At 36.5% G+C, this 72,089-nt stretch overlaps 3 protein-coding genes across 3 annotated transcripts in view; all 3 read right to left on the bottom strand.

The window, feature by feature from the left end:
- mcrip1 (MAPK regulated corepressor interacting protein 1) overlaps window positions 1–2,785 on the bottom strand; it is a 5,234-nt gene extending 2,449 nt beyond the window's left edge. The window contains exons 1-2 of the mRNA XM_051098984.1: window positions 2,654–2,785; window positions 2,094–2,176 (exon numbers count right to left, since the gene is read on the bottom strand). Coding sequence (XP_050954941.1) covers window positions 2,094–2,101 — 8 coding nt within the window. The 5' untranslated portion in view covers window positions 2,102–2,176; window positions 2,654–2,785. The remainder of the gene's footprint in view (window positions 1–2,093; window positions 2,177–2,653) is intronic.
- Window positions 2,786–5,434: 2,649 nt separating this feature from the next.
- Window positions 5,435–9,608, bottom strand: ppp1r27a (protein phosphatase 1, regulatory subunit 27a). The gene is made up of 3 exons (XM_051098994.1): window positions 8,882–9,608; window positions 6,403–6,553; window positions 5,435–5,694 (listed from the first exon to the last, which is right to left on the bottom strand). Exons 1-3 carry the CDS (start codon window positions 9,303–9,305, stop codon window positions 5,574–5,576), a joined length of 696 nt encoding a protein of 231 aa, XP_050954951.1. The 5' UTR covers window positions 9,306–9,608; the 3' UTR covers window positions 5,435–5,573.
- A 26,306-nt stretch (window positions 9,609–35,914) lies between these two features.
- On the bottom strand, window positions 35,915–59,242 carry pecam1a (platelet and endothelial cell adhesion molecule 1a). Its single transcript, XM_051105820.1, is given in 16 exon segments — window positions 35,915–36,162; window positions 36,438–36,460; window positions 37,057–37,128; window positions 41,094–41,159; window positions 41,236–41,289; window positions 41,775–41,854; window positions 41,959–42,097; window positions 42,299–42,559; window positions 46,957–47,241; window positions 47,721–47,841; window positions 47,843–47,991; window positions 50,452–50,712; window positions 50,967–51,248; window positions 54,449–54,742; window positions 58,975–58,998; window positions 59,080–59,242. Coding segments are annotated over 16 exon segments (2,217 nt in total). The 5' UTR covers window positions 59,135–59,242; the 3' UTR covers window positions 35,915–36,111.
- Between the last annotated feature and the right edge of the window lie 12,847 nt (window positions 59,243–72,089).

The following is a 72,089-nucleotide window of genomic DNA, read 5'->3' on the forward strand; positions in this document are numbered from 1 at the left end:
CAAAACTGAATTTTCAGAACCATTACTTCACTCTTTATTGTCACATGATCCTTCAGAAATCATTCTAATAAGCTGATTTGCTGCTTCAAGAAACACTTCTGATTATTATCAATGTTGTGTGAACAGTTGCGCTGCTTAATATCTTTCTAGGAAACCATGACATACTTATACTCTAAAGTTCGAGGTAAGATTTTTAATACTTTTTTTTCACGAGACTGAATAAAATTGATCAAAAGTAACAGCTGTGACAGCATTTATAATGTTGCATTGATTTCTCCATTTAACAAATCTCAGTTTTCACTGGAGTAATGATGCTGAAAATTCAGCTTTGCCATCACAACAAATGATATTTTAACATATTAAATTAGAAAACAGTGATTTGAAATTGTAATAATATTCCACAATATTAGTCTTTTTTCAGTCTTTTTGATCAAACAAATGCCACCTTGGTGAGCAGAAGAAACTTTAAACATTAAAACAACTTAATGATTCTAAACTTTGACAAGTAGGGTAATTTAATGCAAAGGTATTGTGATATTTTACTCAAAAATATGATGTACACTACCAGTAAAAAGTTTTTCAACAGTAAGCTTTTCAATGTTTTTTTTGAAGAAGTCTCTTCTGCTCACCAAGCTTGCATTTATTTGATCCGAAGCACAGCAAAAACACTAAAATATTTTTACAATTTAAAATAACTGCTTTCTATTTGAATATATTTTAAAATGTAATTTATTCCTGTGATTTCAAAGCTGAATTTCAGCATAATTACGCCAGTCACATGATCCTTCAGAAATCATTCTAAAATTCTGATTTGCTGCTCAAAAAAACATTTATGTTAAAAACAGCTGAGCAGAATTTTTTCAGGTTTCTTTAATGAATAAAAAGTTCATAAAAACAGCATCTGAAATAGAAATTATTTGCAACATTATAAATGTCTTTATCATCACTTTTGATCAATTTAAAGCATACTTGCTAAATAAATAAAAAAAATACAGAATCCAAGCTTTTGAACTGTATAGTGTATAATGTCACAAAAGCTTTTTTATTTCAGATAAGTGCTGACTTTCTATTCATCAAAGAATCCTAAAAATGTACTCAACTGTTTTGAATATAGATAATAATAATGCTAAATGTTTCTTGAACAGCAAATCAGCATATTAGAATGATTTCTGAAGAATCATGTTACACTGAAGACTGGAGTAATGATGCTAAAAATGTAGCTTTGATCACAGGAATAAATTACATTTTAAAATATATTACAATAGAAACACATTTTTAAATAGTAAAAATATTTCACAATATTACCGCTGTATTTTGGATCAAATAAACGCTTAGTGAGCAGAAGAGAATTCTTTACAAACATTAAAAATCTTACAGTTCAAAAAGGTTTGACTGGTAGCGTATGGCTACACCAGTAATCAACACGCTGTTTAATATAATGACTACTTCAGTATTTGATGTGTTAATACAGACTGTGAGTCTCTGGTGCTTTCCACTGAATTGCACCAGGGAGTTTGGGGGATGTTCATAATTACAGGTCCAGCCCAAACAAGTCTGATGTATGTCAGATGAGGACACCTCTATCCAACAGGAAGTGGTGAAATGAAAGTTATTTTAAAAGTGGCCAAATCGGCCAGAGTCCACAATTAAAACCAGGAGATGAACTAATTAATTTTGGCAAACCAGACAAGTTCAACCATTTTTAACCAATGTTTGGTTAAAAAGACTGATAAGAACAAGGTACAAGCATGGAAGCCAGGTCAGACAAAGACTCAAATGCGGTACGGTGATCTCGGCTTTGTTGCTTCATACAACAAAGTCTTATTTTCACATCTGGAACTCTCTCGAGCTTCATTAACTGAACTGAGAAGACCATAGAACATAAGGTAATAGAAAAAAATATGTATTAAAGATGTTTAAAATTAAACTGAATATGAAAAAACGTTGCTAGTTTTACAATTTGAATTACTGTAAAAATGCACCATCAGAATCTGTGAAAAGGATCCATTTCTTTTTAACAGTGGTTCTCTTATAACTAAAATGCACTCTCTAATTAAGTCTCTCTGTTGTGCTTATAAATAAGATGACTTTACCTGGTCATTCTGTTATAGTCTCTTGCCTCACAATCTCAGTATGAGGCTCAACAGGAATGTTTGCCTGTTCTTCAATGTGTTTTCTGCGGGAAAAGATTTAAGTAATTCAGTCAAAATACACCAGTTGTCATAAAACTGTATTTTAATAACAGACCCAGACAACAAAACTAAAAAACTAAATCGATGGGGCAGTTCATAAACTGATATGACCGAATCAATATGAGATCAGAACAGCAGCACCACCAATGATTTAAACAGATTTCTAATACGTTCATAAGTCCGTAAGGTTGACTAGAGATATTAGATGTGCCGAACAGACACATGCTACTATATTTCTGTCACAAGCGAGAGGACTGGGTGTCATTTAAACAAGGTAATTCTCAGCTCAGTGTTTGTTATTGTTTATGAGTTACTAGCAGCTAGTCTGTTAGCATTGTGTTCATAGTGAGAAACTGATGCGGACTTCACAAACACTCCGAGCATAAACACAGCGGATGCATCGCGAAACATTCAAACTAACGCTCACACAGTGGAAAACGCGTAAAGTAACAGTTTCAAACCTGTCTGTTTGTTTCTCTTTCTTCTGCTATCTCTGTATTCAGGCCTGGCTCGGCCGAAACGTTGCTAATGCCAACGAATTATTTCCGGTTCAGCCGAGCAAGCTGAGAAAGAAGCGCATGCGCGAACTGAGGTAACGCGTATTTAAATTTAGCCGACGTGCGGATTTGTTTTCATAAATGCTGTTTGCAATTCTAGGTGTGACTTGGGAAGGATTTTTAAATATTAAAATATTTCCTTGAACAACAATATGAATTTAGGATCATGTTTGATGAGGAAGTAATCTGTTTGGCAAACATGGCCTAATAAATCTTACCACTTAAAAGTGGCGTGAGGGTTTGCGAACCTACGCCATTTACACCATGAACTTTAACCACACAAGTCAGCTAGTCCTTAAATAGCAATCCTTAATATGTATAGTAACTGACAAAGAGCGTTTCTGATTGGCTGTTAAAACCCGCAGTCCTCCCCTTCGTCATTTATGCAAGCAAAAATATTTGTAGGACGCGTTTATTAGGATGCATCATTTTTATTAGGACGTTTTAATAAAACAAATGTTGATAAATGCTGATGTTTATTACTGTCTTGTTATGTACAGTAAGGAAAAATATTCATAGTCAAAATAAATATTGTGACGCACTTTTATTAAGATACAGCACTATTTAGGATGTTTAGGAAAATAAATGTTCATAAATACTGCTGTTTCTTATTTTATTCGTGCATATTAATGCGAAAGAGTAAAAAAAAAAGTAAAAAATGATTATTGCACTTTGTCAGTTGTATTTTTTACAGATTTTAACTGTCAGCAGTGAATGTTGTTGAAATCATTTCTCTGACTGAAAATCAAAACTTTTTAAAGGTCTTTCAAAACACAAGTTGCTAAATATTATATGCTACATAAATATCATACACTACTAGTCAAAAGAATGAACAATGAACAAGAACTTTAAAGTTTTAATGTTTTTGTTGTTGTTGTTGTTGTTGTTTCTTCTGCTCACCAAGCCTGCATTTATTTGATCCAACGTACAGCAAAAACAGTCAAAACAGTGAAATATTTTTACTATTTAAAATAACGGCTTTCTATTTGAATATATTTTAAAATGTAATTTATTCCTGTGATTTCAAAGCTGAATTTTTAGCATCGTTTCAGTCACATGATCCTTCAGAAATCATTTTGATTTGCTGCTCAAAAACATGTTAAAAACAGCTGAGCAGAATTTTTTCAGGTTTCTTTAATTAATAAAACATTCAGGGGGGAAAAAAACACTATATAAATTACCTGCTTTTTGTTTGAATATGTTTTAAAATTTCATTTATTCCTGTGATGTAAAGCTGAATTTTCAGCTGGCATCATTACTCCAGTCTTCATGATTTGCTGTTCAAGAAACATTTTTATTATTATCAACATTTAAAACAGTTGGGTATATTTTTTTAGGATTCTTTGATGAATAGAAAGATCCAAAGATCAGCATTTATCTGAAATAAAAAGCTTTTGTAACATTATACACTATACCATTCAAAATCTTGGAGTATATATTACAGAAATTATAGAAATTAATACTTTTATTTAGCAAGGATGCTTTAAATTGATAAAGACATTTATAATGTTACAAAATATTTCTATTTCAGATAAATGCAGTTCTTCTGAACTTTCTATTCATCAAAGAAACATGAAAAAATCTACTGTTTTCAACATAATAATGATAATAATAAATCTTTTTGAGCAGCAAATCAGAATATTAGAATAATTTCTGAAGGATCATGTGACTGGAGTAATGATGCTAAAAATTCAGCTTTGAAATCACATGAGTAAATTACATTTTAAAATATTTTTACTGTACTTTGGATCAAATAAATGCAGGCTTGGTGAACAGAAGAGACTTCATTAAAAAAAACAAAACATTAAAACTCTTAGTTTATATCAAATATGAATTGAATTGAATGCACAAAGAACTTAATATTTGTACAAAAAGCAGCTTTATTTATGAAAACCTTGTAAAAAATAAGATAAAGATAAGACTTTGACAAGAGACATTCAAAATGTCAGTAGTGCCCTCACTTTTAACAGTAATGCACAAACCCCACAGTATTTCTTCATATGCGAGTCTGACGGCAAGTTCTGCATCTGTGCTCTCCTGCTGCCCAGCAGACAGACGGCACGACGCTTCATTCTGAGTTATCTGTGCACTTCTCAGCAAGCATCTCTTCGCATCAACAGGATTGCATCCCTTGTCACATAAAAGATCACTTTTCTGAGTTATGAAAATAATAACAATCACCCCTTGTACAAAGTATGTTTACCACAGCAGTGAAAATGAACAAATGCAGATGGCATACAGAGAAGATCTGTCTGTAAACAATGAGAGATGCTGATTTGTGCAAACGTATGGTGCTACTGTGATGAAGAAATTGACGCTAATGTTTCACATAAACATTCCTGGTCTTATTGTGTACAGTATGTTATATTTTTCTTCTTTTTTATCAAAGTTTAATAACTTGCTCCACCTCTGACACGACTCTTCTCTGTCTGACAATAGAAAACCTTCAAAACCTTCCCTCAACCCATCTGACTGCATTGTAGACTGTATATACACCCACTTTTCATAATCTAATCTATTCCCAATGGATAAAAGTCCTACCATTCGTTTTTTCTCATTCAATATCACGTTTCACTCAGAAATACTTAAGGTTACGCCACTTCACGTTGACTTTAAAAGCAAACAGATATGCAACGTTTGCTGTTCCTCTGTACTGTATAATAAAGTCGTGTCTAGCTAAAAGGCAAAAAAAAAAAAAGAAACCAACAAACAAAAAGATAAAGAATATTCAGGAGAACCACACAAAATGCGAAGCTCAGGAGAGTGATCTGAATGTTTTTTCGAAAGCTAGCTTTAACTAGCAAGTTCTTCCATGGGTCAGCACTCAGACACAGCCTGTCTCGAAGAGCTTGAGCAGTTCCTTGCAGTCTGGGTCGATGAGGTCTGCCGGTTTCTCTCCATTTTCATTCTCTGCCTCCGTACTGGCACCCAGAGAGAGAAGGTACCTAAAGAAGGAATTATATTTCACACTTTAATACAGCTAATTTAACAAACAATATGATAATATACCCTTGTGAAAGAGAAGTACACTTTAGCATACTTGGAAAAAATGAGAAGCCCTATTTAATACAGAAATAATATATTTAGGTGCACTTCATGTAATGTTTCATAACTTTAGAGTGCTTATTTGACCTTCTTATGTAGGAGTTTTTACATATATTTAGTTTCAGAATAACTTGTGTTGTCTTCCCATCAAACACATAAGTGTGCATCTTTAAAGCATGAGAGAAGAATATGAAAACAAAATTATTAAAATGATTTAAAGTAAAACTTTTCATTTGACATTATTTTAAAGTGTACTTTAAAAAAGTACTTAAGTACATGAAATAATCTCTTTTTAAATATATTCAAGGGTCCTTTTATTCCTGTGCATGTGCTGGTTAGGTATGTTTTAAACTAAGTATGGCAGCCTGAGTTAGTTTAAGCTGGTCCTGAGCACAAGGACCAGGTTAAACCAGCTCAGACCAGCTGACATGCTTTAAGCACGCGTTTTCACAAGGGGAAAATATGGCATGATTTTGTTTAATGTTTTTCAGTACTCATGCCATGTTTTTCATGTATTTTTATCACTGAAGTTCATTAGTTTTTGCAAGGGTACAATTTAATGCAATACCGCTGCTTGTAGGAGTGTGAGTGTTTAAGTTTGCTCTCACCGTGCAATCTCAGGATAACCGTCGCTGCAGGCCATATGCAGTGGAGTCCAGCCGTTCTCATCCCTTTGATGAACGTCAGCTCCGTACTTTATCAGGAGCTTCACACACTCCAGGTTTCCTGAGAGCACGGCTTCATGGAGCGCTGCCATTCCTGAGAAGAGAAACAGCTCTTGTTAGGATGGGCTGCTCAGTTTCTCTTTCCAGATAGAAGTGAGATGAAACATTTCCATAACTAATTCTGTCTAAACAGACACATAAAGAACCATGAATAGCTGAATAATCTCAAACACGTTTTCTTCCACTTTAAATATTTCATTAAATGGCAAACTTTTCATTCCCAAGGAATTCTAATATACCTGAATTATAAAATGCATACGATGCGTTATACTGACATCACAAAAAGTAGTTTCATAACATTACGGTTGAACCACTGATGTCACATGTACTATTTTAAAGATGTCCTTACTACCTTTCTCAACCTTGAATGTGTCAGTCGCATTGCTGTCTATGCAGAGTCAGAAAGCTGTTCGATTTCATCAAAAATATCTTAATTTGTGTTCCAAAGATGAACCGACTGAGGGGAAGTAATTAATGACAAAATCTTTGGGTGAACTATCACTGTAATGCCAGTTGCTCAGCTGACGCATACGGCTGAAAGAAATTTCTGATTTGAATTTCACCACTATTGCTTTTTATCCCATCATCTGTAACATAAATATCAAGTGCACTGTAAAAAACAAAAAACCAAAGAGAAAAAAAGTTCAATCAACTCAAATAAGTTTAGTCAACTTGAAATGTTAAGCTGTAATAAATAAAAACTTAGATATTTGTGTTTGTTAAACTTACCAGATGGGTAGGTCAAAATTTAAAAGTTAAAATTTTAAGTTGAATTAACTCAAATATCTAAGTTGTCAATTAGTATAACTTAACATTTCAAGTTGCAAAAACGTTTTTTTTTAGTTGACTGAACTTAAAATTTTAACAAATTATTTTAAGTTGACTCAACAAATTGTTTTTTACAGTGTGATTTATCACACTATATTAGAACTATTTGATGCAAACATTTAAAAATATGAGAAAAAAAAAAAAACCTACAACAATATACATTAATTTATGCTTAATTTATGCAGACTGTACCTTAAGGGGTATAAAAGTTTGTCACTGGGGCAGAACCCTCATACACTGGAAAAAAAAAAAGTTGTTTCAACTTAAAATAATTTGTTACCCCACTGATTTTTTTAGTTTAGTCAACTAAAATATTCCAGTTGTCACTTAAAAGTAACTTAAATTTTCAAGTTGACTAAACTAAACATTTTAAGGCAGTGGGGTAACAAATTATTTTAAACTGAAACTACTTTTAAAAAAGATTTTTTTTTTTTACAGTGTAGAAACATCGCTGTACTTTATTTGCTTCTAAAAAGTTCATGGTAGTATCTTAAGTGTGTACACTACAACTCTAAGGTAGCAACATGTACTTTTTTTCATAAAAAGTTGTAACAAACTGTTGCACCCCTTAAGGTACAATTTTTACACATTTTTAATGAATTTTTGTGAAAAGCATTTTATTTTCATCAAAATACGTGAATACTTTTGAACAGACATCAAAGGAGTAACATTTTTGTATTTACATCATCTGCTAAAAGAGGCTAATGGTGCATTCCTGTCTTCTTGGTGAAGTTCATATTTATGAAATGACGTAATTACGAAGTCATGCAAAGAGCAAGATGGTGATGTACAATTTGTGCAAAAAAATTCAATGAGATTTTTTAATTCTACATCTATGAAAATCATTAATAAGTCATAAAATGTGCATTGTGAATCATTGGATATATTCTATTATACAGTACCTGCACAATTCTAAGGTATTATGTACATGCAACTTAGATAGTTTTACTGTAAATAAAAAATATATTCATTTGAACAAATTTTACCATCAATACAGAGGTTGTCTCTGTTGAAAAAAAACCCCAAAACAAAACAGCATATGCTGGTTCAGTAGGTTTAAAAGCACGGATGCCTCAAAACCTACCTAACCAGCGTATGCTGTTTCTATTGTTTTTAACATGTTTTTTTCTGCTAACATCCCCCAAGGAAATCAGGGGAGTTTCCTGGAGAGAAATCTTGAGTTTGACTTTGTGGTGACGTTCATGTGCATTCTTACTCATAAAAACAATCTTTCCAACATGACTTAGACAAACCATAACTGCTAAAGCTTAACCTTGACCCCCACTGGCCCTGCCCCAACTTCCTATTGGTTAAACCAGAAACTGACATTTCAGGCCACAATGTTTGATCTACATTTTAAATAAAGCCGGAGTGTTTACACTCTACAGGAAGTCAACCTACTAATGGTTTACTTTATTTTAACACTTTTCACCTTTGAAATACATAGTAGATTTGAGATTGTCGATCATAGATTAAACAAGTGAATGAATATGTTTGCACTGGATGTACAGTATGCAGGGTGAGGTTCACTCACCAGAATGGAAGATGGTGTCCAGACGCACTTTTCTCGCCCTCATAAACCGCCCGATCTGTTCCAGCTCACTGTGCCGGACTAAATCCTGGAATACGACATCGTTTGTAAAGCGCACGGCCCGTGCTGGTTTGAGGGTGACGGTGGGAGTATGCTGTACTGTTACACTTGTCCGGGGTGAGCTGCTCTGCCGGGATACCTTGCTATAGACAGGGGTGTAAGTGGAGGTGGGCTTGTAGGCAGGTGTGTAAGCCGGTGGAGTGTAGTATGATGGCGTGTGGTGTGTAGTAGGGCTGTACTTTGTGGAACTGTAGTGTCCGGGTGAGTAGGAGCTGCTGGAGTAGTGTGACGGTGTGTAATGAGTGGGAGTGTAGTGTGTGTTGGAGCGTGTGTACTGTGACACCGGGTACTGGTAGCTGTACTTCATTCCCGCAGACGCCACGGCTTTGCCTCCCCCTCAAGAGGAGGACAAAACACACTCTGAAATTCAAATCAAGCTCCACGCAAGAGTAAAATCCTTTTTTGGGAGGGGATCTTAAACCTTGACTTTGGGTTCACACTGTCTTCAGTTTTTACAATCCGCTTCAAGTCCGAAATAATGTCACTTTTCCAGAGGAATCTGTTCCTTTGTGAGGGGTTTTCTTGTGGAGTTTTATTAGTTTAATTTTCCAGCACCACTTGTTTCATCAACGTTATTGCATGCACAGTCTGCTCTTCTGACAGTGAAGGTTAAAGCAGGGTCCTATATACCCTTTGTAGGGTTATTTTAGGGATGTCATCTCTTGTTTCGAGTGACTGTGGTCACTCCTCTCATCGTGCTTTCACATGCACATCAAATTTCGACTCCACCCCCTCATAAACATCTGTGACCGCACCAGTAGATGTTCTCTGAGTGGCCTGCAGGGTCTCTTTTGAAAAACTTGGACATTGTGTGTTTACCACATTAATGAGCTCATCCTCGATGGTGTGATTGAGCACATGGGCAACAGCTGAAGGGTATGAGCGTTTTACGAGAGGAGCTTCACTCTAAGGCCTGCAAAAGCCATGTGATCTTTCTATAACGTTTCGAAGCACTATAAATCATGTTGGCTGTAGGTTTTGGATATTGACACAGCTTAGAGAACATTGTGCACTGATTCTCGAGCGCTGTGACAAAACAAGCTACAGGGTTCAAAACATAAATATATTTTTTGGACTGATATGTCAACATGTATTGAGAATACAAGACAACATCCACATGATTGGCAACTGCTTTATTTGGAATATCAAATAAATAAATAAATATGACTTACTATTTGGAAGTACACTGTAAAAAAAGTTTCAAAAAGTTGTTTCAACTTAAAATAATTTGTTACCCCGCTGACTTAACATTTTTTTGTTTCAACTTGAAATTTTAGGTTACTTAATGTTAATTTAAGTGACAACTCGAATATTTGAGTTGACTAAACTTACAATTTTAAGTAAATTTATTTTAAGTTGAAACAACTTATTATTTTAGTGTATGTGATTCCAAATGCAGCCAAGATGTTATGCTGTTGACAAAATAATCATATTTTGCATAAAACACGTAAAAAAAAGATACATTTAAAAAAATTGCTGTTCTAGTTGTTTGCTCCTTATACTTAAAGTTTTAAAATGGGCTGAAAATTGCAAGAATTTATTTATAACTTGGGTAACACAGTTGATGAAATGAGTATGAGACAAAAATATAATAATGATGAATGATGATGGTGTTGACAAAAAGGGACAGGACTGCAAAACCTATAAAAATGTGATATATATTTAGAATGATATTAATCATTTTTAACTTAACTTTGATAAACACAAAAACAATTGAAATGTACATTTGAGATAACATTCTACTGATAATCTTTGTTTAATAATAAGTTTTGAATCTTTTGATTAATTTTAAAGTGTAAATATTGATATTTGCAAAAATAATAGTATGTCCAATGATAACAAATGATTTGTCCCATGTCTAAAGAATCAGTCATCAAATGTGTGCACAAGATTACACATAAAATCACATACACAAAAAGTCTCTAAAAAAGATATTTCCTTTCATTCAAATAGTCTTAATTTTGTTAATGAAAACTATATGGCGAAAAATGTTCCTTGATGAACTTTTTTTCCCCACCACTAAAATGAGAATACAATACGACACCAATAAGGTCAATAAACAATAATTGTGACAATATCAACATGCAATATTGTTGACAATAAAAGACGAAACTGAAATGTATTTTAAAAAATAAAAACTTTACCAGAATCTCATGTTCTGTCATGAGATCTTGACTATATTGTTTGCGCTTGTGGTTGCTGAATAAATCGCTCAATCCCTGTTGTTTTAATAGAAAAATATTGTTGCAATTTGGAATTACTATTAGGAATTTCATTATAATATTTTTACTTTGTTTTACCAGTTTTCATAATGTAGATAGAGATAGTGCATAAGTCTTTGATATTAATTTATAGAATAAATAGCCTATAATAAATCAGTACAACACATGTGGTAAAATAAACCGTGTGTGCTTATTGGTGAAAGTGCAATACCTGAAATGCAAAAATAAATTTCTCGAAGGACAACAAAAATACTAAAAGAAGAAAAGATTTAATTAACTAAAACTAGACTAAAATGCACAGACATTTAGTCAACTAAAACTCAACTAAACAAAAACAGGACAAGGTTGACTAAATAAGAGAATAACTAAAAAGTATATTTGGCACGGTACTAAGACTAAGACTAAATTAAAAATGGCTTACAAAATCAAACAAAAATCAACCAAAATTAAGGATAAAAGCTATAAGCTAGCTAAAAGCTATAGCCATTTATTTTGTATGACTATTGCAGTATGCATATAATCGTTTGAAAAGGCAGTAATTCTTAGTTTAATCTCACAGTTTGCTATCGTTGCTTGATGTTTTCCACACAGAGAAAAACAGACAACATAATATGATTCACCAGCAAGCACACACCAACATCACTTCATTGAGACATAAAGCTCAAACAAGCATCTAAACACGCCCTGTGTGCTGTGCCAGTGCATTGTTGCTGTCTAGAGTTGGGTCACACGGCTGTAAATCAGGTCTGCTAAATTTACCATCGCCCTCAGTATTCAAACAAGTAGGTCATATGGTGCAGACGCACAAAAAATAGTTCTTTTCGATTTCAGTCGGATCACTGGTTCTATTTTTGTACGTCATGATGAGACATATAAAGCCTAGACAAGCTGCTTTAGCCATCCTATATGACGAATTCATTATGCAATAATGCAGTTAAATCTATTTAAAATTAAATGTATTGTTAGTATTAATAAAATTAATACATCAGTAATATACAGTTGAGTTCAAAAGTTTACATACACCTTGGAGAATGTGCAAAATGTTATTATTTTACCAAAACAAGAGGGATCATACAAAATGCATATTATTGTTTATTTAGTACTGACCTGAATATGATATTTCACATAAAAGACGTTAACATATAGTCCACATAAGAAAATAATAGTTAATTTTATAAAAAATGACCCTTTTTAGACGTTTACATGCACTTGATTCTTAATACTGTGCTGTTACCTGAATTATTTTGTTTAGTGATAGTTGTTTATGAGTCCCATGTTTGTCCTGAACAGTTAAACTGCCTGTTGTTCTTTAGAAACTGTTTAGAAAATAGAAAGCATTTTTGTGTATTTTAACCCTTTCCAACAATGACTGTATGATTTTGAGATTCATCTTTTCACACTGAGGACAACTGAGGGACTCATATGCAACTATTACAGAAGGTTCAAACACTCACTGATGCTCCAGAAGGAAACACGATGCATTATGAGCTGGGGGGTGAAAACTTTTGAACAGAATGAAGATTTTGTACATTTTTCTTATTTTGCCTAAACATCATATTTTTTTCATTTAGTACTGCCCTTCAGAAGCTACAGAAGATACTTGCATGTTTCCCAGAAGACAAATTAAGTTAAATTTACCCTGATCTTCAAATTCATAAAGTTTTCACCCCCCGGCTCTTAATGCGTTGTTTTTTCTTCTGGAGCATCAGTGAGTGTTTGAGCCTTCTGTAATACTTGCATATGAGTCCCTCAGTTGTCCTCAGTGTGAAAAGATGGATCTCAAAATCATACAGTCATTGGTGGAAAGAGTTCAAATGTTTGTGATATTTTCCACTAAGAAGCTCAGACATTCTACCTAACATCTACCTTCGAGAAATTCCCCACATCCAGCCATATAATGCAATTACAGAAATATGATATTTATTTTTCCTTTTAAATTAAATCATGGCAAATGTGATTTCTTGACCTTTAAGGACCTGAAAAGGTCAGTCTAACGTACGTGCCTGCTCTCACATAGCTGGTCTGCTGTCTGAGCAGTCGTTTGTGTGCTTTCACCGTCCTCCGATCCTCAGGTCTGTGACCCGCACCGTTGCAGCTGTCCTCCAGGAGCGTCTGAGCTGCTTCCATCCGGATTTCAAAGGCCTCAGTTTCAGGCTGCAGCATTTCACAGGAGGTGTCTTCCAGCCAAGAGAAATAGCAAGGACAAATCCATCTCAGCTCATGTTATCAACACTATTGTGACCTGAAAAGGACACGACCATCATCAGGTACTGGGACATCATGATGTCAACACCTCAGAGGATGAATCTGAAGATATGATATGATACACATCACCAAAAAATGTCGCTCTATACATCATCATAGATTGCACACATTAGGGATCCACCTGTCTTGTGTTGTTCAAGTCACTTTTGACTAGCAAATTCTGTTCTGAGAAATGCCAGTTTTGATGGCCTACCTTTTCTCAAAGTGAGTTTTCGTCCTACGCTACTACAGCAATCTTCATGCTAGAAGCATTTACATATACCAGACTTTACAGTTTTATTCTGAAGGGGTTTTACAGAGGAGTTTGCTTATGTAACATTCACCCTATTTATATAACATTTTATTCCTAAAAACATGACAGTATTTTCTCATTTATGGAGTGACCTGAATTTATATTCTGTCTTGGAAATGTATGTAAAATTGTACATATTTAATTAGATAATGCTTTATTTGCATATTTAAGCATAACATTATTAGAAAATTTGTCATACAAAGCAGCTGTCTTCATATGGTGTGATTAATCAACTGTGGAAATTATGTCGATAAATATATTGTGGTAACACTTCATTTTAAGGACCAGTTCTCACTACTAACTAGTTGCTTTTTAGCACGCATATTACTAGCATATTGTCTATTTATTAGTACTTATAAAGCACATATGTAACCCTGGACCACAAAACCAGCCTTAAGTAGCATGGATATATTTTCTAGCAATATCCAACAATTAATGATTTTTCTTTTATGCCAAAAATCATTAGGACAGAGTAAAAATCCTGTTTCTTGGACATATTTTATAAATTTCCCATCGAATATATATTAAAACGTAATTTTTGTTTAATAATATGCATTGCTAAGACTTTCATTTCCAACTTTAAAGGCGATTTTCTCAGTATTTTGATTTTTTTGCACTTTCAGATTCCAGATTTTCAAATATATCAGTCAAATACACTGTAAAAAACAAAACAAACAAACAACAACAACAACAAAAACACAATTTGCTGAGTCAACTTAAAATAATTTGATACCTTGCTGTCTTAAAATTTTAAGTTCAGTTTACTCAAATAAGTTTAGTTAACTTTAAATATTAAGTTGGACTAAGTGACAACTTAGATATTTGAGTTGACTAAACAAAACATTTGGTATGTTAAACTTAAAAGCTTGGCTTGTTACCCAGCTGTCTTAAAATTTTAAGTTGAATTAACTCAAATATCAAAGTTGTAACTTAGTACAACTGAACATTTCAAGTTGACTGAACTTAAAATTTTAAGGCAGTCAGGTAACAAATTATTTTAAGTTGACTCAACAAATAGTTTTTTTTTTTTTTTTTTACAGTGTATTGTCCTATCCTACAAACCATACATCAATGGAAAGCGTTTTTATACAGATTTCAGATGATGTATAAATCTCAGTTTTAAAAAACTGACCCTTGATGACTGATTTTGTGGTCCAGGTCACATATTAATTCCTTATTTTGCATGATCATACTTTAGATGCCTTAACCCATACTTAAACTTAACAACTACCTTACTAACTGTTAATAAGCATCAAATTAGGAGCATATTGAGGCAAAAGTCATAGTTCATAGTTAGTTAACAATAGAGAATTGGTCCCTAAACTAAAGTGTGACCTGTAATGTCTTTTCTTAAATATCAAAAAGTGCAATATATTGGTATATGATTGTTTAAAATACTCTACAAGTAGCTCAGAGCAGAAGTCTAGACAGAGATATTATTGAGGTGGAGATAATTGAATTTTCCCAGTCAGGGGTGGCTGTTTTTACCCTGACTATCATATTGCACACTCTCTTTTATGGCAGTGCCACAGAGCTTGGCCCCGCAGTTGAGGAGAAAATGAACACGATTGGCTGGAAAGGATTGTTTCTTGTAGCATTGCATCACTTTTGGATACGTGCCAGCATGATGCGACCTCTCACGTGATTGGGTCAACAGTGCAAATAAAGCATGTTAAACATAGTACAGGCAGCCCTACCCTCACTCCCACACGTACACTGCTCTAAATTGTACGTGATACACACTTCAGAAACAAAGAACAGACAAGTCCTACACTACATCAAGTGCTGAGTGTATCGCTCCCTTCTTGAGTTTCTTGCTCTCTCTCTGTATAAAACATTTCAAATATTAAATAGTGAGCAGGCCAGGATGTTCTGTGCTTATTTTTGGGTGATAATCCACAAGATGGATTTAAAAAGTCACCCATTTTACTTGCCTACACAGCATATCAGTAATATTTGATTGAGAATATAAAAAGCAACAGTAAACACATTTATAATGTTACAAAAGATTTCTGTTTAAAATTTCTTTCATCAGTGCATTAATGAAAAAAAGCATCACTGTTTCCACAAAAATATGAAACAGTACTGTTTTTAGCATTGATAATAATAAAAAGTGTTTCTTATTCACTAGATGAGCATACTACAATGATTTCTGAAAGATCATATGACACTGAAGACTGAAGTAATGATGCTGAAAATACAGCTTTGCATTAGGGAAATAAATTACATTTTAAATATATATTACAACAGAACACAGTTATTTAAAACTGTAATAACATTTTACATTATTAATGTTTTCACTGTATATTTTACTGTATAATATAATACCACTATTCCATTTATTAAAATAATGTCCATCATAAATAAATAAATATCCTATTTTGATTTAATGTTTACTTCACTTCACTTTAAAATCAATTGAATGTGCAATTAAATTAGCCAAAATATTTAATAAAGAGGTGGAAATTTTATTATTTAAAGACTAAAGTCGTTAAATAAACTTTCAAAACTCACTTGATTTAAAATGACACTGAACAGTAACTCACACTTTATGACACTTGTGTAACCCTTACATTTTGAATTTATGTTCAGCTCTCACTGTGAAAAGCTGCCCTTTTATGAGAGCTTTGGTATTTGACCTCTCTGCCTCTTTGGCTGCAGTGTCAGTCCTGCTGTCACTACATTAGATTTGCTACATGCTCAGTGCTTTACCATAAAAGGCCTGATGATGTGGCTGTCAGGTACCACGGTATTAGGTGTACTGCTCTAAACCCCAGTCCTGTGTTCACAGCTAAGTTGACAGACATTATAACCTGGCAAAATTGCTTATCCGTGTTCAGGTGTTCACTAGTGCAAATTTTAAGAACTGTTTTGATAAGAGTTGTGCTTTATACACAGAAATTACTTGAAACTAACAGTCCATTTATTAAAAAATAATTAAAGAATGAAATGTTAATGTGATTTAAATTGAACACAAATTCTTGAAAGTAAGATTTGTTTATTTATTTTTTTTGCAGGGATAATTTGAACTTTTTTCTTATTATTGAGAACTGAATCCTGTAAAAGTGCTTACTGCTAAATGCAGATGTGCTGAATGTTGCAAAGCAGTCAATCAACTAATTAAAAGCTTGACACTTAAGCTCAAAGTATACTTCATTTGTCCATGTTACACATTCAATATACAGCTGAGGTCCAAAGTTTACATACACCTTACAGAGTCTGCAAAATGTTAATTATTTTACCAAAATAAGAGGGGTTATACAAAATGCATGTCATTTTTTATTTAGTACTGACCTGAATAAGATATTTTACATGAAAGATGTTATATAGTCCACAAGAGAAAATAATAGTTGAATTTATAAAAATGACCCCGTTCAAAAGTTTACTTAAACTTGATTCAAAATAGTGTGTTGTTACAATACACAAAAATGCTGAAAAACCAAATAATTTGGTTGTTATTTTTTGAAGAACAGCGGGCAGTTTAACTGTTCAGGATAAACAAGGGACGCAGCTGTGGATCATTCAGATAACAACACATTAATAAGATGTAAACTTTTTTTATATACATTTTTATACATTTTCTCTTTATATATTTTCTCTTGTGAACTCTATGTAAATGTCTTTTATGTGACATGTCTTCTTCAGGTCAGTGCTAAACAAAAAATAACATACATTTTGTATGATCCCTCTTATTGTCACACCCCTGAACTCTTTGTATTGGTTTTTCCCTCTTGTGCCCATATATGGTTTTCCTGTTCCTGCCCTCATTATGTCATTATGAATTAACCTTGTATCACCTGTGTCTTAATTAAGTTAATTGTAATCATCTGTCTTTATAAGTTATTTTTAGTTCAGTGTTTGTTGTCCAGTCTTGTCACTGTGTACATGTGATCCTGCCCTGCTTGTGGATTTACCCGTTTGGAATATATTAAAGACTTTTGATTTCATTGACCTTCGTCTTCATGCTTATCCTTCACATGTAGTTGTGACAGAAAACTGGACCGATTTTTTTTTTAAAAAAAGTTAGTGGCGTGTTTACCCCGCGTTTTGTTTTTTCGTTTTGATCAGTGTTATTATTTATTTTTTTCTTTATGAATGATCCTGCTGTCCTCATCCTACTGCTGGAGCAAGGGGACTGTTCTCTCGAAGACCACACCGAGGACTTTGTATTTCTGGCCAACTACACGCACTACCCAGACAACTGCCTCTACTCTTTCTATTTTGCTGGACTGAACACCACCACCCAAGCACAGTTGTCTGGGGATGGTCCTTGAGAGAGCCTCGCCGCCTTCATCGAGTGGGTGCTGGTGTCTTGCAATTCACATCAAACTGTGGACATCGTGGAAGATGACACCAGCCCCCCTCCTGACCCAGTGCCCAGGCCACCATCACCCTGCAGCACGGAGCGTCAGCCGGAGCCCACTCCGGACGGAGAGCTAAAGCCCAGCGCGACTGACGAGCCATGGCTGAGTGGAGCAACAGAGCTGAGGATTGCCCCGGAGCCTGAGCCCATCATGTCCAACCAGGTGCGAGAGCCAGCAACATCTTTCACAACAGAGGAGTTTTCAGTGGAGCATGAGGATGCCGAGGAAGGCCCCGCCCACTACACCACCGCTGGGGGTGAACAAACACTGGACTCTGGAGATGTAATTGACTTTGTTTGTGAGTTACCAATCCTTCTTCCGTCATCATCTGAACTATTGAACTGGTAAGAAATCCCACCCAACCTCCCTCTCCCGCCGCCTCTCATTGACCTGTTCCAGGCCTCACGCCCCATTCTGCTAGATCCCCTCAGCCCCTCTGCTCACCCTCAGCCCACCATTAGTGGCGTCGGCTCCTCGCCGCTGTTCTGCCCATCTCCAGCTTCATTGGCGTCGAGTCTGGAGGATCCCTCGACTCCACTTCCAGCCTCCGAGGGCCAGACTCCGCCTCAGTCCTGCGACCCAGCGGCTCCACCATGGCTTCCAGCTCCCTTGTCTCCACCAGAGCCCGTCAGTCCACCAGCTCCACCGGGCTCCCTCGCTCCCTCGCCCCTTCGGCTCCGCCTTGGTCAGTTGTCCCTCTAACTCCACCTCAGGATTGCACTCTGCTCTGTTGGGCTCCTCCTCCTCTCCGTCTCCACCTAGGGCTCCACCACCACCTGCTCCGCTGCAGCTGGTCAGCCCCCTGGAGTCGTCAGCCCTTCCTCCACCATGGCCCCTCTCTCCGTCGGCTCCACCATGAGCCACCATCATGGCTGCGGTCTGGGTTCTGCCTGGCTCCTCCTGCTCCAAGTCCCTGCTGTCTTCTCCCTGGTTCCTTCCTCTGTCTGATCCGCCCTGGACCCTTCTGTCTCCTCCTTGGCTCCTCCCTACATCACCTCCTTGGACCTTGTTTATCGTCCACCTCCCGGGAGTCCGTCCTCCACCAGAGCCTCCTCCGGCGCTGACTTCCTGCCAACCCTTCGCCGTCCCCTGTCACCATCCCACATCCATTTCTTTGTCCTCCTCATAAGTCCCCCTAGGTCCCTCCGTTTTTTCTCTACGGCGCGAGCTCGCGCATCCCATGAGGGGGCCGAACTGTCATACCCCTGAACTCTTTGTATTTCCCCTCTTGTGCCCATATATAATTTTCGTGCTCCTGCCCTCTTTGTCACTTATGAGTTAACCTTGTATCACCTGTGTCTTAAGTTCATTGTAATCACCTGTCTTTATAAGTTGGTTTCAGTTCAGTGTTTGTCGTCTGGTCTTGTCTACATGTATGTGTGTTCCTGCCCTGCTTGTGGATTTACCTGTTTGGAATATATTAAAGACTTTTGATTTCATTGACCTTTGTCTTCGTGCTTATCCTTCACACATAGTTGTGACACTTATTTTAAATTAATTTACATTTTGCAGATTCTGCAAGGTGTATGTAAACTTTTGACCTCAACTGTAGGTTTGTAATGTCAAATGAAATGTTTTGTTATGTTTTAAAGTAAAAGATTATTAAAACAATGATTAAAATGTACTTTAAAGACATACACTTAAATTGATGTGCTGATTAACACACTAAAACACGTGAAAAGTATGTAATTATAATTTTAACTGTAGTGTATTATTTGATATTACGTTTGAAGTTTATAGATTTTAAATGCATTGCAACTTCATCATGAATGTGTAATTACAAATATATGTAGGTGCATCATGTACTTGTTTTAATAGAAATTAAATTGCCATAAAAGCTTGTCAGTACATTCAGCAGTTCACTTCAACCATATGTCATAGACAATATAAGTAACTATGTAATTGCATACAAAGCTGTATATAAGTCCTATTTAAGCAAGTCAAAAATGCACATTTAATTGCATTGCAATATAGACCACAATACATTTTTGTTTAATTGCAGTTAAGTATCTGAAAACATTACATTCAGTTCACAGTAGATTAAGCATATTCTTTTAAAGTTTATTATTTCTATAACAAGTATACTTATTTTAAAAAAGTATGCTTACACGCACTTCTGAATCACAATTTGCAAATTATAGCAACAAATCAACCTTAAGTAATTTTATTTATAGTGGTGGAATAACAAGCTAAAAAATATCCAAGATTGGCTAACAAAAGCAGGAGAAATGTTAATATATGATTAGACCTGTAAATATTTTTTCAATAATAAATAGTATCAACTGAAATATTTACCAAATATAGATATTTTACTATAACCTGTGCTATTAACTAATGTGTGTGTTGGAGTACCACATTATAATGTTTGTTTTATGTAATGTTTATTAACATGCTAACATCAAATTTATTGGTCTACGTGTTCTTTGTGTGAGGTTCTGCTCATGAAGAACACTTTAAATCAGTCTTTCATCTGCTTCTATTCCAGATAGGATGCAGCTTTAGAAAACAGTGTTTGAAACGGATCTGTGGATTTTCACTGTAATCTTTGGATGTGAGAGGGGTTTAAATCAAGACCCTCTGAACAGAATCAGCCAGTATAAAAAAGTAAAGCCCAAGTCTATATCAGGGTTCACTAATCCACTGTCTAAAAGAAGCGGCTAATCACCCTGCTGCTAGTAATGAATGCTGTAAAGACACAAGAGACACAGTGCTAGCATGGGGTCTTTAGCAAAAGCAGTGTTACATGTACTCAGAAAGCCAGCATTCAGCACATCATGTGATGGGTACTTTGATGCATTTTTTTTTGTCTTGGCAGTTGCATTTAAGAACTTAATTAGTGAAGGCTAGTGTGGTTTTTAGCAACTAAATTATGATAAAACTTGTAATTCTATTTTTAAACATCTTACCATAGATAAATAATGTTTACTCCCCTGGTGTGCCGAATGTAAGACTATAAAGCCTTTAACAGACTGGAGAGCTGACAGACTGTAATGCCCTGGCACTGCCCGCTGTGGCCTGTTATCTGTGAGAAGTTTCCAGGCTTAAACTGAGCTTTGCACTCAGCAAAACAAGACTTTTCCACACCTAGCTCTGGTTGCACGGAATAGACACATGGATGCCATTCCACACACTGTAGAGTTGCCCTGGTTTAAGGCACCAGCACATGTTTTCCATTGCGCTTCCTGTCGCATGTCAAAAAATAGAACATCATTTTTGCAGCATTAAGAAATATGGGACAAAATGGGTTGGTTACACATGGTTAAGTTGGATAGACACTGCTAATTTGCTTTAGATGACTTCTCCAATGCTCAGTGGATGTCACTAATTTGCAGATAAGTTAATTCATTAGTTAATGGTCCACCAGTTCTAACACTACGACAAAAATTCGAGCAAAGCATGCTAACTGTTCTGTCTTTGGCTGCACAGATGAGCACAAAACACTATTTAGAGTCCCAGCCTCAGAGGAGACAAGAGAACAGTGGATTTATTGATTTATTTACTGTATATTACACCTTTTTTCTCAGCTGTTTACCTTCACAGAAATAACCGTCTGTGTTTGTAACTCATGTGTATTTGTGTGTATCGTGTGTTTTAAACTTGTGTGTATTTGACAGTTTCAGGGTTGCCAGGTTTTCACAACAAAACCTGACCAATTGCTACTCAAAAATAGCCCAAAAGTTGTTAGAGCCTCCCATTAAATATCAGGGTTCAAAATACAGACAAAATAACCGGGTAAAATTCACATTCAAGGGGGCTAAATATTACATTATTGGGATCGCATTAACATGAAAAACAACCCGCAGCAACAGTGTAAAAATAGCCCAATTCCTCAGGAAAACTGTGGACTTGGCAACACTGTTTGCCAGACTAAGACGAACTGTAAAAGAGGGTTGCCAGGTTTTCACAACAAAACTTGCCAGTGTTAAAATTCACATTCCAGGGGCTAAATTTCGCTTCAACCCGTGGACATGAAAAACAACCAGCACCAACAGTGTTAAAGTAGCCCAATTCTGCGGGAAAACCGCAGACTTGTAAAACACTTTTTGGCAGAGTATCTAAGACGAGCTGTAAAGGAGGGTTGCCAGGTTTTCACAACAAAACTTGCCTAATTGCTACTCAAAATTAGCCCAAAACTACCCTAATCGTGTTTTGGAGTGGGTAGCCCACTAAAAATCCCATTCCGCAGGGTAAAATAAAAGTATTTTTTGGCAGGATATCCCAGGTAAAATTCACATTCCAGGGGCTAAATTTCACGTTACTGGGGTCGCTTCAACTCACTGACATGAAAAACAACTCTTGGCAACAGTGTTAAAGTAGTCCAATACTTGGCAACACTACTATAAAAGCAGTCCTTTTCTGGAAAAGGGGGCGGGGAGCAGCAGCTCATTTGCATTTAAAGAGACATGCACGAAAACACTATGTTTCTGCTTCCAAAATGGGCATTTTCAAAATGATATAATAAATAATATCTTGGGTATTTTAAGCTTAAACTTAACAGACACATTCTGGGGACACCAGAGACTTGTAAAAACATCTTGTAAAAAGGGCATAATAGGTCACCTTTAATGCAATACATGTAAATCACATTCATTTATAGTATTTAAATGTATTTGTACCCAATACAATTTCAAATTTTTTTCTATTAGATTATTTACTGATACTAAACGTTGCTAAATTGCACCTCATGAAGTGTATTTATTGCTTGTCATCTGCTTGTCATAAATGTGCATAATGTGGTATAAATTGCTATTATTTTATCAGCTCTATCTGTCTATCTGGTTGAGATGCATGCTGATATTAAGGTCATTTTAGCACTAGCACTTATTTAAGACACTATGTCATACACAAAATACGCAACACGTAAGACACCAAACATTTAAAGCAGTATGAACAGATGATCTCCTGGAACTGAAAGTCAGGCTGTAGAATTAGTGCAGGTTCTCCAGGGGCTGTTCATAATAGACCACCATTTAGCTCAGATGGCAGATGTGAAACTTAATGGTGGAGTGTAGCAAAAATAGGCCATTTACCCACACTCCTCTCACCCTCCTTGCCCCATGCGTGAAAGCCCCTTCTTCTCTGCCCATTTACCCTCCTCCTGAAGTAGGTATGTTGGTGTACTAGGTGTGTCTTTGTAAGGCCAGGCTTACAACTAGTTTAACCAGCAATTCCTCTTTGATCAACCTGTTTTAACAGAAATAAGTAGGTTGACAGCTTGCCTATAATGGTGCGTCAGCGTGATCACCACCAAACCGGGATAAACCGGTCTGCACCACCAAGCTCCAATGGAAAGGCCATTCTGAGCAGCATTTCTCACACAGCCACCTAACTTGTTATTTAACATACTATGACACATCCCTGGAGAAATGAACTTGCTAATCATGACAGTTTCCTAAAATTGTAGTAACACGGTCGCACATCTATCACTTTAACTAGTTGGATCAACAATACAGGATGTTAATGACGTCACGCAGGTAACAAACATGGCATCTGAGGACTGTTTTGTTGCTTTTTGTTCTTATTTGTGTTCCTTCCAGATTTGATTCAGTTGCTGGTTCCCTATCACATCACACACCCAGGGTGTAAAGTGCTTTAGTGATGATATATTTTTCTAGGTTGGCATCACACTTGTTCCCAATAGGAATTTTTCCATTAGCTTTTGGATAATTGCAGAACATAAGCTCTGTGACCAATAAAAGTTTATAATTCTTACTAGTGCTGTCAATCGATAAAAAATAACTAATTAATAACATTTTTTTCTAAAATTAATTGCGATTAATTGTGAATTAATCCCACCTAACATTAAAGTTTTTAAATATACTTTTATATTGCAATGATTTCACATTCAATCTAAAAATTAATGTAAAAACAACAAAAAGACAGTAGTTTTTAAATATTTGTTTAATATTTTTTATGACTGAAGGTATCACTGATACCAATATTACTGATGTCTCTAGGAAATTGTTATTTTTTTCCATAATATTTAACCATTGACTATAGCCATTCAACATTACAGTATCATTGAGAGCTATCAATTTTACCATTTACCATTTAGACTTTAAAAAATAACAACTTCTACCATTTTTAATTTGGAGATCAGGGTAAATTTAACTTATTTTGTCTTCTGGGAAAAATGTAACTATTTTCTGTAGCCTGTAAGAGGCAGTACTAAATGAAAAAATATGATATTTAGGCAAAATAAGAAAAATGTACATTCAAAATCTTTCATGTTCAAAAGTTTACACCCCCGGCTCTTAACGCATTGTGTTTCCTTCTGGAGCATCAGTGAGTGTTTGAATCTTCTGTAATAGTTGCATATGAGTCCCTCAGTTGTCCTCAGTGTGAAAAGATGGATCTCAAAATCATACAGTCATTGTTGGAAAGGGTACAAATACACAAAAATGTTGAAAAACCAAAGAATTTGTGGGACCTGAACGATTTTTCTGAAGAACAGTTGAACTGTTCAGGAAAAACAAGGGACTCATGAACAACTATCAGTAAACAAAAAACAAAACGAAAAAAAAAAAAAAAAAAAAAAAAAAAAACAGCTGTGGATCATTCAGGTAACAACACAATATTAAAAATCAAGTGTATGTAAACTTTTGAACAGGGTCATTCAAATTCAAATTCAGCTATTATTTTCTCTTGTGGATTATATGTAAATGTCTTTCATGTGAAATATCTTATTCAAGTCAGCACTAAATAAACAATAAAACACATTTTGTATGATCCCTCTTATTTTGGTAAAAATGGATTAACATTTTTAGTGATTCACTAAAACCTCAACTGTATTTTAAATATAAGCTAAATACATGTTGCAAACAGTGCAACTCAATGAAATATATTTTTGAAATAGAAAACATATTTAGTTTCAACCTTCATGTATCAAAATATATTTCTGAATGAATTTAGGGGCAAGAAAATATATTTCCAGTCTTAAAGTAGCCTAAATTTTGGCTAAATACAAATGTAGATGGTCTACTAGAGATCATTTATAATGATTTAATGTTTTGTATTTTTATATATTGCAATATTGCATTTTTTTTTGCAGGGGAAAATACATTTTAAATGCTTTTAAAAATATATTTCTACATGTATAATATATATTCTCAAAAATACATGTGTAATAATCATGCTGCCTAATTAGCATCTTGATGCTACTAGATGGATGGATTATCTCGGCAAAAAAGAAGTGCTCACTAACACAGATTTAGACAGATTTGTGAACAATATCTGAGAGAAATAGGCCTTTTGTGTACATAGAAAAAGTCTTAGATCTTTGAGTTCAGCTCATGAAAAATGGGGGAAAAAACAAAAGTGTTACGTTTATAATTTTGGTCAGTGTATATGTATTATTATTGTATATATTTTTTGCTGTATGAATACTTTTGGGAAACACACCCCAGGTCGACTAGCCTGACTGCATATGTATGATGGAAATTTGGGCTGTTCTTGTAGCAGAGTTAACACTCTTAACTCATGCTAATGTTATGACTGGAAGAACATCTCTAATTCGTTCTCTCAGATCCAAACACAACAAACCACACATACAGGATGTCCACCTCCAAGAACTTCACACAAGCGTTTTAATAATTCTCTTAAAGCTTTTTTATGATGTGTTTAATAAGTTGCCTCTTTACTTCTCAGCAGTCTATTGTTCGCCTGCGGTTTGTTTTGTACAAATGTGAGCAGGGGCGTACTGACATTGAGCAGGTATGAAGAATGCTAGCTTGCGAATAGCCTGAAGTTCTGAGTAGAGCCACACAGCTGTTTCAAAGCATTGCAGGCGCATGTGTGTGGCTGACTTCATAGGGTGGGTTGAGAGAGCTTTGATGGTATGATTGTTTGTGTGGGGATTGAGTTCCCGATTCTAAAAAAAAAAATGTGGGTGCTTTGAACGGTCACTCTGTTGCTTACACAATGGGGGCGTGAGTTTTACCCACACACCACCAGTAGCCAATGGGTGTGTGCTTAGCAAAGAAACAGGAAGTGGAAAGGACAGTACAAGGTAAACTAATTTAGCCCCAGGAGAAAAAAACATCAGAGTAACACTCAGCAAAACAGGTGCTGTGTTACATACATGTTAGTGCTTTACACTACACAACAGGGGATAAAGGCACATTTAAAACACAGTGATTGGCCAAAAACATAGCTCGAACCCTCACAGACATTGAGGTACACAGATTTATCCAATATTCAAATAAATTGTTAATTGATATAGGTTTTTAAATGACTGATCTTTACATTTTGACTTTAACTATTCAGCCCAGGGGCGGAAATTAACGAGGCCTTATGGCAAAAATGCCACCAAAAGGATCAAAAATGACCTAGACTTTTTGTTTGTTTTCTATATCAATATTAATAATCATTATTACAATATAAAGAGCAATAATCTACAATGATTTCTGTCACGTATCATGTAAAGAAGGGGTGAATGAAGACAAAGGTCAAAGATAAAGTCTTTATTATAATCCACAGATAATTCCAAAACAGGTAAATCCACAGCAGGAGGGTAAAACCACGCATACAATGACGTTCACATTGACAAGACTGGATGACAAACACTGAACTTAATGCAACTTATAAAGACAGGTGATAACGAGGAACATAATTAAGGCACAGGTGATACAAGGTTAACTAATGATTAACCGAGGACAGGAAACAGGAACAACCAAATATGGGCACAAGAGGGAGAAACAAACATAAACAGTCCACTGGGGAGTGGGGGTGGGCACCCTGGAGGCTAGTGCAGGGCAGACACAGGGCGGAGACGAGGGAGGAGCCATGGAGGAGACAGAGGGGACCCAGAGCAGGAGGAGCAAGACGAGACCCAGGCCACAGCCATAATGGTGGCCCATGGCGGAGCCGACGGAGGGAGAAGCCATGGTGGAGGAAGGGCTGACGACTCCAGGGGGCTGACCGACGGCGGCGGAGCAGCTGGTGGTGGAACCCGAGGCAGAGACCCGATAATTTTGGAGGTCCAAGGCAGAACCCAAGATGGAACCCAAGGCTGTGGCGACTGAGGCGGCGGAGGAGATCCTGAGGTCCGCAGTGGAGCCGAAGCGACAGAGGACTGAGGCAGAGCCTGTGGGATGGAGCGACAAGGTGCAGCTGGAGGAGTGGAGTCCTGAGGCGATGGCGGGACGACGACTGACCAAGGCAGAGCCGGAGGGGAGAGGGAGCCTGGTAGAGCTAGTGGGCCGATGGGCAACGGTGGAGACGAGGGAGCTGAGAGCCAGGGTGGAGCCGCTGGGTCAGAGGGCCGAGGCGGAATCCAGGAACCAGAGGCTGGAGGCAGAGATGAGGGATCCTCCAGCCATGACGCCAATGGAGACTGGTAAAACAGGTAAATCCACAGCAGGAGGGTAAAACCATGCATACAATGACATTCACACTGACAAGACTGCACGACAAACACTGAACTCAATGCAACTTATAAAGACAGGTGATAATGAGGAACATAATTAAGGCACAGGTGATACAAGGTTAACTAATGATGATTAAATGAGGACAGGAAACAGGAACAACCAAATATGGGGAGGGAGAGGGAGAAACCAACATAAACAGTCCAAAGGGGTGTGACAATTTCTGTCATAGTTTGGCAGTCCTATGAGCTCTTGTTTTTTACATGTATAATTTCGATAGGCTACAATTTTAAACAATCTGTTGTTACTAACAACAGTTTAAAATGTTGATTAAAGTAATGGGGTAAATTCAGATATTTGACATTGAAGACGGGACGGCATAGTATGGCGATTATCATAATAAGGTGTATATAAATATTGCCCTTACGAATATAAAAAAAAATGCTCCTGGAAATAAATTCCATGGGGCAAGTATTGCCCCTTAGAGGAAAAGTTAATTTCTCATGCAAATTCAGCATAGTACAGTATTTACAGTTTGGAAATTAGTGTTTTAGTAATTTTGTAACAATTTGTTTTGTATTTGACTCTGTCAACCTCAACCTGCCATAGGCCTACTGAAAAACCTTAAACCAGTTGATCATTGATCCAATTCGAACCAAATCAAATTTCTTTTTGATTGAAAAAGGTGAGTTTCAGATTTGTAAGAAATCTGGTTGTGCTTATTTTATAGTAGGGTGATATCAGGTAAATTGGGCCACTTTTTGGTTAATCGCTTGGGACACTAATAAAAAACCCATGCATGACATTTAACTGTGTTCTTATGATTAATAAGGGCTCTTTTTAATATTTTTGTTCAGGCCCTACAGGTTTTGAAAAATTAGCTGCCCCACATTTTAAGATAGCAGTGTTCATGTAAAATGGTCAAACTGCAAAGTGAAATAGAGACATTTCTGATAAAACACATTTAATTATATTCAATTTTAACAGTGTAACATTGCGTTTAAATTGCATTAGAACATCAATTTGAATTACATTAAAACATCAATTTCATGCTGTAGAGAAAGCATACATTTGCTTTTAGGCCTCTCTCAACTGTCTCCCTGTATTGGGCTAATGCTCATCTCATCCTCTTCCTTACCCAACGATTGTATTTTGTGCCCCATCCCTGGCAGACATCCTTTCTATGTCATTTATGTTCCTTTCTGACCCTCTTCTTTCCTTTTTAATCCTTTCTGTTTTTCACGATGTCTGTAATAAATAGTTTAACATTAGGCTACTTTCCTTCAACACCTATCACTTCTAAATCAAAATGTCTCTTTCACCCTTTGTCTTTCCAGTGATTGTGAGCACAACATTGATATGTGCACAGCTATGTTAGACATACACATGCCTTACCAACATGCACATACAAACATAGTCAAGCACACATAAACACACATCACATACAAACACATATGAAAAATCATTATCATTGAATCATTATTTCTAAATGTGCCTTTGTTTTTTATTGATTTATCAACCTTATTATTGAGAAGTAAGACTGGATGTGTCAGGCCACTCACACTGCATTTTTCTGGCATGGTCTCAAAATGAGGCACTGCCCCTTTCCCCTTAGCAACCTCAGACCAATAAATCATTTGCTAAATGTCAAGTACTGTTATGGCAACAGTTTGAAATTCTTTGCAGTCATTGGCTGTTAACTTTTAAAGAGAAAAGGCACTCAAACTTTAAATACAGGAACTAAGGCTGGGGGAAAAACATGGAAAACAAAGTCCAAAGCCTGACAGTACTGCCCTGCTTCCGGAAGGCGCATACAATGCCGTAACATATCCGCCGGAGGGAGGGAGGGTGGGCGCCCTGGAGGCTGGAACCTGAGGGAGACATGGAAGGCCTCCAGGGCGGGTCAGGGAGCTCGGGGAGCCATGGCGGGGCAGACATTTCGGGATTCCATGGCGGATCAGAGAGCTAAGGGGGCCATGGTGGAGCAGACATTTCGGGGAGCCATGGTGGAGCAGGCAGTTCGAGGAGCCATGGTGGGTCAGGGAGTCCAGGAAGTCATGGCAGAGTAGGTAGTTCAGGATGCTCAGGAGGCGCAGGCACTGGAGGGTGCTCTGGAGGAGTGGGCACTGGAGGGCGCTCTGGAGCAGGCATTGGAGGGCTGGACAGGACTAGCAAAGATGTAGGAGACGAAGGAGGGCTGGATGGGACCAGCGAAGACGTAGGAGACGAAGGAGAGCTGGATGGGACCACTGGAGATGCAGTAGACTAGATATTATATACACAAGATAATAAGGAACAGGTAGAGGAGTAATCAATTAAACAAACAAGAACAGGAAGGAGACCAAATAAGGATATACAGGAGCTAAGGCTGGGGGGGAAACACAGAAAACGAAAACACAGAAAGTCCAAACCCTGACAAATATAAGGTAACTATGGTTTATGGCTAGGTTTAGGGCTATAGTTTGAGGTTAACACCTAATTGTTACCCAGTTATTGAAATTACTATATATATATATATATATATTTTTTTTTTTTTTTGTAGAAAATTAATGCTTTCATTCATCAAGAACACCAAAAGTGGCAATATTTATAATTTTACAAACTATTTCTATTTTTTTGAACTTTTGTTTTAAACTCATTAAAGAATCCTGGATAACAGGTATCATAATTTCTTCCAAAATATTAAGCAGCACAACGGTTTCAACATTGATACTAATAAAAAAAGCATATTAGAATGATTTCTGAAGGATCATGTGACACTAAAGACTGGAATAATAAAGTAACTGTAGAAAACAGTAATTTTATATTGTAGTGAAATTTTACAATTTGACTGCTTTTACTGTACTTTATTTGTAAGCACAGACATCTTTTAAAAACATTAAAATATCTTACAGATCCGACACAGTGCATGCGTAACAGGACTGTAAAATAAAGTACTACCAAAATTCTTTTAAAAAATAAGTACACTGTAAATCTTTAAGTCCGACTATTTTCACAATTAAATTCAAAATCTGTAGTGCAGTGTATTGGTCAAATGCAAAGTCAAATGCTTTGTCAATGCAAAGATGTGAATAGATGAGAATTTGCACCGGGCGACACGAATAACGTAGGTGACAAGATTGCCACAAATGCACAATATTGTGTGTTCCGTGCAAGTAAAAAAAATTAATTCCAGTGGAATATACACATGATGCGCTGTCACACAAGCCAGTCAGCAAAGAACTAATTGGCACGTCCAGTTTGACATGTCCAGTTGTATCAGAAAATGAAAGAAAGCATTACGCACATATAAGAAAAATAAATTTGGGACACTGATTGTAAACAACTTGGGAAGTAAGCTTTCTTGGCATATTTTTCTATCCTAGAAAGACAATAATGTTCTTTGGTTAACAGGATTAAAAAGCCTGATAGTACCGTAGACAAGATTGACAAGCCGTGTCATTAATGGTAATTAACTGCTGCTCTTCATATGCACATAAATTTCATTCAGAATACATCTGATGCATATGTAATCAGGCATTTTGATTGGATTACAGAGTTGAGGGTATAAACAATGCATAAACATCTTCAACTAAAACTATTAATTTGGAAAATGAATTTGATCTGCTGGCTGAGTGAAGGTTAGTAAGGACTGAACTACCCACATGAGCTCATTGCATAACACGGATATCATCTTCAGATGGATGATAGCCTATTCCAGGCACCTTCCTGTTCTCTCATCGTGTCATCCCATCGGGAGCTTTTCGAGGAAAGTAGAAGGTTATCTAAAGACGAGAGATAGGTAGAGACAGAGATGACCTGTGACTTGCTGACAGGATAATTTGACAGTATCTAATAGTGTCACTATATATATGTTGGCACACTAGACACTTGTTTCATTAACTTCCACTCATATACATGCAAAATGCTATATATAAAGTATATATATATATATATATATATATATATACTTTCATATTTATAGAAATCTACAATCTGTTCATTTAATTTTAGGTAATCTGAGTTGTACATGAGCAAAACTGGAGTCATCTGAGAAAAAGATCTGGCAAGCTTGTAAACAGTTGCATAAGTCAGTCTCTTTACGGTATAAATTGCTACCATGCTAACCAGATTATGCAACCATTAATATTAATAAAATCACTGAGTTTTACAGTCAGTGTTGTGTTATGGTCCTGAAGGTTGTGCATCTAGGAAAGAGGAGCTTCTTGTCACAAGTGCAAGATATTCATAAAGTAGCATTCTGAACTGGCCCCATAAGGCAAAGTGAAAGACAACATATTCCCAGAATACATTTCACAGGGGTCAGCGTGCCAATTTTAGCATTGCAGCTAACTGCAGGACTGGAATTCTGCACGACATAGAGTCAGAGCTCATGTTATGAGCAAGTGACAGCAAGAGAGGGACACTTTATGGCAGTAAAACAGAGGTACATGACGTTCCCCCTCCCTAAAATAAGCACATGTCTGAGAGTGGTGAAAAGCTCAGCGTACACACCTCATACAGCTTCTGTAAAGCCCGGTTTCCTTCATAAAGCTCTGGGAGTTACTTTGGCACTCCTGAAGGTCTATTCATTTCTAGCCACTAAAGTGGCACCCCATTATGGGACTCCCTTGTTTCCTCTAGGGTAACCACAATGGGTTGCTATTGATGCTGACAGCCCACAATGTCATATGATTGATAGGGAGTCACGCTGATAAGCTCCTGAATGTCACGTTGGAGCCCTCAAGCAGCCTGGCACCATCCAAGGACACTGGAAGTGTCACAAGCAGTGCAATATTTAACGTGACACTCAGAGATGGCATGTAAAACAAGCTTACTTTTATCTACAGTCACAAAAAAGTGACTTAATTTTTAAAATAAGTTAAATGAAAATAAAAGTAAACCTTCCTCTGTTTAACATGTGCTGCTTGTGTAATTTGCAGATCGGAGGTTGCCTGATTGAGTTGAAAGGTCAGGTCTTAAAGGGAACCCCAGGTATTAAGACTTGCATGGCTTAATATAACGTAAATTATGTTTCTTGCTGAAATATGTAGTAGAAAACCAATGAAAGAGAAGTGAATGCTGTCATACATGCCATTTCTTATGGTATACCACAAGGTTCTATTTTAGGACCTCTGCTATTTTTGGTTTATTATAAAAGGTACCTTTAGTTTTTTATTTAAACACCACATATCAACCCATATCAACACATTTATTTTATTAATTCATTTATATTTATATATTTTTAAAAGAAAACCCTGGGTATTAAGACTTGTATGACTTAATATAATGTAAATGATGTTTCTTATTGAAATATGTAGTAGAAAACCCATAAAAGACTTATGTTATTTAAAATAATTCACACTGTTATATATATATATATATATATATATATAGTACTATGGGGAGTGCTATTATTTTGATGATGTGAAATGTTGCACTTACCTGAGCTGCTGGGACTAGCTGTTGCTATTTTTACCACAAAACAACTCAGAAAATGAAATACTGATATGATGCCACATTGTGCAGCTTTTGGTTGTAATTTTCAGTCACAGGGCATCAAGAAAAGTGATGTCAGTCTTCACTGTTTTCACAGCGATAAGAAGAGGAGAAAAGAATCGGAAGATGCCTGGGGATGAATAAAACTTCCGAAAGACCTGCGTCTTTGTTCTCTCCACTTTATGCATTTAAGGCTTTTAGTAGACAAGACGAGACAAGAAACGCTAGGTGCCATCCTGTGCAGGATGTAAACATGCCAACGCTTGTCATGATGGTGCAGCCACTTAAGGAGTTTCTTAGCGGAGATTTCACTCGTTATCTGGGGGCGTTTTGACTCCTTGTGGGGAAAAGCGATTCTACGGCATTTGGTTTGCTTATATCTATCGCCACCTGTAAACTCTTTCAGTAGCTGTGGTCATCGTATTAGTATGTTATTTTCTGTGTTGTGTTGTGTTAAAAATAGCAACATGTAGCGCCATTAGCTCACCGAGTACAACCATTTCACGTCATAATGGCGCCCCCCATAGTCCAAAATATGTATAAAACGATGTGGATTTTTAAATAACGTAAATGTTTAATGGGTTTTTGTAACGAACTCAACAGACAGCGTGGATAGATCCAAGTGCAAGCTTTACTGGAACACAACGTAGTCAAAACAGGCAGGGTCGATCTCCAAACAATCTAGGGCAGTCAATCTAAGTCAGAAGTGTGATCCAAAAACAGGCAAAAAGATCAAAATACCAGAGAGCAGTCCAAAGTATCAAATGAAACAAGGCTATGAAACTAGACAGAGACAATGAAACAAGGCAATGGAAAGGCAATGGAAAAACAACAAAACAAGGCAATGAAACAGGCAAAATGCTTGGTAGAGTCCACAACAGCAAAACAATACTTTGTGAAGGCCTGTTTGGCATAGCCCTCTTTATATGGCTGCCAAACAGGAAGTCACCATAGAGGTAACAGAGGGAGCAGTAACAGACGGTACTAGGGCAAGGGCTCCCTCTGCTAGCGTGGAGTTATAGATTTCTACTACGTTTCAGAAAGAGAGATCATTTATGTAATATTATGCCATAGAAGTCTTAATACCCGGGGTTCTCTTTTTTTTTTTAAAGTATATATATATATATATATATATATATATATATATATATATATTCGATATGTATTGACATGGTTTACAAAACTAAATTTAACTTTTATAATAAATAGCAGAGGTCCTAAAATAGAACCCGGTGGAATACCATAAGAAATGGCACATATTTCAATGACAGTATTCACTTTTCAGTCTTAGATTGTTTATAACAGTAATCAATCAGTGCTAGGAATGAAAACCTGAGTGAAATTTCTTGAAAAGATTAATAGGAAATCACCTTTAAAGTTCTTCAAATAATGTTCTTAACAATGTATATTACTAATCAAAAAGTTTTCATACATTTGCAGTAGGAATTTTACAAAATATCTTAATGGAACATGATCTTTACTTAATTTAATTTCCTAATTATTTAATCAATAATTTTGACCTATACAATGTATTTTTGGCTATTGTTACAAATATACCCCAGGGACTTAAGACTGGTTTTGTGGTCCAGGGTCACAAATGTTTGAAATGACACTTTTGCGTGGTTGATTTTGGACTATGGTTGGACAATGGTTGCACTCAGAGCTACTGGGTATATATTTACCACAAAACAACTCAGAAAATAAAATACTGATATGATGCCACAATGTGCAGCTTTTGGTTGTAATTTTCAGTCAAAGGGTAACGAGAAGCTATGTAGGTCTTCAGTACTTTCCTAGTGATAATAAGAGGAGAAAAAAATGGGAAGATGCCTGTGGACGAATAAAACTTCCTAAAGACCTGCGTCTTTGTTCTCTTCACTTTAGCCCTGATGCATTTGAGGCTTTTAGTAGACCACAGCTACTGAAAGAGCTTACAAACGGTAGAGACAAGAAATGCTAGATGCCATCCTGGCAGAATGTAAACATGCCGATGCTTGTCATGACGCCGCAGCCACTTTAGGAGTTACTCAGCTGAGATTTTACTCGATATCTGGGGGTGTTTAGATTCCTTATGGGGAAAATCGATTCTACAGCATTTGGATTGCTTATATGCATCACCACCTGTAAGCTCTTTCAGTAGCTGTGGACATTGTATCAAAATTTTCTTTTCTGAGTTGTGTTGTGGTAAAAATAGCAACAGGTAGGGCCAGTAGCTCACTGAGTGCAACCATTTCACGTCATCATGGTGCCCCCATAGCTCAAAATATGTATAAAACAATGTGGATTTTTTAAATAACATAAATCTTTCATGGGTTTTCTACTATGTTTCAGAAAGAGAGATCATTTATGTTATATTAAGCCATACAAGTCTTAATACCCAGGGTTCTCTTAAAAAAAAGTACATATAGATAAATGAATAAAATAAATATATACATTTGATATGTGTTGATATAGCTTGATATGTGGTGTCTAAATACAAAATTAAAGGTACCTTTTATAATAAAACAAAAATAGCAGAGGTCCTAAAATAGAACCCTGTGGTATACCATAAGAAATAGCACATATTTTAATGAATTTTATTCTCAGTCTCAGATTGTTTATAACAGTAAATAATCAATACTAAGAACGAAAACCTGAGTGGAATTTCTTAAAAAAGATGAATAGGAACTATATATTCTTGCAATCTAGTTAAAACAACTTTCCCTAGAGGCCAAGTCATTTTTAAACTGCTATGTAAAAAGTTAGCAGTGGCTCTTGATCCTAAACATTTAAAGGGACACTTTTTAGTGGCTGCACTTTAAAAGACTTCCTTTTTCCAGTGGTTCAGTGGCTCCCTCGTGTTCTGGAAGCAAAAATGTCTTTCCTGTTCCTCACAGTTCTTGACAAAACACACCAAAGAGGAAAAAACTAAGAAAACCATGCAGCAAAACTCAGATTTTTGCTCAGATTTTTAATCTCTAATACATAAACGTCACAACAAAATTGAACGCATGTAATAAACAATCCAAGCCACAAAGTACTGTTAATAATATCAACAAAGTAAAAGATTCAATATCAGCAAATCATGAAAGAAAAACAGCTTTTGGTGGTGCTGAAGCTGAATAAATTAGGTGAGAAGTGTTGAGACTCATGCAGGTTCTTGTTCACTGTTGTTGAGTTGTGCATATTCCAATGCCACCTGCTGAGAAAGATGCAAACAATTTTAATTACCTGGCTGTCCAAACTACTACAGTTGTTGTTGTACGGTTCTTAATTATAACACAGTTACTTTTCCTTTTTGGATTTTGTATGAGTGGAAATTTTCCTGACAGGCTTCATAATCAGACACAACGTATTGAGATTTCTTCTGTAGCACCTATTTCTTCCACTAGAGGGCCTCCCTGTGGCAAAACTATTTGTACATACCTACATGTGGACTTGTGTGTCTGTGTGTCAACATTGTGCGTCACTTACGCCCTCAGCCTGTTCCGAAACTCCTACAAAAACCAAACAAACCACAGTTAAAAAAGAGCTGCAGTAGAAAATGGATGCATATTTAATAACTTCAGCCCAACTTCCTGAACCAACTCTAATAAACTCCCAGAGGAGGACGAGTGCAGTGCCCGCCTTAGGCTTATCGTGTTAGTGCCATGCTAATGCGCCTGTGTAAGTAATCTGTTTCCCTCCAGATGCAGCTATTGTTTGGCAAAATGTGGGCATGCCAAAACCAATTTCAGTGTGACCTCTGCTATGTTTCAGCATTGTTTCACACGCATACCCCAATGATTAGCAAGAGGTCTTGCTATTAATCAACTAGGGAAAAGGGACTGTGGAGTGTTTATTTGCGCTGAGGAAACAATAGCCGAGTTTCTATGTCGGTTGGGCAGAGGAACATGAGGCTCCAGGGCCCATTGTGAAAACAGGAAGCTCTTTCCCACCCGTCCAGGAAATAGCCACATGGTGTCTCATGCGTTATGAAAACACCACACGTTCATTAACAATGTCAGTTAGGACGCGATGTAACAATGTGTCTCATGCACGACGGAAAGAGCTGTCATGCTGTAATGTGCGTGATTCAAACATCTGAGCTCACCTGGCGTGGACATCTGGACCTCTGTGTGCTGGACACTGTATTCAGGCTCTAAGCTTTTCTTCACGGGATCATCTAGAAATATGGACACATTTTTAGCATATCGACGAAAATTTCTGGAGTATATAAAGTTAAGAGAAATAAATAAGAAATGCACCGTCATGATCTTTTCTGGCTTCAGGCTGACAGTACACTGTAAAAAACACAAAACACAATTTGTTGAGTCAGCTTAAAATAATTTGTTACCCTGCTACCTTAAAGTTTTAAGTTCAGTCAACTAAAATATGTTTAGTCAACTTGAAATGTTAAGTTGTACTAATTCTTAACAGATGGGTAAGTAACCCAGCTGCCTTAAAATTTGAAGTTGATTCAACTCAAATATCTAAGTTGTCACTTAGTATAATTTAACAATTTAAGTTGAATAAACTTTTTTTGAGTTGACGGAACTTCAAATTTTAAGGCAGCCAGGTTACAAATTATTTTAAGTTGACTCAACAAATTGTTTTTTACAGTGTAGGGGGAAAAAAAAAACAAAACAATACTACATTCAAAAAATATTTAAAATCCGAAAGTTAAGATGTATGTTTTTAAATTTTTATAAAATTTACTGTTTTATATAAACTGTTTCCTCTACTGAATAAAAACTGAAAAAAGTTTTTTTTTTCTCTCACAATTCTAAGTTATAAAGTCAGAATTGCGATACAAACTCATATAAACTCGCAATTGCGAGTTATAAAGTCAGAATTGTGAGATAAAACTCTATATATTATATATTATTGTATATTATTGGGATATATATTGGGATATTTCTTATTTTATGAATGGGACATAATTTTAGAAAAGCTGTAATTAAGAACACACCACCATATACAAACCATTCAATGTTATTGAATCACTTTTTGTGCCGTACGAGAAGGGGGAAAATAAAGTGCTTGCAAGATTCGTTAGTTATTAAATGTATAAAATGTAAGCTTTTATAAACAGACCATATATATTTTTAGACCCTGCTTTACAATTTAAGTTTACAATTGTAACCATGTCAGATCATTTTGATTTGAACTTAAGAATTACATCTGCTTAATATAAATAAAAAAATAAAGTGCTTACAGGATTCTTAAAGGAAACAAAAGAATTGTAAAACAATAAAATAAACACAGATATTGGACATTCTAAGAACCTTTAATTTTGTTCTGAGAATTTTGCAAGTTTTGGGTTTTGCAAGTTTTTTAGTTTGTAATTATGCTCCACGTGGAATCGCCGAGACCGCAAAGCGAGCACCAACTCAACTGCACAAAACAGCCCCACCACGAGAGAAAGCGGCAGACAGTCGTGCGGCTACCCCACCGCGCCGGCGCAAAGGCCCTTTCACGGGACGCTGCAAGCACCGCGGCGCAGGCACCGCCTCGGCTGCATGGGGCGCTTCTGCTGCACAGACGGGTGGCGGCTGCGTGGCGGTTCCACTGCTTGCCGCGTCCTGGAGCGACGTTACCTCAAAAGCCGAAATGACGCCACACTTTACACCGAGGCAGGAGCAGGAACTATTCTTTCATCCTCCAATTAACGCTAACATCAGCTTCGTGCCCATATGCTAGTATTTCCTGTCACTGAGTTCAGACATAAAAACAAAGCAACCCTGATGAATCTTGTATGATTATTTTTTAAATATCGATAGTCCATTTTTGAGAATCGATACAGTATCGCCAAACAAAATATTGCAACACGTGTATCAATATTTTCTTACACCCTTACTCAATTCCGAGAAAAAAGTTAGAATTGTGAGATGTAGACTCAGAATTCTGAGATAAAAAGTCACAATTAACTTTTTTTTAAATTATTTTTTATTCTCTGCAACTGATAAACTTAATGTGATACATATTTGTCAGTCGTGAATCCAATAAACTTGTAAAATTCCTGTAAAAGCACTAATAAACTTAATGGCCTGGTTTCACAGACAGGGCTTAGACTAAGACATCACTGGTGTGCATGTTGAGACAAAACAAAGGCACTGATATATTTTAAGATCAGTTAGTGCAAGTTTCTTTCAGTTGAAACAGCTCAGACTTATGTTTTAGTCTGGGACTAGGCTGGGACTAGGCACTTCCAGAACAAAAATTTACAGATAATGTACTCACCCCCTTGTCATCCAAGATGTTTATGTCTTTCTTTCTTCAGTCGTAAAGGAATTATGTTTTCTGAGGAAAATATTTCTGGATTTTTCTCCATATAGTGAACTTTTATGGTGCCCAGAGTCTGAACTTCCAAAATGCAGTTTAAATGCGACTTCAAACGATCCCAAATACAGTTGTAAACGATCCCAGATGAGGAAGAAGGGTCTTATCTAGCGAAAACAATTGGTTATTTTCATAAAAATAATACAATTTATATACTTTTTAATCTCAAACGCTCATCTTGTCTTGCTCTCCCTGAAGTCTGCTTTTCTTTCTGGTTCATGACAGTTAGGGCATGTCGAAAAACTCCCATCTCATGTTCTCGCTCAACTTTAAAATCATCCTCGCTGTTTTACCTTTTTTGTTAAGGGTATTTGAGAAATCTTCTTTGCAAACATCTGGTACTTCTGCAGCGATGTAGGATGATTTTGAAATGACTTTTGAAGTTGAGGGAGAAAATACGATTGGAGTTTTTCGACTGTCTTGAGCCAGAATACACAGAGTTCAAGCAAAGCTAGTTGAGATTTAAAAGTATTTCAATTTTATTTTTTAAATGAAAATAACTGATCGTTTTGCTAGATAAGACCCTTCTTCTTCGGCTGGGATCGTTTACAACTGCATTTGGGATCGTTTGAAGCCGCATTTAAACTGTATTTTGGAAGTTCAAACTTGGGGCACCATATTAGTCCATTATATAGAGAAAAAATCCTGAAATGTTTTCCTCAAAAAACACAATTTCTTTATGACTGAAGAAAGCAAGACATGAACATTTTGGATGACAAGGGGGTGAGTACATAATTTGTAAATTTTTGTTCTGGAAGTGGATTCTCCTTTAAGCCTTGTCTGTAAAACCGGGGAATGTTTTTTTTTTTTTTTTCTTTTACTGAATATTTAATTATTTTCACAATGAACAGGTTTATACTGATGCTAAGCAATCTAAATAAATACATTTAAAAAATAATTTAAATAGATGCATGTAATTAATAATAAACTATGCCATGATTTTGGTATGATTAACAAGATTATGTTTAATCCAGTCCTGTCTAATCCAAATGGATGGAAAGTTTGGGTTATATGCAATTGAAATACATTAATTATAAATTAGGCCTAAATAATAAAACACCTAATAAACATCAATGTTTGTACCACAAATGTACTGTGTTGGGTCAACACTCGATATTCAGTTTAAAGTCTGGGTCCTGAAGCACAAACAATTGTTAGCCTGGACCACATAAGTAGCATGGGTGTATTTGTAGCAATAGCCAACAAAACATTGTATGGGTCTAAATTATCGAGTTTTCTTTTATGCCAAAAATCATTGGGGTGTTAAGTAAAGATTATGTTCCATGAAGATATTTTGTAAATTTCCTACCATAAATATATCAAAACTTAATTTTTGATTTGGAATATGCATTGCTAAGAACTTCATTTGGACAACTTTAAAGGCGATTTTCTCAATATTTAGATTTTTTTGCAATATCAGATTCCAAATGTTCTTGGCCAAATATTGTCCTATCCTAACAAACCATACATTAAAGGAAAGCTTATTTATTCAGCTTTCAGATGATGTATAAATATCAATTTCCAAAACTAACCCTTATGACTGATTTTGTGGTCCAGGGTCACAACTGTGCTTTTTTGAATTTGACATTAACAATTAAACCAGTAGCATTCTTTCTTGCATTTTTGTGAACGATTTAGAAAATTTAAACAAAGTTTACGGTGGTTGTCACAGCATTTTACACAGAACAACATCCAACGATTCAACAGAACAAATATTTAGTATCCAGCTACAACTGACAGATTTTTGACACAGTGATTTCATCTGAGGGATTCATTGACTTGAAGATCTTTGAAATTCTTGCAACTCACCTCTGCTGGGATCAACTTCCTGTGGCTGAACCAGCTTAGAGTCTTCATCAGTATGATCGTCAGAATCTAATATAACATCAAGCAGAGGGCGTCATGTGATAAACTCACATCACATTGGCATAATCCTGTTTAAAATCTGTACCTGAGCCAGATGCATGTTCACTCCAGACATTCCTGCCCATCACGCAGGGAGTTCCTGTAAGACAAAAACAAGATATCAGCGACAAACAAGATAGGAGTTCAAAATTTAGCGCCAATAAAACAACTTTCAATATCATTCAATATTCAAAATACCATTCAGTCATTTCCATAACCCTGAGGTGTCCAGTTCAATATATCCTGTCCAATACAAGATATCAGATATAGCTGATATAAATTAAGCTCAGAAATATCTTAATTTGTGTTCCGAAGATGAACAAAGGTCTTAAGGGTTTGGAACAACATGAGGGTGGGTAATTAATGACAGAAATTTTATTTATACATCAAAAATGATTTTCTGTGGAATTCATCATCATACGCAACTGGCATTTAACCAGAAGCTTTAATTTAAATGGACCAGACTTGACATTAGTGTAATTAAAGATCAAAGTAACATTTTGTAAGATTTATTGAACAAACAACAGCTTAAACAACAGCCAAATGCGCTGTATTAATGTTAATATGGACGAGGGCATTTGTTACCATTGAGAGCAGTGTTGTCTTCAATGTCGAGAGTAAGGCTTACTCTCATGGGATCACCTGATTTGGGCCTTGAAGGTTTTCTGAGAAAGAATGCATTTCCAAACAGAATGGAAAAATCTTTAGATGGCAATATAAGACATTGCAAATGATGTAGATTTGGAACAGAAATTAAGAGACATCTTACACTGATAACTCAGTTGCTTGGTTTTTTCTGCGTGGATGTGACATTTTCTTAAAAAAGACTGTCAGGACTATGACGATAGCCACCAAAAGCAAGATACAGAAGATCCCAATAAGAGCTTTCTTCCACAGGGCTAAACTGACTATAAACACACACAAAAATCAGCAGAAAGAACACTTGAACATCTTTAAAATCATCTTCTCTAGACATTTTTACTGTTAGGCCAGACTCTACACAAGTACAAACATTACATTCTCAGGATTGCCACACTATTAGCATAGAATTTTTTCAGCAGGGTTCAATGTGATTAATGCTAAGTTTGTGTTCATATTTGAAAACGTACCGTTGATTCTGATTGAAATACTCGTTTTGGTTTCAAGGGCGGAATTGGAAGCATCACAGTGGTAGTCGCCTCTCTGGTCTCGTTTGATTGCTTTGACGACATATTTTCCTTCTTTGGTGGGGAGCGGGATCATAACTCCGTTATGATACCAGGTGAAGGTGATGGGGCGAGTACCCTCTTGTACTTCGCAGTTGAGGGTGAGATCTGACCCCTCTGTGACAGTAGCCTCCTTTGTATCCATGACTGGCTTGGAAACAGGTACTGGTAGAGAGAAAAATGTGAATTCTGTCGTTATTTATGTAAGTACCAAAATACTAGCCCACAAATCTTCTGAAATCATCTTTCAGACATCATTCGAATATCATCAACTCCGTTGCAACCTCCTTATTACCAGTTTAAAAAATTCTGGTGCACTGGTGGTCCAATAAAGCTTGTAAGAACAAAATGGTCTTTGGAGTCATTGTCATGTCATGTTTTTTATCTGATTGTGAACAAGAACGAGATTTCTATTGAAAACCATTTTCACTACTGAAAAAAAAAAAAAAAAAAAATTAAAAAGTGTTTCAGAATTGCATGATAATCTCAGAAATGTGAGTTGTACTCTATAGTACAGAGTTATAGTTGTAAGTCAGATTTTAAAAAATCAGAATTGCAAGTCAGAATTGTGAGATAAAAAGTCTTTTTGCAAGACATAATTCTGACTTTTTTTCTGGAATTGCGTAATATAAATGTACAATTGTGAGTTACAAAATCAGAATTACATGGTATGAACTTACAATTGTGATTTATGAAGTCAGAATTGTGTGATATAAACTCGCAATTGATTTATAAAGTGAGAATTGCAAGATATACACTCACAATTCTCACTTTTTTTTCTCAGAATTGCAATGAATATAAAATCAGAATTGCATGATATAAACTCGCAAGTTAGTTATAAAGTCAGAACTGCTAGATATAAATGTATAGTTGTGACTTTTTTCTCAGTATTGCTTAATATAAACTTGCAGTTGTGAGTTATAAAATCAGAATTGCGTCGTATAAATGTACAATTGTTAGTTATAAAGTCAGAACTGCGAGATATAAAAGTGTAATTGTGACTTTTTTTTCTCAGAATTGCGTAATATAAATGTACAATTGTGAGTTATAAAATCAGAATTATATGGTATAAACTTACAATTGTGATTTATGAAGTCAGAATTGTTTGATATAAAGTCACAGTTGAGTTATAAAGTGAGAATTGCGAGATATACACTCACAATTCTCACTTTTTTCTCAGAATTGCATGATATAAACTCGCAATTTAGTTATAAAGTCAGAACTGCAAGATATAAATGTATAATTGTGACTTTTTTCTCAGAATTGCATAATATAAACTTACAATTGTGAGTTATAAAATTAGAATTGTGATATAAACTCACAATTGAGTTATAAAGTGAGATTTGCAAGATATACACTCACAATTCTTACTTTTTTCTCAGAACTGCATGATAAACTCACAATTGTGAGTTATAAAGTCAGAATTGTGAGATATAAACCTAGAATTGTGACTTTCTTTCTCAGAATTGTGTAATATAAACGTACAATTGTGAGTTATAAAATCAGAATTGCGTGGTATACACTTACAATTGTTAGTTATAAAGTCAGAATTGATACACTTTATTTTAAGGACCAATTCTCACTATTAACTAGTTGTTTATTAGCATGCATTTTACTGGCATATTAGCAGTTTATAAGTACTTATTAGGCACATATTAATGCCTTATTCGGCATAACCATTTTCTAGATTCCTGAATCCGACCCAATACCTAACCTTAACAATTGCCTCACTAACTATTTATAAGCAGCAAATTAGGAGTTTACTGATGCAAAAGTCGTAGTTAATACTTTCTAAAATAAAGTGTGACCAAACTCGCAATTTTGACCTTTTTCACACAATTCTGATATAACCTCACAATCACGAGTTACAAAATCCAATTTTGAGGGGATAAAAAACCTGATATGTTCTTAATAACTCACAGTTGCAAGAGATAAACTTGCAATTGTGAGAAAAAAAGTCGCAATTACCTTCTTTATTTTTTTATTCAGTGAAAAAGGGCTTCCTGTTTTAATGTTTGCTTCACTGATATTAATTCATCATTTTTAATGGTTCTCCTAAAGAGACGTTTTGTGCCATTTCATTTAGTATAAAACAAAAGGGTATTAAATAAATAAAGCTTGAGAGGCAGTGCATTACAGTGATTTTACCACAGATAAATGATGATGTTAGCAAGGATGCAAAACTGTGACCAAAATACTATAACACATGCTTTTATAAATCATTCAGCTTTTTCAACATGACGTGTCTTAGTGCATATTGGACAAGTTTACTCTGTCAGAAAAGCCATACATGGAGCTGGTTAGGCGTTAGTTCGCAAATAATGCACTATGTTTTGTGGTCATAACATAGATTTGTGCATGGAACAGCATGAAAACAAGTCTACATTAATCAATATTCTGCTGCTGTAATTAAAATTTGTGTGAAAGTTGTCTCTGACTCCCGCTCTGATCTGCACTTCACACATTCACCCACCCCCCCTGCAACTCCCCTCCCTCCCTCCCCCACCACTCAACCTGTGCTGGAGGTCTGTGTAGAGGACGTCAACCGAAGCAGAAACCTAGGAAAGCTTCTGGCCCAGACAGTGTTTCACCTGCCTGTTTAAAGGTCTGTGCTGACCAACTGGCTCCTGTCTTCACACAGATCTTTAACAGATCACCGGAGCTGTGCTTAGTTCCCAACTGCCTCAAACGTTCCACCATCATTCCAGTCCCCAAAAAGCCCAAAATCACTGGATTTAATGACTACAGACCTGTCGCTCTCACGTCTGTGGTCATGAAGGCATTCGAGAATGCTGGCCTATCTGAAAGACATCACTGGACCCTTGCTGGATTCTTTTCAGTTTGCCTACAGAGCAAACAGGTCTGTGGATGACGCAGTCAACATGGCACTGCATTACATCCTGCAACACCTTGACAGAACTGGGAATTATGCAAGGATCTTGTTTGTGGACTTCAGTTCGGCCTTCAATACCATCATGCCTGACCTTCTCTCAGACAAACTGACACAGCTCTCTGTGCCCACCTCCATCTGTCAGTGGATTACCAGCTTCTTGACAGACAGGCAGCAGCTAGTGAGGTTGGGTAAACTCACATCCAGGTCTATCACAACCAGCACTGGTGCCCCACAGGGTTGCGTTCTCTCCCCACTGCTCTTCTCTCTCTACACAAATGACTGCACTTCAAAGGACCCCTCTGTCAAGCTCCTGAAGTTTGCGGACGATACTACAGTCATCGGCCTCATCAAGGACGGAGACGAGTCTGCTTACAGACAGGAGGTTGATCAGCTGGCTGTCTGGTGCAGTCTCAACAACCTGGAGCTAAACACTCTTAAAACAGTGGAGATGATCATAGACTTCAGGAGGAACCCCCCTGCTCTCCCCCCACTCACCATCATGGACAGCACTGTGGCTACAGTAGAGTCATTCAGATTCCTGGGTACCAACATCTCTCAGGACCTGAAGTGGGACAATCACATTGACTCTATTGTGAAAAAAGCCCAGCAGAGGCTGTATTTCCTCCGCCAGCTGAGGAAGTTCAACCTGCCACAAGAGCTGCTAAAACAGTTCTACTCGGCCATCATTGAGTCTGTCCTGTGTTCCTCTATTACTGTTTGGTTTGGGTCAGCTACCAAAACAGACATTAGAAGACTACAATGGACAGTCAGGGCTGCTGAGAGGATTATTGGTATCCCTCTACCCAACCTCCATGATCTTTACACCTCCAGAGTCAGGAAAAGGGCTAAGAAAATCACTCTGGACCCCTCACACCCAGCCCACTCTCTCTTTGAACTGTTGCCCTCTGGCCGACGCTACAGAGCGCTATGCACCAAAACAGCCAGACACAAGAACAGTTTTTTCCCCCAAGCCATATCCCACCTGAACCACACTTAACACACCTCAGTACTGGTCATGTGTATTTACTTAACAAAACTTTTGTATATAGCACATATGCACATTCATAGTTCTGTCTATGGACATCTTTTTTTTCTTTCTGTATATTTTTATTACCACTGTTATTTATAATTTATTGTATATTCTTTTTTAATATTAGTGTTTATTATTACCTTAACTTTATGTATGTCTGCACTATGTTTGTATTTTTCTGTACTGGAAGCTCCTAACACCAAGACCAATTCCTTGTGTGTGAACACACTTGGCAATAAAGCTCTTTCTGATTTCTGATTCTGATTTCTGATTCTGGTATAGGTACGTTTTTGGAGTTTTGCAAAAAAAACTACAGACATAGTTTTTTCCCCCAATTAGTCTATGTTGAAAAATCTGTCATGACAAACTTAAAATGGCTTGAAAAACTTCTTCGGATAGTGAAACTTCAGCTAAATAACAGTACTTATTTCATCTGTCAGGCTTTGGTGTGCAGAAAAGGAACAAAATGAATGTGACACAAGTTTCAGTCATCAAAAAATGGTACTGGATTCAAAGGTCCATTAGTGATTAAAGCATATATCAGCATCTAAAAATGGCATCATGCACTTCCACTTCAATTAAAAAATAGCAGCGAAACAAATATGTCAGTATGAAGTTGTCAGGATGGGGTCCTCTTACCTATAACTGGTGCTGTTAAGGGCTCACTGAACATACTGTACGAGGGCCCACGGTTATAAGCCAGACATGTGAAGCTGTTGATCTCTTCAGGAGAACTGATGGAGGTTATGTCAAAAATCGCCCTACTGGCTGCTTCAGTCACTTTCTTGTAAGCCACTCTACCGTGGTTCTTCAGTAAGATGTAGGTTATTGGAAGTGTTCCATTTTCAGCCTCACATAAAACATTGAATGGCTTACCAATAATCACCTTATTCACAGCACGAAGAACTGGGATAGAAACAGGCACTGGAAAAGAGAGGAGGAAAAATGAGAAGCATGCACAAAAGAAAATGTGTTTTTGCACCATGTCTTTTAAAATGAATGTATTTGTCTCGACTATACACTCTTAAAAATGAAGGTTCCTTATTAGTATCTATGGTTCCATGAAGAACATCCAAGGAATCTTTCCATTTCACAAAAGGAAAAAGGTTCTTTAGAATATTTAAAAATAAATGGTTGATTGAAGAACTGTTCACTGAAAGTTTGCTTTGGGAACCTAACATGGTTCTTCAAATAATTCATCACTACAAAAATCCCCTAATGGAACTATTATTTTTAAGCATTGGTACCCTTGGGATTGACTGTATTGCTAGTTTATTCAACAGCTTTTTTTATTACTGTGTTATAACATAGAAATTACAAAAAAATGCTATGTTATAGCAGTCAGTTAGTAATATGGATAGTATATGCATGACAGATGCTTGACAAAAGCATAAACTTATCACCTTTAGCTTTTAAAATGAGTGGTAAGCTGATCTTGTTAACTTCTTTAACCATGGCCATACAGGTGTAATTCCCATTGGTGGCTAGGCTTGCAGTTTCTTCATATCTGGCAGCTGCTGAAATGGGTCCGATCATCTTTCAACAAAACATACTTTATGTCTGCTTTTGTGATCTTCACTGGGGACGTTACATTACTGGTGCAGTTCAGAATGAAGCGTTGTCCTTCAAAAACCTGAACTGGGCTTATGCTCAAAATTGGCTTCGAGAACAGTTCTGTAAAGTGAAGAAAATGTCAAGAAAATGTATTCTATTATCATGCACTGTTATTATAGTTACCTAAAAATTAAAAAGGAAGCCATAAAAACATTTGTTTAAACCCCTTGCAGCCTAATGTTAAACTGATTTAAATAGCTTTTTTCCATATCAATCTACACTCTAAACAGCACGATGACAAAGCAAAAAATTGATTTCTGTCAACTTTGCAAATTTATTTAAATTTTAAAAAACTGAAATAAGTACATTGCATAAGTATTCATACCCTTAAGGCAGTACTAGAAGCACCTTTTACAGCCTCAAGTCTTTTTTGGTATGAAGCGACAAGCTTTGCACATCTGCATTTGGCAATTATCTGCCATTCCTCACCTTTTCACCTCTCAAGCTCAGATGGGGGCAGACTCACATTTTCAGGTTTCTCAATAAATGTTTGATAGGGTTCAAGCCAGTAATGTATAAAGTATCTGAAAGCCATACTTAAGTAAAAGTACAGATATTTTACCAGAAAATGACTTGGGTAGAAGTTAAAGTCACTGTTTAGAATATTAATTGAGCAAAAGTCTTAAAGTATTTGATATTTATTGAACAAAAGAACAAAAAGTATTTTTTTATCTTAAATGTACTTAAGTATTGAAAGTAAAAGATAAATAGGCCTAATGTTTTGCTTTTAACATAAAACGCTGAATACTGATAATTTAAATAATTTAAGAATGTGAAATGTGAAATTAAAGTAGGTGGCAGCACGTGAGTGAGTCATTGAGATTCAACCAATTAATTCAAACGGCTGATTCATTCAGAAACAAAGCACTTGACTGTGTTAATGAGTGAATCACTGAATCATTTTATCAACCGATTCATTCAAAAAGCTGATTCATTCAATAAGTAAATACTGTCCAGAGACGCAAAACAGTGCTGTGATCTTTGTTTGATCACCTTATTCACAGCACGAAGAACTGGGAAAGAAACAGGCACTGGAAAAGAGAGGAGGAAAATGAGAAGCGTGCACAAAGGAAAACATGTTCTTGCACCATGTCATTTGAAATTAATGTATTTGTCTCGACTCTACACTCTTAAAAATGAAGGTTCCTTATTAGTATCTATGGTTCCATGAAGAACATCCAAAGGAATCTTTCCATTCCACAAAAGGAAAAAGGTTCTTTAGAATATTTAAAAATAAATGGTTGATTGAAGAACTGTTCACTGAAACTTTGGGAATTAACATGGTTCTTCAAATTAATCACTACAAAAATCCCCTTACGGAACAATTATTTTTAAGCATTGGTACTCTTGAGATTGACTATATTGCTAGTTTATTCAACAGCTTTTGTTTGGAACTATTTTCATTGGAAAAATTAAGCAAAACCAAGCAATATTATGTCTAAAATGTAAGACTTGACTTGAGTGGAAAACAAATCATCTGCGGTTGTGCAAAGGTGTTTTTAGGAGTCTAGCTTGCAAGTGCCAGGCCACTGACTTGTCAAACCTGCTTTCCTGCTGTCCATGTTCTTTTGGCTTCTGATTATTTTGTAGTAAGTAACAAATATGTTTCAGGAAAATGTATCAGAGTACAAGTATACATTTTAAGTAGCAAATGTAGTGGAGTAAAAGTAAAAGTTGGCTAAATATAAAAACTCAATTAAAGTACAGATACTCAGAAAAAAATATTTAAGTACTATAACAAAGTATTATTACTTAGTTACATTACACCACTGGTTCAAGCCGTGGCTGGGCCACTCAGTGACAGTCACATAGTTGTCAATAAGCCACTTTTGCTCCATATAATCTAGAGCTCAGCTAGAGTGACCATTAGCTTCTTGGTCATCAGTCTAACCAAGACCTTTCTCCATTGATTGCTCAGTTTGGCCAGGAGACCAACTGTAGGAAGAGTCTTAGTTGTTCCAAACTTCTTCCATTAAGGATAATGGAGCCTACATGCTTCTGTGAACCTACAATGCAGCAGATTTTTTTCTGAACTCTTCCCCAGAGATGTGTGACCTCAGGGCTTATTTTTTGCAATTTTCCTGTCTACCCATTCAGCTCTACAGGTTAACTTCAGAATTTGCAACATCTACAGGGCTTATTTTTTGCTCTAATATAATTTTTCGCTATTAGACCTATTATTGAAAGGTGTGTGTCTTTCCAAATCATACCCATTCAATTAAATCTGCCGTAGGTTATCTCCACTCAGAATGTAGCAACATCTACAAGCAACAGAATTTGCTCCAAGCTAAATTTGAAGTGTCCCAGAATGGCATGAATACTTATGCAATGGGATCATTTCAGTTTTTTTTCTAATAAATTTGTAAAGCTGTTACAAACATGTTTTTTTTCTTTGTCATTATGGTGTATGGAGTGTAGATTTATATGGAATATAATATTTTTTACATATTAAAAAATAATAAAAAACACAAAATTGCTAAAGGTTTTACCAAAATGCCATTATTAAAATAAAAAAGTTACCTGCAACATTTAGCTGATATACTGCCCTCTTTTGCATGTTGCCTTTCTCTGCCTTACACACATACTCCCCTGAATCCTCAGCTCTCACTACGAGGCTTTGTGTGAAAGTTACATGTGATTTATAAAGAAGAGTGCTGCCTTTGGTGAGGTACAACTCAAGATCTGAGGAATATGGCACATTACATGTGATCTGCACCCTGTCACCCTCAACAACATTTGCATTGGTGGAGATGCTTATTTGTGGGGTGATCTCATAATTTTCTGTAAAAAAGAAAGTCCATCTCACTGTTAATGCAAAATATCATCAGCTGTGTATAAATATGCTCTATAAAGACCTTATGAAATGGCTTAATTAGCTGTTTTTCCACATGTGTTGCTGTGTTTTTGACATATCATATTTTCTCTAGGGAACATTTTGTTGGAAAACGATTCCACTGACAATCACCCAAAGTGAACACAAATGATGTTCTTTAAATGTTATTAGCAGGTTTCAAGTAACATGAATATGCTTTTACCTTGTACAAAAACTTTGACTATGTTGCTTTTGTTAGAGACTCCAGCACTGGGATGCATGATAACCATGTAGGTGCAGTGCAGGTAGATGTCTGTGAGCTTTTGCATTGTCAGAGTAGTCGTCACAGAGTTGGTGCTATGAACGACTCTCTTGACCTCCTGCTTGTCCTCGTAGAAAAGGAACATCAGACTGCCTGTTTCCCCTGGTGCACTGCATGTGGCAATAATGTTTTCCCCTTCAGACACGATGTCAGACTTCACCTTCAGCAAAGGGACTTGAAGGCCTATATGGGTTTAGAGACTTTTTAAACCACTGACTATAATCAGACAGCAATCACACAATGTAGGTGTAATACAAAAATATATAAAAATAGTCACATTTTCCAACACACACAGTTACCCCCTAAACACATATGTCGGGTCTTTAGTGACATCACCTTTATTTCTCAAGGCACCGACTTCTGATAAAAAAAAAAAATGATGTAATGCATCACAAGCAAAAGAACAAAAACAAAAACAAAAGATTACTCAAATACCATCACCAAATCTTGCAACCTGATCTCATGACAAAAACATACCTGTGGGAACTTTTTTCGCAAGACGCAAATATGTACCGCCATGTGTACGTCTCATGACATACTCGATGTGAAATGTCCACTGAGCTGGTGCTAAAAGAGTGTTTGTTTTGTCGTTAGTTTTGTACAGTCGGCACCCGACAGTAAGAACAAAAGCGAATGTGATGTAAAAACACAATCGCAAGCATGCCATTTTAGTTTGGATTTCAATCTTTCAGCTCTTTCATCGCAAGTCATGTTTTTCACAAGATTCGTACCCGAGGATTCCACATTCTAAGTCCAACTCCGTGCTGAGCTACTGAGCAAGCTTGTTACGCCTGGAAAGCGAAACATATGGAGATCATAACTGTGTACGAAAACAGTTATTAGTGCTCTCCATCTTACCACCTCTAGCGTTCATTTTACCAAAACCACAGTGTGTTGGAAAGAACTGGAGGTCAAAAAGTGAAGGGTTGCAAAAAGTTTTTGATAGACCTGGTATTGCGTGACTCCTAGTTGAGGGTTCCAAGATGTCTTTCATTTCCTGAAGCAAATTAAAAATAACATGACTTGGCAAATGATATGTTCGGATAATGTGTTCTTCTGGCATTCCAAATAAATTACAGTATTGACCAGAATATGACAATGTTTTTTTTCTTGGAAATGCATCTGAAAAAAGTGGACATCTTATGTTCAGTATCAAAACTTTGACGTCAATAAGACACCCACAACAATAGGTGGCTCCAAATACATGTAAAACGAGTGGTCCAAGAAATACGTAATGTAATGTGTGTTGTAATGTTCGAATCGCGATTCGAAACTAAAGAAAAAGAAAAGCTTACGGCGGCATGAGTCGTGACTATCATATAGCCTGATGGGACCAAACCTCCTCTGTAAGTGATTTTAAAACGTAAGACAGTATCCAGGACATATTTGAAGACTACAGTAAGATTTCACTTCTACAGTTAATGAAATTTTGGTAGCCTATGAGATGGATAACCTAATTGTTATATAGTTCAATGGACTTCTACCTGTTATTTTTATGGTATTTCAAAAAAGTGTATATTTTTAAATGTGATTGTTGGTATATTTTACCAGTATTTACCTTTTTTTTTTAAAACAAAAATTAAAATAGGAAAAATATGCAATATGAATGTTTTTTTTTTCCTTAATAAAGCACAAGATTTGGTTTTCAAAAAGCCTTTTTCCAAAAGGTGCAACTTGAAATAGGGGGGTCTTACAATCAGGGTCGTCTTATATTCGGGTCAATACGGTAATACGTGTGGGAAAAACAGATGCATATTCAATAAGGTCAGGTGCAAAAGTAAATGTGTCCACACCTTTTCAGTGCTAATTTTCAGCATCTTTAGTAAAACCTGACAGCACTATTATAACGCCAAAAGGCGTTTTGCGCTGACACAAGCTGTTAGTAAAACTGGCCCCTAGTGTTCATTTATGTTGGAAACTGCAGTGATATTTACTTATTGGGACGTATTCCGTGTCTTGCGACAAAGTTCCCACAGGTTTTCGTCATGAGATCAGGTAGAAATCTTCGATTTGCTCAGCGATTTACTGCAGAGCAAGTTCATAATTAAATAGCATCATTTAATGGTGAATCTGATGACAAAGCTGTTGGCAAACAAAATACTGATTTCGAAGGTGATGAAAATGAAAATGTTTAAAGATTAGTGTATCAAAAGGTTCAAATCCCCAATCTGAGCCAGATACTGAAAGCTGCTCAAAACACCCAAGGAAATATGCCTTATTTTATCACTGTGTAATTGTTTTTAAAATATCAGAACAGTTTTATATTATTAGGGTAATTTAAAGATTTATCTGTGTTTATATATATATATACACAGTTTATATATATACAATCCATATATAGTGGATAACAACAGTTGGTCAGTAATGCTTTTAATGGCATAGCTCATGCAAAAATGAAAATTTGCTGTTAATTTACTCACCCTCAGGCCATCCAAACTGTAGATGATTTTTTTTCTTTTTTAATGCTGAAAGTGTGGTACTTGGTGATTCATAAAATGCAAGTCAGTGGATACTTTTATTTAGAATTACAAAAGTGAGGCAAGGCCAAATGAATACTTGTGGCTCCTGACGATTTATTGAGGTCTTAGGAAAATTGGTTTGTGCAAGAAACTAAACATTATTTACAACATTATTACCTGGAATACATAGCTTCAAATCTGATTCTTTCAATAAACTGGTTCTTTCAGACAGTTTTTAGTTTCAATGAACTGGTTCAAATAACTGATTGACCAGTTCATTTACATAATCACTTTTGTTTTGTATAAAGCATATGCTTCAAACCCAAATGTTGTCTTTGCTTACATAATTAAGTAATAATGACTAAACATTAATTAAAATTTCACGTTTTGGGTCCATAACTCAAAAACCTAAGCTAGTGTAACTTGTTTCACTGTGGTCATTGTTTATTGTGATTGGCTGTGTAAGCAGTTCTGCCTGGCAACTACAGAACTAATGCACTGATTGGTAGAAATTCAACCCATGCTCATAAAAATATGTGCATCTATAGACATTTCTGCAACACCATAATTATGTGTTTTAAGTGAAATGTCCAAAATCGGGGCACCATATCAGTCCATTATATGGAGAAAATTCTGAAATGTTTCCCTCATAATTTCCCTCATAACATAATTTCTTTACGGCTGAAGAAAGAAAGACATGAACATCTTGGATGACAAGGGGGTGAGTACATTATCTGTCAATTCTTGTTCTGGAAGCGGACTTCTTCTTTAATTTTGTGTTACCTGATCAAAGTGATGGTAGCTACTGACTGGAAGTAAATAGATCACCTACATTTTGGATGGTCTGGTGAATAAATTAACAGTAATTTTTATTTTCACTCACTTTAAGGCAGGGCTTAGAGGATGTTTAGTTATGTTACTAACCTGTGACTGTTAATGACACACTGTTGCTTGTCTTCTGCTTGTTACGGATGTGGACTCTGCACTGGTAGCGACCAGAGTTGGACACCCTGGCTGGAGATAAAGTACGCTCCAATACTGAGTCAGTAATATTTTTGGAGATGATCACCTGATCTTCCTGCAGGAGGCTGAAGGAGTATGTCAGTGACTGACGGAGGCTCTGACTGACACTGGCCTCACAACGCAAGGTCACATTAGTGCCGGTCTCCACATTATTAGCAGGAAGCACAGTCAGTTTCACATGATCAATGGTCATGGCTGCTCAGAAACACCCAGAAATAACAAACACACACATAAAAGAAAATATAGTGGGGTCACTGGGGTTGTGTTCAAGAAATTCCACGTCATAAATAAAATTCTAAAATGAAAACATTATTAGAAGCAACAGATTATCAAGAGATCATGAAACACATACTGTGTACATCTTTAGTCAAAATAGCAGAACAAAAATGACAGAGAAGACACAGTGTATTGTTTGCTTACCTGAATTGTTTATAAATAACTACTGTATATAGCAGTGGGCATACAGTTAAACCAAAAATTATTCAGACACCAGATATAATTTTACTAGTGGGTGCAGGCCACTATAGTTCATTTATGTAAGTAAGGATAGCAAAATAAAGTAAACTGTGATATATTATACCAAAACATTTCTCATACCATGGGCTACCAGTAAAATTGATATAAATTTGGGACCAAAAATTATTTAGACAGTTTAACCTGACCATATTTTGCTTAAGTGTTTTTTTCTTTAATTGCTTAATGCAACTTTTTAAAAATAAAATAAAATAACATAAAAAAAAAAAAAACAAAAAAAAAACTATCAAATCACTGGTGGCTGCCAAACAAAAATCGTAAAACTGAAGTAAAAATCAATAATTTTACAGGCATTTTACAAAATTTTACAGATTTTACTTTAATTTCATGGCTTTTGTTTGTCATCCACTGCTGCCAGTGATTTGACTGTTTTTTTATGATTTCTTATTACAGTTTAATAAATCATTTGTAATATAATTTAAAGACTTATAGAAATATTTGTCAAGCATTATTGTGTTTTTGAAATATGTTTTCTTAATAAAGAAATACTTCACATTTTTTATGATTATTCGAACGTTTTTACATATTTAATTAGAAGATTCATCATCATTGTGGTGTTACAAAATAGACGTCTCTTTAAATGTAATCAGAAAAAATCGTTTGGAAAGAATATACACATTAATTGCAATTTCAAAAACACTTGGTGGCTCTGAAATAACTTACAATTATTGTTAAATCTGCTGTGAATTTTGCACATCAACTGACTGTCTTAACTTGCTTTAGTACTGACCTGAATAAGATATTTCACATAAAAGATCTTTACATATAGTCCACAAGAGAAAATAATAGTTGATTTCTAATAGTGTTGTTGTTACCTGAATGATTAAACTGCCTGCTGTTCTTCAGAAAAAATCCAGGTTCCACAAATTCTTTGGTTTTTCAGCATTTGTGTATCTTTGAACTCTTTCCAACAATAACTGTATGATTTTGAGATCCATCTTTTCACACTGAGGACAACTGAGGGACAAAATGCATTAAGAGCTGGGGGGTAAACGGGTAAATTTAACTTATTTTGTAAGTATGTAAGTATCTTCTGTAGCTTTTAAAGATCAGTACTAAATTTTGAAAAAATATGATATTTAGGTAAAAAAAAGAAAAATGTACATATCTTCATTCTGTTCAAAAGTTTTCACCCCGCCAGCTCTTAATGCATTGTGTTTCCTTCTGTAACAGTTGCATATGAGTCCCTCAGTTGTCCTCAGTGTGAAAAGATGGATCTCAAAATCATACAGTCATTGTTGGAAAGGGTTCAAATACACAAAAATGAAGGATTTTCTTGAAGAACAGCAGGCAGTTTAACTGTTCGGGATAAACAAGCGACTCATGAACAACTATCACTAAACAAAAAACACAGGTGTGGACCATTCAGGTAACACCACAGTGTTAAGAATCAAATTTTTGAGCAGGGTCTTTTTTTTTTTTTTTATAAATTCAACTATTATTTTCTCTTGTGGACTATATGTAAACATCTTTAATGTGAAATATCTTATTCAGGTCAGTACTAAATAAAAAAATATAACGTATTTTGTATGATCCCTATAATTTTGGCAAAATAATTTTGCAGATTCTGCAAGATGTACAGGTGCATCTCAATAAATTATAATGTTGTGTATTAAATATATTTAATGCACACAGACTGAAGTAGTTTAAGTCTTTGTTTCTTTTAATTGTGATGATTTTGGCTCATATCATATCTCAACAAATTAGAATATGGTCTCTCAGTTTGGTTCACTAGGCTACACAATCATGAGGAAGACTGCTGATCTGACAGTTGTCCAGAAGACAATCATTGACACCCTTCACAAGGAGGGTAAGCCACAAACATTCATTGCCAAAGAAGCTGGCTGTTCACAGAGTGCTGTATCCAAGCATGTTAACAGAAAGTTAAGTGGAAGGAAAAAGATGCTCAACCAACCGAGAGAACCGCAGCCTTGAGAGGCTTGTCAAGCAAAATCGATTCAAGAATTTGGGTGAACTTCACAAGGAGTGGACTGAGGCTGGGGTCAAGGCATCAAGAGCCACCACACACAGACGTGTCAAGGAATTTGGCTACAGTTGTTGTATTCCTCTTGTTAAGCCACTCCTGAACCACAGACAATATCAGAGGCGTCTTACCTGGGCTAAGGAGAAGAAATGGGCTGTTGTCCAGTGGTCCAAATTCCTCTTTTCAGATGAGAGCAAGTTTTGTATTTCATTTGGAAACCAAGGTCCTAGAGTCTGGAGGAAGGGTGGAGAAGCTCATAGCCCAAGTTGCTTGAAGTCCAGTGTTAAGTTTCCACAGTCTGTGATGATTTGGGGTGCAATGTCATCTGCTGGTGTTGGTCCACTGGGTTTTTTGAAAACCAAAGTCACTGCACCCGTTTACCAATACATGTTAGAGCATTTCATGCTTCCTTCTGCTGACCAGCTTTTTAAAGATGCTGATTTCATTTTCCAGCAGGATTTAGCACCCGCCCACACTGCCAAAGGTACCAAAAGTTGGTTAAATGACCATGGTGTTGGTGTGCTTGACTGGCCAGCAAACTCACCAGACCTGAACCCCATAGAGAATCTATGGGGTATTGTCAAGAGGAAAATGAGAAACAGGAGACCAAAAAAATGCAGATGAGCAGAAGGCCACTGTCAAAGAAACCTGGGCTTCCATACCACCTCAGCAGTGCCACAGACTGATCACCTCCATGCCACGCCAAATTGAGGCAGTAATTAAAGCAAAAGGAGCCCCTACCAAGTATTGAGTACATATACAGTAAATGAACATACTTTCCAGAAGGCCAACAATTCACTAAAAATGTTTTTTTTATTGGTCTTATGAAGTATTCTAATTTGTTGAGAATTGGTGGGTTTTTGTTAAATATGAGCCAAAATCATCACAATTAAAAGAACCAAAGACTTAAACTACTTCAGTCTGTGTGCATTAAATTTATTTAATACACAAGTTTCACAATTTGAGTTGAATTACAGAAATAAATGAACTTTTCCACAACATTCTAATTTATTGAGATGCACCTGTATGTAAACTTTTGACCTCAACTGTATTATATTTTTAAAATTAATGTATAAAATCAAGTGCTTTAGTATGTCAATACATCAAAATAACTGTATTTCTTTAAAGCATGAGAAAAGATTATTAGAACATAAACCAGTGCCAGAAACCAGAACATAAACAAGAATTTACATAATTCTTTATGTAAATCTTTTAATTTGACATTATTGCAAAGTGCAGTTCTACTCTTAGTACACATAAGCGACCTTTTATGTTCTAATGATATACTATCTCCAAGTCCAATTTTAAAGAATTTTAATCTTATCTGTGTGTTTACTTTGAGCAGAACACACAGGAAGGAAATCACATAAACAAACAGCAAGCATTTCTCCCTCAGGCGCGCAGAGCCTCTGATTTCTGCCGTACGGCTCTCAAACTGGCCAACAAACTCAGTTCACTGCTACACGTCACTTCAGTAAAAATGGAAAAACAAAGATAATCCGAACCCAAACTTAACTCCGGTAGGATGATTAGAAAATCTCAGTGTTTGTTGCTTGGAGTCTGCCTCACTGATCATGTTTGATCCTCCAATTAGACGCAGACTAAACATCCTGATATTAGCAGAAGCACAACTTCCCGTGAGGGGCTAAACAGTACGTGGCAAAGCATCTGTCAAGGATCAAAGCATCCAAGCAAATCACTGACTAAAAATACATGCAAAAAGTCTCAGAAAAGCACAGAACTGACATAAAATTTCACTGCTCCCTTTTCCCAACTATATAAATCAAGCGGTCAGGTTAGTCTGAGGTAAAAATAACCTGGTGTCCCGAAACTGTCGTGACCAAAGCGGTTTCTCTCCTATGCAAATACAAAGTACAAACAGAAGCTAGAAACTGAATCGAGGACTTACCTGCTTGTGTGTCGGCCACTTGCCCTGCAGGTGAGAGCAAAAGAGAAAGAGGTGAGACAAAAAGAAGACGAAAAGGTGTCAATCACCTGTGTGAAGTATCCTTACACAGTGCGCTCAGGCTGATGTGGAGCAGGCCGAGCCAGAGAAGACACATGCTCATCCTTACAGGTGAGTGTTCATGAACGTGACGGACGCACACGCGGGCACTGGAGGATGAAAAGAAGGGCAGAATGGGTTGCACTTATCCCATGGAACCGCCTTTCTTTGTTCAACATGAATCAGGAAATGTGTTCCTTCCTCAGGATGTGTGTATTTGAATGCTTCGTTCATACAGGCACTTGGAAAAATCGCCTTGCTGTTTATGGCGGGTCTCAAAGGTCTCGTGTTTTAGTGCTGGGCTAAGATCAAGAAGATGCTTTTTGAGGGCATGTCATGTGTGGTGCCCATCCTGTTTTTTTTTAACACATTACACATTTCTTGACATGTACCTTCATTTTTTTTTGGACATGTTCCACAGTTTTGTCACATTTTTGGATACAAACCAGACATTTCCGGATATTTCTATGGTTTTGAAAACGAACCATGGAAATACCACACCATCGTAATACAATGTTTTTCCGGCATGTGCCATGGTAATCAATTCCATGTATTTTTGGCAATGTACCATGGTAATTCCATATTTTTGGCCAGTGTTATTTTGGATTTATGTATTAGTATTTATTAATAATTTAATGACCTTTTATCTTATATATTTATATTTTGTATACATTTTTTATGATAAGAATTTTTATTTTGTGATGTGTTTTTGCTATTGTTATTAGTATTTTTAATATTTCTAATTAGCTTGAATAAATTTTTATTTTAGTTTAGGATTTTTTTTTTTATTTTAGTTTAGTAATTATTATGATACTTCAGTTTTCATCTATTTTCATCTACAGATTGTAAGTTTTAGCTTTTTTTGGTTATCTTTTTAATATTTATATGTATTTGTATCTTTTAATATATTTTATAAACTTTTTTATAAATAGTTTTTATAAATCTTTATCTTTGCAATTAAGGAAAAGATTTCACAATATCAGCACTGATGTAGGTGTGTACCAGTATTTTGAACTAGCCTTTATTTTTATATTTTCAGTTTTAATTTTAATTTTGAGCAAGTTTCCTGTGCTTTTGTCATTCTTTTTAGTGTTTTTTTTTATTATTTCTATTTAGCTTGAATTTATTGATCTCTTAGTTTTAGTTGTAGTAATTTTAGTACTTAAACTGTTTTTAAACTTTTTATTTTATTATTTTATTTTATTTTATTTATTTTATTTTTATTTTTTTATTTTAAGGTTTTTGATATAATATGTAATTTTATTTCAGTTTAGTTGTATCTTTCTAATATTTATATTTATTTTTCCTTAATTTTTATTGAAACAGATGAAAAAGATTTTGCAATATCAGCATTGATTTATGTGTGTACCAGTGTTTTGAATTAGCGTTATTTTTTAATATATTTAGTTAGCAAGTTTCCTGTGCTTTTGTCGTTTTTATTTTATTTTATTATTTTTTTTTAATTAATTAATTTATTTCTATTTGTTGTAGTAATTTTAGTACTTAAACTTCATATTATTTTATTTTAATTTATTTTTAGGCTTTTGTTCTATTATTTAATTTTATTTAAGTTTTAGTAATAGTAATATTAGTACTTAAACTTCATATTTTATTTTATTTTATTTTATTTTATTGATTATTTTTGCTTAAGTTTTTGATTTAATATTTTATTTTAGTTTAGTCTTAGTTGTAATTTTAGTACTTAAACTTCATATTTTATTTTATTTTATTTTATTTTTTTATTTTTGCTTAAGCTTTTAATTTAATATTTTATTTTAGTTTAGTCTTAGTTGTAATTTTAGTACTTAAACTTCATATTTTATTTTATTTTATTATTTTATTTTATTTTATTTTATTTTATTTTATTTTATTTTATTTTATTTTATTTTATTTTATCTTTCTAATATTTATATTTATTTTTGATGACAAAGATTTCACAATATCAGCATTCATTTAGGTGTGTACCAGTATTTATTTAAAAATTTACAGTTTTAATTTTAAATTTAATACAATTAAATTTTAGTAAAACTTTATATCAATTTCTGTTTAGAACAATATTGTTTAGACTTTTAATCTAATATTTAATTGTATTTTAGTTTTATTTCAATTAACAATAGTTTTAGTTTTAATAGTAACAGTAACAGCACTGTTCTTTATTTATTTATTTTTTTCATGCAATTTGGATGCCATGTTTTATGCACTATGTATTTTTGGACTAGTACCATAGTAATACTATGCATCTGTGGGCATTTACTATATTATTTGATAAGAGCCTTGATGGACAATGTAAATATCATGGTAAATGAGAATGTTAATTGTTTACTATTATTTTAAAGCACCATGGTATTACCATATGGTACACTCACTTTACCATGGTATGCTCACACTACTTCATGAGACTTCAAATGTCAAGACTTACAAATCAAACCCATCTGTGGTCAGAAGCAAAACTATCATCAATGTCCTTCAACACAAAATAACAGAAAAGTTTGCAAAAGCTGGGTGCTGGGTACATGACAGGAAATCCATAATTAAAGAGAATGAGTTGAAAACAAATGTCAATATGTGCCTCTGGCTCGCAGTCTTCTGAAAGAAGATGATTTCTGAAGTGTATCTCACCTTCATCGGGCAGTCGAGTTAGGTTGCACTATGCGAGTACGACCACTAGGTGTGGCTCTAGGTTTATAGAGAGTATGTTGACTGCAGAGAAACTGTCTGCAGTCTTCATAGAGGTAGATATCAAATCATCATAATGCTTCATATCTTCATTATCAAAGCCCACAAATGAGCAAAAAGGTCTTTTTAAACTCCTGTCAAAACAAGTTGTGATGCTCTGGTTGAGAGAATTAATTGAAGCTGTCACATTCACTGCATTTATGTGACGCTTTGAGCAAAAGTCTCTATTCATGGCGGTTCCTCTCGTCTCTCGCCTGAGGGAACTCTTGAATTAACGGCGCTAAATGATTCATGCTGTATGTTTGAGCTTTAATTGGGCGTCTGCCTCACCAGCAGCACACCAGCACAACCAGTTTAGTCTCTGCAGTGAATTTCCTCTGGTTTAACAAACCACGTCAAACACAGGATGTCCTGCTGCCCACATGAAAATAGATGAAATGATCACGAAGGCAGAGCACATTGAAGAATCAGTGACTGTACTGTTTTTCTGCTTTGGCTGCCTGTAAAGCTCAGTTTACGTGCTGTTCTGCAGCACGTTGAAATTCATTCTCCCCATATGGGGTAGATGTGCTTGTGATCCAGTGACACAATACAATGACTTGTAGCAGTTTGAAAAGGGGCCTGTGCCCATAACACTGCACATATACACTGCTGTTCAAAAGTTTGGGGTTGATAAGAATTTTTAATGATTTTGAGAAATTTATAAAAAATAGTTTATAAAAAATAAACTAGTCATGTCCACTAGTCATTAGTGTATTAGTAGACTGTCTGCTTAAAGTGTCCCTATTATGCTTTTTCAAATATGATCTTTCATGTAGTGTGTCATGTAGCTGTATGTGAACATAAACTAATCTGCAAAGTTGTGAAGCTGACAGTGCACGATAAATAAAGTTATTGTCTATTAAATAAAAGAGTCGGCTCACATTTGCCTGAACGAGTCGTCAGGATTTCGAATCTTTTTCTGTTACGGCCACACGTCACGAAGTAACACATTTGCATAATGTCCACCCACGTTCTACGTCGCGAACAACTTGCCCGCCCATACATTTCCATGTGGTTTACGTCACATGGAAATTAACACGTACATTATACAGAAGACGCTGTATCCTATGCTGTGAGTAAAATTGTTTTATATTCACTTCCAAAAGATGATGAATCTACAAAGATTGTATTTTCTAGCGATCGTTCAAAATAAGGAGTTGTGTATGTTATGTTGTGTAACAGCCCTGCACATGTCTTGCTAACCGGCTAAATCACGCTTCTGTAGTTCTGTTGTTCAGCTGTGGACCCACTGTAGTCTGACAATTTTGTGATTGATGCAGCTTGACTGTCAGTCTGTCTCATTAGTTGGAGTAATGATAAAGGATGGCGCACGAAGCGGCTTTCACACGGAATGTGGAAAGCGCTGTGCTATGAAACCCATTTGTTTTAATTGCTTCTGCCGCGCGAGGACGGCTTGTTTCTGCCTCGACCAAAGCGCACGCTGTGGACAAAGTTCAAATGAGTTGTTCAAATGAACTTTTGCCGCTGCGGCCAGCGCAGCGCTTTACGCGTTCGGTGTGAAAGCCGCCTTAATGCATCATACAATGTTTACGTTTATAATGCAGAGGTGTGCCCGGTTCACTTACATAAGCAAATTGCGAGCACTTTCCACGGTAGACTGTGCTAATTTGTCGATCAGCCACGTAAGCCGTTTCATCATCAGACTCTGGCTGGAATTGTTATGGTAAAATCGATGCCATCTGTTCTATGTATTGACAAGTATCCAGGGCTGTCAGTCAGTTGTGGCAATGGGCATTTCATTTTCCGACACACCGTACACGATAGACCAATCATAAAGGACTGCGCCATCTGACCAATCACAGCAGTGAGGGCTCACGGAAAGGAGGGGTTTAGAGAGACTGATTCTTCGAACTGCTTCGCACGAGTTGTTTATGAATAATTTAGAAATGGGGTAAAATTAAATCTATTTTTGGAGAAAACTGAAGTGTTTTTTGACCTTGCATACATGTAAACCTGTTTTGGGAGTCTTTTAAAACAATATTAGCAACCTTTAAAATGGCATAATAGGGGCACTTTAATATCTTCTCTATCTATCTATCAAAATAAGGTGTAACCAAATCTTTTGTAACATTATAATTACTTAACTATCATTTTAATTGTCTTTTATGTTACTTTTAACTAAAATATATACAGTACTCTGTCCTACATTTTCCTGTCCTGTCCTTTCCTTTCTGGTCCTGTCCTGTCTTGTCCCGTCTTGTCTTGTCTCGTCTCGTCTCATCCAGTCCTGTCCCTTCCTTTCCTGTCCTTTCCTTTCCTTTCCTTTCCTTTCCTTTCCTTTCCTTTCCTTTCTTTTCATTTTCATTTTCTTTTCCTGTCCTTTCCTTTTCTTTTCTTTTCTTTTCTTTTCCTTTCCTGTCCTGTCCTGTCCTGTCCTGTCCTGTCCTTTCCTTTCCTTTCCTTTCTGTCCTACAATTTTCTGTCCTGTCCTGTCCTTTCCTTTCTGGTCCTGTCCTGTCCTGTCCTGTCTTGTCCCGTCTTGTCTTGTCTCGTCTCATCCAGTCCTGTCCCTTCCCTTCCTTTCCTTTCCTTTCCTTTCCTTTCCTTTCCTTTCCTTTCCTTTCCTTTTCTCTTACTTTTCTTTTCTTTCCTTTCCTGTCCTATCTTGTGTTTTCCTGTCCTTTCCTTTCTGGTCCGGTCCGGTCCTGTCCCGTAGCGTCCTTTTCTTTTCTTTTCTTTTCTTTTCTTTTCTTTTCTTTTCTTTTCTTTTCTTTTCTTTTCTTTTCTTTTCTTTTCCCAGATTTCTTTCTTGTCTTGACCTGCTATGTCATGTACTCTCATTTTCTCTCCTGTTTTCTTTTCTTTTCTTTTCTTTTCTTTTCTTTTCTTTTCTTTTCTTTTCTTTTCTTTTCTTTTCTTTCCTATCCTTTCCTGTCCTTTCCTTTCCTTTCCTTTCCTTTCCTTTCCTTTCCTTTCCTTTCCTTTCCTTTCTGTCCTACAATTTCCTGTCCTGTCCTGTCTTGTCCCGTCTTGTCTTGTCTCGTCTCGTCTCATCTAGTCCTGTCTCTTCCTTTCCTTTCCTTTCCTTTCCTTTCCTTTCCTTTCCTTTCCTTTCCTTTTCTCTTACTTTTCTTTTCTTTCCTTTCCTGTCCTATCTTGTGTTTTCCTGTCCTTTCCTTTCTGGTCCGGTCCTGTCCCGTACCGTCCTTTTCTTTTCTTTTCTTTTCTTTTCTTTTCTTTTCTTTTCTTTTCTTTTCTTTTCTTTTCCCAGATTTCTTTCTTGTCTTGACCTGCTATGTCATGTCCTCTCCTTTTCTCTCCTGTTTTCTTTTCTTTTCTTTTCTTTTCTTTTCTTTTCTTTTCTTTTCTTTTCTTTTTTTTCTTTTCCTGTCTTGTCTTGTCCTGTGCTGTCCTGTCCTTTCCTTTCCTTTCCTTTCCTTTCTTGTCTTGTCTTGTCCTGTACTGTCTGTCCTGTGTTTTCCTTTTCTTTCCTTTTTTTTCCTTTCCTTTCCTGTCTTGTCTTGTCCTGTCCTGTACTGTCCTGTCCTGTGTTTTCCTTTCCTTTCCTTTCCTTTCCTTTCCTTTCCTTTCCTTTCCTTTCCTTTCCTTTCCTTTCCTTTCTGCACATCTTTGCACAGTGAACTGTTCCTTTCCTATTCACCTTTCATTTTCTTTTCTCACACTACTTTTCCACAACACAAACTGCATTTCATGGTAAATAAAGCGTGCCCAATTTTGCATTATGGGATTACCTTTTACACAATGCATAAGATTTTACAAGCCATCATAATAATGCTATCTGTAGCTCTTTGTGGAACATGCTTTGTATCTGGAACACACCTACGATGCCCTAAAATACAGTCTCAGTAGGTTTTGGAACAGAACCTTTTTGTTACATTTGGCTCCTCACATCTAATGATCCGCAGATGGTTGGCTATATGCAGCAGGGAAGTAATGATTTTCCAGACTGGTTTGAAGGAGCCGTGCAACACAAATTTAGTATTGTAACAACTCCCGTATTAAAGTGCAGGCTTGATTTATTTTAGGTCCTGACAGAGCTGTCTTGACAGAGGGGTCGCGCATTGAGGGTCTTGATTAATGGTTCTCCCTGAAGCTGCAGTGCCTGCGCTGCCTGGGCCGACCCGTAAGAGAGAGCAGCTCCTTTTCCAGCACAGAGCGGAGTCATAAAAATCACTCAGGGTCTTAATAGCGGCTGTCATAGCAGCAAAGAGCGCCAAGGTAACAAGCTGCATGTGGGAAAACAAACTGGAGTGAGGATAAATGTTTCAACACCAACATTACCCAGCAAGTTAAATAAGACTAAACGGCAGCCGATAACTCACACATGGTACTTGAATTTACCATTATGCTTTCCATTATTATTTCAGCTATTTTCTCACTTATGGCTCAAACAGCTAGTAATTCCTTGATTTGTTATGGCACATTTGTTAGAAATGTGAAGTTTACAATGCAGCTAACAAACCACAGCTGCCACTTTCCTTTGGGGCATGACACAAAAAATTGAATTGACAATGTTTTGCCACTGACAGCCATGAGATGTAATATTTGGGTAAATTGAATGAGGTTGACAGGTGCATTTTGATTTTGACAAAGGGACAATGAAGACAGCGACATGCGCCAGACGTGACAGGTCTCTGGTATTCGCCGCAGACGCACATCTGTGCTGAAGGCGGCCACTTACATTCGCTTAATCGGTGAAATCTAGGTCATTCTGCTGTGGCTGTCCAAATGTCCTCGCATGTGACTGTGGAACGATGGGTAAAAACAATTAAAGACATGCTTTTATAGCTATCTGTGTCAGGTGTAGATGAACCGTGATTTTTTTCCTCCCATCTAGAACACTAGCTGATCTCACGCTATTATCAGCCACCTTATATTAAAGTGATAAATCCAATCTAAATTCATCCCGTGGGGAAAGGAAGAAAGAAATTAAAATGATAGTGATTTAGAGAGAACCTCTTCTATTGACTCTGCATCATTACCCACAGGATTTTAAACAAGCCCCCATAGGATGTTTAATTTAATTCAGGAGTGACTGTTCTCATTTCATGTACATTCATCAGGTCCTTTGACGTCTTTTTAAAGTTTTTAATGTTTTTAATGCACTTTAGGAGTGCACTCACATGCACAACAAAACTTAAGTTACAGTTCAGCTCATTTTGTTAACTCATTTTAAGGTTTTACATAGAGCACTGCAGTGATGATGTATTTCTTTGTAGGATTTTGAATTGTAACTTTCAGCCCTGAAGTTAGCATCATCCCTCAACAAAAACTCAACAGGATTTATCCACTGGATTTTAATACCTAAAATAAGCTCTGTGACCAAAATAAAATTGGCAAAAACTAGTGCTTTCCATAAAATAAAGTAAAAGACTATATTAAAGACTTTTCATTGCATCTCATCGTCATGTTGCATCATTATTAGTTAATCACCATCACCTGTTTGTCTATCATTAGCCACCCTTTATAAGTTGTTTGAGTTCTATGCTTTGTGTCTGGTCTCGTCAATGAATATGTGTGTTCCCGTCTCCTTTTTGTGGATTTACCTGTGTGGATTATATTAAAGACTTTACATTGCATTTCATCGTTGTGTTGCGCCTTCCTCCTCACATGTTGTGACAGTATCATTATGTTATGACTTTACTTGTTGAGGCACAAGACTAATTTAAAATCCATAACCACAATGACATATTACTTAACAATTAGTTAATAGTTCTGTGCCTCAACAAGTAAAGTCATAACATAATGATACCTTTGCAAATCATTAGCTAATGATTAATTAAAGCAGACAACTGGAAGTTGAAGTACATAACTTTGACCATTGTGGCAATTAACATGATTTTAAATCATTACACTGTAAAAAATTTGACCGTAAATTACTGGCTACTAGTTGCATTACCTTTACAGTAAATTACTGTATGTAAATTCTCAGTAAATTACTGTAAACTTGTTACATTACTTTCACAGTAAGTTACCATATCATTTTTACATGAAATAATTGTGAAATGACAGCTGTATACTGTGACCTCATAGTAATTATTCCATACTGTGATTTAGCAGTATGCTCCTGTAGAATTACTGTATTTAGCTGTGAAGTTATAGTTAATACCATCAAACTACTGCAATTTACTGTAATAGTAATGCAACTCAGTAGCTAGTATTGTGTTTTTAATTTACTATAAAATTTGTTAATTAAAAACTTTTCATTAAAAATGTACTGTTAATTTATCATAAAATACTACAATTTCTGACATCCATTTAATAACCTATAACACTGTAAAGATATATTCAATTCAAATAAACACAAAAACATAATAAATTTTACACATTTATTTTGCAGTTTAATAAATTATGTTTAAACTTTCCAGCTAAGAGGTTCAGATGGTCATGCTTCTCTCCACAGAATCAGGACACACTACAGAACATGTTCAGTGATCATACTGCATGACAATTTCTAGCTTAACACAAAGCCAGAGTTGGGTTTGTCCATTTTGGCATAGGAACATTGCTTACACATAAGACTGACATCCATTCAAACTCAACGAGTTTCTTGATCAGTGTACAGACTTGCTGGTTGAAATGTCCTCTCTGCCTCTATGAATTGAAAGCTGTTAGTTTCTTTCAAGTGGGATGAAAAAAGTGTCAGTTCCCAGTCACCACCTTCAGTGGGTCACTGCTGTTGCAGTACAGAGCAAAAAGGTGACGGAACAAGGTGATATTAACCCTAACCATTTAAATAACAGCAGCTTAAAAATATTTCCATCACAAACACACAGTCAAGAACCGTCCTGCAACAAAGTAGAGATGTGTGTGGGGGGGGGGGGGGCACTAATGTTTTAAGTAATTGCAAGACATGTTGTGTTGACGAATAAAAAAGTGAATGCTCATCACATGTGTAACGGTGTTCTTGTGTCGGTGATCTGTTTGAAAGATAAATGAAACATGGTACTGGGAGAAATAGATAAAAAGTTTACAAAATGAGTGTAAATAGCATTCGACAGCCAAACAAACTGAATTTGAGTGGAAATGTCAACGCTAATTGGAAATCCTTCAAGCAGAGCTTCGAGCTGTACCTGTTAGCGACGGGGCTGGAGAGGGATAATGACCGTCGGAAGATTGCGCTGCTGCTCACGGTGGGGGGGCCGATCTGCGCTAGATGTCTACAACATGTTCCAGTTCTCTGAGGAAGAGCAAGATAAGTACGATGTCGTTATGGCAAAGTTTGAGGACTGCTGTACAACAAAGAAGAACAAAACATACAAACGTTATGTTTTTCATAGTCAGATGCAGAAAGAAGGAGAGACTATTGGACAATACGTGAAAGATTTACGTCTGAAAAGCCAATCGTGTAACTTTGAGAGTTTGTCTGAATTCGATGATCACAGATCAAATAGTCATTGGCATCCTGGATAAGAAAGTAAGAAGACAGTTACTTGGAGAGACGGAATTGACTTTGGACAAAACAATTCGCATCAGAGAGAGCAAACGTACAACTTAAATCCTTCGACACAGAAAGCGAGCCTGCAGCAGCAATGACTGTCGCAAATGTGGTGGAAAAAAACATTTTGCAAGATGTCGCTTTTTCTAAAAGAAAAGTTCGAGTTGTAGAAAGAGTCAAGGACACCAGCGACAGCAATGAAGAGGATGAGCAGTTCTTTGTGGAGACTGTGGTAAAGGAAACGAGCACCAAGAAAGCGTGGATAGCTCATTTAGATGTCAACAGAGTGACTGTACCCTTTAAACTGGACACTGGTGCACATTCTGCCAACAAGAGAATTTGACAGGCTGAGGAAAAAGCCAAAAGTGCATGACAGGAAGATAAGTATACAAACTTACAATGATGAGCCAATTTCCACAAATGGGGTATGTAGGATCACACTGACAGTTAAAACAGGACAGTCAGGACAGTAATATGCATACTGGTAGTAGACAGCTGTGACGAGTCGGCTGCCCCGTGCATACATGCTGGTGTCCTCATGGGTCCAGGAAGGGTCCCAGTGTCGAGAGGAACGAGCGCCATCAGAAGCAACGAGCTGCCGGACCCGTGGTCTGGACGAGTACCGCACCCGTTAGACGGCGAGGACATCAGATCCCCTGTTTATTTTGGACACTTTATTTACCACTTTTTGGACACTTTTGTTTATATTATGTTTAATAAAAGCCTCTCTGAGGCTTAGACAGCGCAGTTGGGCAACACCTGATGACGTCATCCCCTCTCGCTTGCAAAAGAAGTTGGTGAAAACCCGGACCAGAACGAAGAAACAACGGTGACGGCCTCCCAGACAAAGGAGTAAGTGATGTTTCATTTATTACCACATACCCTGCAGTTGATTGAGGGTGTTGACTAAATTCCGGTGTCTCTATCCCTGGTCCAGTGCATTGTGAAAGGGAGTTGCCCAGAGAGGAATCCCTGGCTTAATGACAGGGATGTTGCGTGGGGGGGTGGATGTGAAGAGTTGGATGCCTCCTCCTACTTATCAGCATCTCCCCGTCCCTTAATCGCAGCCCCTTCACCAGGCTCCTGACCCGAGTGGGCGTGCAAGAGAGGAGGGGCGCTGAAACAGCCAGGTCTAGTGGCGTGTGATGAGGTGCACCTGACGTCAATAAAGCCTCATCACCGCTGCAGTTGAAATGCTGAGTGTGCCTCTTCACGGGGGCTTGTCTCTTCCCTGTGCATGCACGCTGGAGTCCTTGTGGGTCGAGGAAGGGAGCGTTAAGAGGAACAAGCTCCGTCAGAAGCTACGAGCTGCCGGACCCGTGGTCCGAACGAGTAAGGCAACCGTTAGACAGCTGACGGTGAGGATGCTGGGCCATTGAGTCCCTCAGAAGTGCCGTGAGCCAAAGAGGATGTAGCCGCTAAACGAAGCCGCCGTCCCTAGAGCCGCAGGAGAGAAGGGGCGCTGGCGGCCGCCAGACTCCGCCCCTTACCTGGGCCCTTCCCTTCCGAACACTGCCCCCTCCTTCACAGAATCCCCAGCACGACGAGGACACCAGATCCCCTGTTTATTCTGGACACTTTTATTTATATTATGTTTAATAAAAGCCTCTCCAAGGCCTGACGTCACACCCACTGTGTCTGTAATTTGCTCGTCCTGCCACACAGACTATACTTGGGTTCATACGTAAAGAGAGTGCATGTGATTAACAGTAAAGCAGGTACACAGAGTGACAAAGCTGAGAAACAGAATGAGATGGTAACTAATGTTAACAAGATTAAACAGTACCGAGATGTGTTTGAAGGTATGGGTTGTCTACCAGGCAAACACAAGATACAGCTGAAAGAAAATCCTCAAGCAGTCATACATCCAGCCAGGAAGGTTCCAGCTGCCCTCAAACAAAGGTCCAAAAAGGAATAATAAGAAAAATAGAGCAGCCAACAGAGTGGGTAAATAATCTTATAATTGTGGAAAAGAAAAACGGAGATCTAAGACTTTGTATAGATCCAAGAGATTTAAGCAAGTGGATCAAAAGAGAGCACTACAAGTTGCCAACAAAGACTGACATAACAAGCAAAATGTCAGATGCACGTTATTTCTTTAAACTGGATGCATTGTCAGGTTTCTACCAAATTATCCAAAATGAAGAAAGTGCTAAGTTGTGTACTTTCAATACACCCTTCAGGCAACACTGTTTCCTTCGCTTACCTTTTGGTATCTGTTCGGCGCCAGAAGTATTTCACAGGACAGTGCAACAGCTGTTTGATGGTATGGAGGGTGTGGGAGTATTCCTGGATGACATAATAATATGGGGAAAAATGCAAAATGAGTATGACAAAGACTTTGTGAAGTGTTAAAACAAGCACAAAAGTCAGGATTGAAACTAAACAGACAAAAATGTGAATCTGGAGTGACAGAGATCACTTACCTTGGAGATAAACTATCTGCGGCAGGAATACAGCCAGACCCGGAAAAAACATGAGCTGTAGTTGACATGCCAGCACCTAAAGACAAAACAGAGTTACAGAGAGCATTGGGGGTACTCAGTTACATGAGTAAATTCATACCCAAGCTTTCTGCCAGCACAAAGGCGATGCATAGTTTGCTGGAGAAGAAGAGTGAATAGCAATGGGTGCACCAAGAATGGGAAAAGATCAAGAACAGCCTTATAATGGAATCGGTGCTTAAATTTTATTTGAGTTTAAATTTGAGTTTACTCCACGTAAGTTACTGGTAGTGGCCGATGCTCTTAGTAGATCCAGCCTGAGTCACACTGGTAAAAGCAGCACGGAAAATGACGTTCAAATTCATGTGGATTGTGTAGTGAGCCAGATACCAGTGTCAAGACAGAAGTGGGTTGAGTTTGCAGATGCAACAGCAAGT

The sequence above is a fragment of the Labeo rohita genome, chromosome 3 (genome assembly GCF_022985175.1).
Source record: "Labeo rohita strain BAU-BD-2019 chromosome 3, IGBB_LRoh.1.0, whole genome shotgun sequence".
Taxonomy (NCBI): domain Eukaryota; kingdom Metazoa; phylum Chordata; class Actinopteri; order Cypriniformes; family Cyprinidae; genus Labeo; species Labeo rohita.

Coding starts and splice junctions, on each gene's coding strand:
- ppp1r27a (XM_051098994.1), bottom strand. CDS start 9,305: ATGAAGTACAGCTACCAGTACCCGGTGTCACAGTACACACGCTCCAAC. Junction 6,554..8,881: donor GGACACCATCTTCCATTCTG/GTGAGTGAACCT, acceptor TTCTCTTCTCAG/GAATGGCAGCGCTCCATGAA. Junction 5,695..6,402: donor GGTTATCCTGAGATTGCACG/GTGAGAGCAAAC, acceptor TTCCTTCTTTAG/GTACCTTCTCTCTCTGGGTG.